This window comes from Centroberyx gerrardi, chromosome 5 (assembly GCF_048128805.1).
Source record: "Centroberyx gerrardi isolate f3 chromosome 5, fCenGer3.hap1.cur.20231027, whole genome shotgun sequence".
Classification (NCBI taxonomy): domain Eukaryota; kingdom Metazoa; phylum Chordata; class Actinopteri; order Beryciformes; family Berycidae; genus Centroberyx; species Centroberyx gerrardi.
The window spans coordinates 29,933,704-30,005,792 of NC_136001.1; the positions used below are offsets into that span (position 1 = coordinate 29,933,704).

The 72,089-nt window shown below is 42.4% G+C and overlaps 1 protein-coding gene across 1 annotated transcript; it reads left to right on the forward strand.

Moving 5' to 3' along the window:
* Positions 1–21,146: 21,146 nt before the first annotated feature.
* chl1b (cell adhesion molecule L1-like b) lies at positions 21,147–55,064 on the forward strand. The gene is made up of 26 exons (XM_078283540.1): positions 21,147–21,254; positions 29,038–29,241; positions 30,704–30,812; positions 31,050–31,240; positions 31,823–31,945; positions 32,309–32,479; positions 32,797–32,829; positions 33,058–33,169; positions 33,382–33,563; positions 35,543–35,674; positions 36,495–36,635; positions 37,688–37,799; positions 38,100–38,266; positions 38,349–38,514; positions 38,603–38,727; positions 39,069–39,170; positions 39,527–39,724; positions 39,951–40,021; positions 40,849–41,071; positions 42,092–42,207; positions 42,475–42,679; positions 42,812–42,934; positions 45,766–45,945; positions 51,131–51,262; positions 52,127–52,199; positions 53,495–55,064. The coding sequence occupies exons 2-26, from the start codon at positions 29,142–29,144 to the stop codon at positions 53,697–53,699; spliced, it is 3,492 nt and encodes a 1,163-aa protein (XP_078139666.1). The 5' UTR covers positions 21,147–21,254; positions 29,038–29,141; the 3' UTR covers positions 53,700–55,064.
* Positions 55,065–72,089: the final 17,025 nt, after the last annotated feature.

Here is a 72,089-nt window from a genome sequence, read left to right on the forward strand (position 1 = left end):
TTGTTAATATGATGGAATATATTTACTCTTCTATATATAGCGGACCTAGACCGTACAAATAATAACTCTTGAAATCAAGAGCTCATAATGTGTGATGCTGGACATCATTTACACTTTGTAGTTGCTAAGGTATTCTCTGCGATAAATAATGGAAACGTGTCCATGCTGTATATAACAGTATAATAGCGTAGCTGTTGATTCAAGATGTGACGCACCGCCAACAACAATATTAGGAACCATCATTTCTATAATTTGTGCACACAAATATGGACAGCACGTGTACGTATGTAATCATCTACCCACCACTGCACCCATAAAATGAAATGTTCCTCTATTTGTTACCATGGTGCTATTGCCAGGGTGCCGTGGTCACGTAGAGGCAAATTCAGGTCAGCCACTTCACTCTGCTATACCTGTGTGTCATATTTTACAGGACTTGAGAAAAACACTTTCTGCAAATCATAATTGTTCATTATTGAACAGTATTGGATTCATAAAAATAAATAAAAGTTCTGTTATTGTGAAAGTAAACCATGAAGCTTTACAGCGTAGAGTCAATTTTTTATTGCATTGAACTATACATTATTGCCAAAAATGCAACGAAGTGCTGTACAGAATCTGTGCTTGTTCATTTTTTTGTGTGTGAGGTAATATATCCCTATAATATAGCGAATATAGATGATATAGCTCTAATAGTCTGTCTAGAAGTGAGTAATACGTGTCTGTGTAGCAGGGTTTGGTGTGAGGGCAGCGGTGCTCTGTGTCCAGCCCTTCCCCCGGGACCTCATTACACCGTGTTGGGCTCCGTTGGGTGCTGTAAGCGGACGGCTGGGAGTCCCAGCCAGCGAAGCTCCATGTATGTTGATTGGGTGTGAACATGCCAGGCCAGCGTCTGCTCTGCATAGTAAGAGCCTGTTTACTGGCCCAGTCAGGCCTGGAGTCAAACACAGCACTATCCTCCAAACGGAGGATTAGAGCACAGATCAAGCATGATTAGAATCATGAAACAAGGAGTGTGTGCTGAGGGGTTAAGTTGCTAAGTGGGCTAACACATGATCACGAGCTACCAGTAATATAACATTTTTTGTTTGTTTTCTCTTGCAGCAGTTGCACTGATTCATTTATCCTTGGTTGTCATTAAAGTTTGATCAAAGCTGGAGAATGTGCGCATAAACAAATTACGTAATCCTTTCACTTTAAAGGGAGCTCAGGAGATCATAGTTTTTCATTCGTGATATAAAATTTCAAGTTGTTAGTTCATTACTGAATTTCCAAGTCAGTGCAGCCCTTCATCATTGTCCTATTATGGTACATTAGAAATAAACTGTTAGTAGCAGCGATCATGATAATATTTTGACACTACAGTACTAGTACTACAGGATGATTGCTTCACAACAACTCAGCGATTTTCCCCAGAACTAATTGTTGGAGCGATTTCTGAATCTTTGAATAGTTCTGGTAAGTCTTTGCATTTGTCCTTTGCATACTAGGGGTCTTCTGCATAGAGCCAGAACTCAGCATGTCTATTTCTTAATGTTCTCGCCCCCAGATAGAGCAAATGTTGAGTTAAAGAACCTTGCCAAGCTGGTACGAATCCAGATTAATTCATCAGCTTGGGGGAGATCCACTCTCCATTTTCTACAAGTGTGACCCGCAGACCACCAGCAAAGAACCAGAGACCTTCTTGACCTCATTATTTTTACGACTCCAGATTTTTTGGGTAGAAACCAAGACTCCTTGCGGAACACATTTTTATGGCCGCAAATTGGATTGCAAACGATGTCACCTCATAACACTTTCTGCGGTTTACAAGGGACTTGTAATGAGCATCGGGGGATGGTTTTTGCGGGCGAAATGAGACTAGTGTGAAGGTCCCCCTCTGGTTAGGTAGAGCCATTATGATGTTGAGGCTCAAAGAAAATAGCGTGATTCTAAATTACTGAACCATTTTTGTTGCAAATTGACTCATACTAACACACAAGAGGACAGACGTGGCAGTAAATAGTGTTTAATTGCATTAGCTAATCAGTGTAATGCAGGTTTCCCTGAACATTGCACTCATTTGACTCAGCGACTGGAGTAATCCGAGGCTAATTCTGAATGTAGTGCTCATTATGGATTGCCTACAAGTTTAGCATTCACCGTAATTGGAATTATTTTCCGTTTGAGACAATAGCAAGCAAACACTGTACACAATGTAATTGGTGTGAATCTTGTTGCTCTTTTGTAGGATAGTAGATAATTGAATCGATTACGATATGTTTTCATTTTGCCATTCTGTTCCACAATTACACTAAGCTCTTCCTACCGTGCTTTTAAAGTTTGTCTCAAAACAGCTTCTATGCTTTGTTCTTGTACAGAGGTGCAGCTGGAGGGTCTCTCTACTGGCGATGATCCCAAAAGCGAGATACCATTGAACTGTTGTGCCTGTGTTTCTGTAGAGCAGACAGACAAAGGTACGATGTCTGTCATAAATGAGTGAACTTAATAAAATGCAAAACCTAAGAAGAAAATCCCCGAAAGGGGAGGGGTTTAAGAAAAGAATAATGACATTGTTCTGCCACAGAGGCAATGCATGATAAACAGCCAAATGCTAATAGGATATGTTGGGGAAAGAAATAGATGCTCGACTCAGATGTATTCTATCGAGATTAAGAGGAACAAATACAGTCTAGATAAAAAAAATGCCCTGACATTAATGAGTTCTTTGGCTGGTCTGCAGGAGACCCTTCACAGGTTCAGTGTCCTGTCGAATATTTTACATTGTAGAATCCTTTTTTTCTAAGGTCTCACTTGCATGGAGAATAGAATAGCGTTCCCATCTAGACCTCTATTTTAAATTTATAGTTTGCTGTAAAATTTGAAAATGAAGGTCATCTAAGAAGTCCAACGTACCGGGGACGACACTCTACACTTCAGATTGCAGGAGTCATCTAAATTATATGGACACCATCATTTTTGAACCTGTATGTATGATACCAATTTTGTGATTCTACGATACCACCTAATGAAGAGCCCTTTCAGGATGCTTTTGTTGTAGTCTGCTTCATCAATGGTACTACAGTTATAGGCCAAAAGATCCTGTCCGGGCCACTATTATTAACTAATCAAAAAGCTTTATTAGTCAGTAGCCAGGAGCAGTGGCAGGTAGCCTATACGTCAGTTGATTTCCCTTGGTGGGACACTATCATACAGAAACAGTGTCAGCAGTTTCTGACCTTTTGGCTGAGCTTGAGACAACCATGAGAGTGTTTCTGACATTTTTAAACAAAAATGTAGGGCTAACAAAACCAAATCTGCCTTGTAAGAGAAAATTAACATAATGAGGTTATGAGAGATCATTCAAAAGTGTAAACCAGCGGAATATCTGTTAGTGAGATGAAGGCAGTTTTATTTGATGGGAGGGGCAGAGGGACAGAATTGTTCACACTGTTTTCCTGGAAGTAGCCTAAAAGTAATGGCATTTTGATATAAAAATGCTGTTACCTAGGTGAATATTATGACACAGAAATTAGTTAACTGAAAAAGTCATTTTTCATTTCATTTTTCATTTCATTTTTCATTTCATCTTTCATTTCATTTTTCATTTCATTCATTAAAATTCCCCCTCATGTTTTGCAGGTTTTCCTTAAAGTTTGCTATTTCTCCTACAAAAAAATTGAGCAAATGTGTGGTAAATTAAATCTGATTGTGTTTTAGTGCTGATAACACCTGCCTTAGCAAATGCCTGGCTGGCTGTTTACTACCTTTTCACCTTACCTTTTTAATGCTTAACGGACCATGGCCAAGACCTTGATGAAAATACCAAAACACTGAGGCAGAGTAGGAGAGACTGATTTTTCCATCTTCAGCAGAGCAGACTGGTAGTGTAGGTGTCTTTTGAGCTTTAAATTGGAAATCAGAATTGCTTCCTTGAGTTTGTTTGTCTCTTCACTCTGCTGAGAAGTCAGTTTGAGATTTGGCAGAAAATTCCACCCAAATCCTCATCAAAAATGAAAGCAAAAAAGCAGCTTCATTGGGCTGCCCTTTATATTTGGTGATAGTCAAGTTTAATTGGTTGTGTTTTGCTGGAATATATATAAAGGAAGCAGGATCTTTTAAGATATGGACTTAGCTCTCATGGTTTTATGAAGTCTGTACATGAACAGACCCCACACCATTTCAATGTGAGTGCTTTGCCAATTTGAAATGGCTTAAAGGCTCGAGGCGATGGCTTTGAGAAACAAAAACAGATCAATAGAGGTGATCTCTGAGAAATCCCACTTTGATATCTTGGCTTCAGCCTGGAAATGCTCCCATCAGTCTTTGGGTGAGACAGCCAGTTTTGAGCTGGTTGGATGCTCCCTTCTCTGCAGCTTTCCACCGACCCTTCCAGTTTCCTGTGGTCATTTTTCCGGTAAGGGTGGCAAGGCGGCCCTCTATGATATGATTCACCTCCACCAGCACAGCTCACTGGGATACGGCAGTCAGTTCACTGCCTTAAATAATGACATTTGCATTTCAATGGAGTTTTTCCAGTCATGATTTATGCAATTTCTAAAAAGATTTGGTAAAGTGGGAGAGACGGAGAGGGAGAGTTTTGCCAGCAAGTTTTGCTTCTTATTCACATGCATATGCCACGTGTTACGATAAGGGATGTGCCATTATTATTATTCAATACCATCATAGTTTCACTTTGTTTTATAATGTACTCTAGCCACGTACTGCAGTCTGCTTGTGTCTCACAAATTGTCTCAGTAATGCAGATTTCATTCTTGTGAGTCATGCATGATGGCTTTTCTCATGAATTAATTTTAGTAGAGAATATTATTTCTGTGAACAGAAGGGAAAATCCACCTTAGAGGAAATTCAGGTACAAAGTGCTGTTCCTCTGATTTTGGTCAGTTCAATCACTGTTGGACATGAACAATTCCCTCACAGTGTTAGAACTGAGATAACAAAGACTCGTAGCTGCGACAGAACTGTGGCACTTTCTGGGACTCTTGATGTATTGCAGATTTACTTGTATTGCAGTCTTGTGTTCTTGCACAATGTTTGTATGTGCTCTTACACTAAAATGACTATCAGCATACACTCAGAGACTCAGAGAAGAGTTTAATCTCACAAAGATTAAACTCTTGGTTCTCTTGTGTCTAGGAGTCAGTGATTTGCACAAATTTTGGCTAAACATAATAATAAATGTAGGAATAGCACCTGTTTTAGGGTGGGTCTACACTTTAAAAAACGTTTATTGATCTGCAGCTTTTTCAAGTCATGTTGATGCCACTTCTGTGATCTCTCCACCGCTTACAAAATAGGTAAACAATAAAGACTTAAAGCTCTGCAGGGGTCACGGTAATTGGGAGGCCATGGTGCTCATGGGATGACAGGTTGACACAGGATGTTCACCAATATCACCTCAGAAAGCCAGTATAATTGACACCCAGAGCCTTGAGGTCTGTCAATTTTCTGACAGTTGATGAATTAGCATTTGCCTTTTCTCCACTATGGATAAAAAATTCATACCTCCTGTTTTTAAAGCATTTTACACCCCAGTAATCCCTCCCTAACTGCTATTGGCTCCAGCTGAGCCACAGTTTGCAGTCTGTGTCATCAGGGATTTGTGATGAGCCTTTTCAGATTGTGAGATGTCTGCAGCGCCGGCCAACAAGTCCTCGCACAAATCTGTCCACTAGTCTATATCTGATTCCCCCGGGGGCGCGTGTGTCTTCCTGCTGAACTAGTCATGTATGGGCCCCGTGGCTGTGCTGTCTGGTTTAACTCACCTGCTGTTAAAACATTTGGATCATGTCCCTGAGCAGTCCCTGGTTCCCCATTTGCAGCAAAAGCCAATTTACAGATGGCCTCGCCTCTTCCTGCGGGTCATCAGTGGAAGAGGTGTTGAGAGTTTGAGGGTCACACGCAGGTCCCCTCCTGTTGTTCCGTGTCCAATGTCATTACTAACACACGGAGGCCTCTTTAATACCCCCGCCCTTCTTGTTCTTTACCACCTGCAGTGTGATGGGATTTCAGCTGGGGTCCGAAAGTGTGCCAGCAGCACTGCCATTAACCCTGTGTATTATCCCATCTCTTTATGCCGCTCTATGAAGGGCGCTCCCCTGGCAAACTCTTCCCCATTCATAACAGAACAGACCGCATTCCTTCCAGTGAACATGGACATAGTTCGCTGGTCCTCAAAGAACTCTCATTCAGATTTTGTTAAACAGTGGCCACTCTTTTCTTCCCATATACACAACTCTCACGTTTCAAACCTGTTAGACCAAATTTACTCCTAACTTGGCAGTGGTTCCGGCCATCCAAACCATGAAGTAAACAACATTTCAGGCCCTCCTCTCATGCCCAACATGGCCAGAGTGTAAAGAAATGCAAATAGAATGAAAACATTGTCTTCTCCAAAGCGTTTGTGGTGTGTCGTGTTTAAACATGCTCAGTTTGGAAGTCGATACAGACATGTTAGCATCATAGTCAAATGAAATGCCTTCACAGCAGTGTTTGTACAGTCCAGTGTTTGTGCCCTGTTGCATTCAGAAATTGTATTTTGTATTTGCACTTTGTGTGTGACGGTATTTCTTGAGATGAAGAAAGACTAATGCTTGAATTTACACGGATCAAATATGAGCTTGTAATGAGGGCAAAGACCTATTTCCAACTCTTCATGAAATCTTGAGACAACTGACTCCTACTCTAGTAATTTTTGTGAATCTAAAGAAAACCTCTCTAAAATTAAATCATCAAAAACTAAACTATCAAAAATGTCCTTATGCATTTCGCTCTCCTTAAAACACAATCTGTTTCACTTGGCAAATTTTCACAATATTTAACTGTAGGGTTATATTTTCAAGAGTAACTGACATATTCTTCAAGTGCCACACCAACAGTTAAGTGTTGTACCTGTAATTCTACTTGCAATATCTGTTAAGGCACAGGTTATTAAATGATCAGTGAACCCTACAAATAGGGTCAGTGTTGCACTTTGTGCTGCAACTGGCATTCTACAGTGATATTAACATTTTAGAAAAAAACCCAAAATCAACACTTTATTCAGTTCAGTACTGCCAGCAAAATGTTTTATGTCATATTTTCTAACTTGCACAACTAGGTCACACAGATCAAATTTCTCAATATCTTAACTGAAAATCATACTCCAGAGGACTTATATATTGCTCATGTACTCTGTTCTGTTGATAATGTTACTTTGCTATTGAAGCAGTACAATGGTGAAATATAAAGCACAACATTTTTGGTTTCACTTTCCTTATTTTGATTATTTTCAAATAATTTTAGATGTCATTTGTGAGGTTATGTAATGACTTGGTTTCATGATCTTAGTTTGGAATAGAAACATTGATACTGGCTGGTATTGGTACTGAAATCAAAATTGTGTATCATAGTATGATACAAAATGAATGATAGAACTCTTATTGGTAGAATTATCGTCCAAAAAAATCTACCAGGGCCGTCATTTTGGGATTGCATACTTGCTACCCTGGAAAAATGGGGAAACACTGCATGCTTGGCATGAGTAATGAACATCCATCCATAGAGACTGTCTGTATGGCAATACATATGAGCAGTTGGAAGAGAATAAATAGTCCAACCAGTCCATCAGACAGAGCCAGGAGTGTCTTTGTATTGTCAGTGTAGTCACGTCTACCTGTCTCCTTTCTCTGAATTGTGAGGTGGGCGCCAGTACTGATCAAGCCAACCATAAGCATAGCTCTAGGTGGGGGATTCCATTATGGTGCTCAGCCAGGAAAGACCTCTCAAACAGGAACCAGGGGGGATTTGTTTTGCTCAATAAGAGGTGAAAATGGTATCAAAATGGTTTTCCCCCACACAGCGGCTGATATATAAGCCTGCTTGTCTCCAGCTTCCTGCTACTGTGTTAAGGTAGGAGGTGGAGCCGATGAACTGATGGTGGAGCTAAGCATTTCTGTCACTGTCAGTAAACGGCAACCAGGTCGAAGACAGAGGTTGCTGACGCCAGCCTGCTGCTTTGATTTGTTATATTTGTGGATTCTAGGTGTTTTTTTTAAGTTGTGTAGTACAAATAATGCTACTATTATCGAAGTAGAGTCTGTATATATAATGTGTCAATTGGGGCAATATTCTCTGATGATTAATATCTGATGATTAATCTCTCTTTGGTCCTTTGGAAATATACTGTACAAAAATGTTTAAAATTCAAAGAGAATTTTGAGAGCAAGGAATACCCTACCCACACTTATAACAAAAGGTCTCAAGCTGAGTACATACACAGCGGTGTGTAGAGTCTACATGAAAGAGATAGAGAAAGAGAAATAGAAAAAAGGGTTTGGTCAAAGCTGTGAGCCCCAGTGCTCCGGCGCACCAGAGGGATGTTATTCTGAGCCATTTGGTTCCTGTCTTTTGGTCCAGTAAATGCAGCAAGACAAGACTATCAGCATGAGGGCGTAGCGGGGGGGATCCTCGCCTGTCTGACCAGAGCCTGGAGCTCTGGTGCCCAGAATGCAGAGCACAGCAAGTCCACAGCCATCATCATTAGAGCTGCGCCGCTGTGGACACTAATGGCCGTCCCTGTTCTGCTGCCTCGGCACATTCGGGAGACCCATCTGAGACTAGAGGGTGTGAACACGTGAATTAATGGCAGCGAGATGAATTCACCACCCCTTTTCCTTTTCCTGCTTTAAAGAACGCAGGATGCATGAACCATCTCCTGTAAGAGCGGCCACAAGTGCATTAGTGGTGACGTCCTTTTTCAACCACCCCGGAATCTTCAAAGGAGGCTAATTGGGGCTTTTATCCTCGTTTATCTTCATTTAAGGGCTGGAAAAGATGGCGTTGTTTACTGGTTTCAATATTGAGAAAGGGGGAGTGGGGAGGAGGGACAAACACAGTGGTGGCAGTGTTAAGCTGGGGGATGGGGCTGCAAAACAAATGGAGGCGCTATCCCCGGACTCCTAATTACACTTTAAGATTCCAAATAGCCATATAAGCATCTTCAAACTGAAAATATTCCAGAATCAAGGAGGTGGGGAAGCAAATGTCTAGATGCATATTTCAGTAGAATGAAGATTTATTAGCGCTATTACTTCAAGAAACTGTTAAATGCAATTTTGAAAATCAATGCAGGGTCACGACAAGGCACATTCATCAAGTTTGTTTATTCCTTTAGTCGTAGTGAAAGGCTTTACATGGTCATCTTTTTCCAATTACATGCTAAGACGGACCTAGTCTCACCCCCTTTTTGTTGTCTTTGCGGTGGCGGTATAGATTTTCAGCCACCCAAATGAACTGTGTACTGAAGAGCCTGCAGTCATTGTGCGTGGCCCTTTCGCTTCGTTTTAAGCACGCTCATTCATGCCCTCCTCCAAATGTACACTTTACAAATCAATAACCTTTCACCGTAATTTAACACTGTCCGCCCCTGAGAGCTTGCGGTGAATCCATTGTATACCATTGGTAGTTGTCGAATCAATGTGGTTCCCTGTTGTCCAACCTGAAAAGGCTTGTTGACTAATGCCATATTATAGAGATTGTACATTTTGCCGTGACTTCATGTATTTATTATTCATTCTGTACATATATAAGTGAATTGAATGCAGAAACACAAGTTGTTTTCTGCTTGTTTTGGCTGGGTTCATCGGGAGCTCCCTCCAGCTAGTGCACGTACGATTCATTTTTGGGCTTTGAATCGAGTGTGATTCCTATCTGTCACATGGGGCTTCATTGATAATGATTAGCCAATGGCTGTGCGCTGTCCTACCTGATGCAGATCAGTAGTCATATTCCATGAGATCAATCCCCCCTGCTCGGCCATATGGAACAGAGGCTCTGATCCCGGGCGCTGCTTTCTCGTTTTAATCACATTACGCTTGATTCCTGACCAGTGATCATGAGTAATCTCATTAGAGACTCATCCAGATGTGTTGCAGGGGGCTGCATATGTTTAAAAAAATAGATTGGGTATGCTGGCAGGAGGCTGCAGACACTTGTCCCAGTCAGTCAAATTGTATGTTCCCTTCCCTGCACCGTACAGTTTCTCTCTCATTCTCTGAATGTCCTCTATTGGAATTGTGACCTCTGTTTCTGTTCACAAATACAACCTCTAAATGGTTGCCAAGCTACAGCTGAAATCTCAATATATCTTTGTGTATTAGTGATTCAGTTGCTCATGGATAAATATGGAATAGGATTGAGAATCAATGAGAAGAGGATTAAAAGACAGATAGAAAGGTGTTCTGCAGGAAGCTATTCTTCATGTATAGATGACACATTAGGATAGAAAAAGCCAAACCCTGCTCAGTGCTATCAAGTGACTGGACTTTTTATCTCCCTAAATCCATGGGGCCCATGTATCGTCATTTAATCTGCTTATAGTAAGATACAACCACGGCAGAGAGCCCCATGCCAACATAATGGAACATAGCCAAAACTAAATGGATCAAGCCGCATTTACAACTGCATGCCTGGATGAGGGCGGTATCTAGTTCACTTGCATTTTGATCAATTCTGCTTTTCAATTGATCAGTTCTGTTGCCCTCAGACACTGTCGACTGCCGCTGCTGATACAGAATGAAAGCCGCCTGCAGGGAGGTGTGTGTCCATGCATGTTTCATGGGTGCAGCGTGCCTACCACTGTTAATCATTACATCTGAGGAATATACATGCATTATGGATGATGAAGTAATCCCAAATGTTCTACATTTAAACTGTTGAAGTGAGCCGTGTTGAGATGAAAGGTAGGGTGATAGACAGTCAAGAGATGGCCCTGAACTGACCAAAGATCCTGCTGTGACCGCAGCATGAGAGAGAACCAGAGATCAATCAAAGCCTTCGTTAATGGAGCTGCAGAGGGGAATTCTGTTTGGTCTATCACCAGCCTCTTAAAAATCAACAAGATTGAATCCATTAAAAACAATTCTGTCTTTGTGACATCTCACATCCTTAGATATGTGAAAAAAAAGTGTCAAAGTGTCAAATTGAAGTGTAAATACTAGCTATTGGGGCCCTGTTGAGGGCAAATGCATTTTATTTGGGGTATGTAGTCAATTTTGTCCTCTGTGGCACAGCCGGAAAAGGTCATGAATGAAGCACACTCTGCTTTGATTGAGTTATTCGATTTGACAGTTAAATCTAAACTGCCTTCAGTCACACAGTAACCCAGTAGTGGGGTAAACAATATTTAGACTATATACAGGATTGGTATTCAGTCATTTGAACAATAGTTGCATTCAAATTTTGACAGGCACTGGAAGTGTCTTTTGTATTCTAGACCATGAGAAGTAAAATCTTAATAATGTTTAATAGGTTTCTCAGAAAACATTTCCAAGAGAGAAGGGTAATGGTTTATTCTTCCCTATGAGCTGTTCTCATGTAGTTCATTATGAAAGACAGTTGTTGCTCAACATAATTTTTAAAACTAGTAATCTTCAAAAGTAGTTCACTGACTTCTTTCCAGAACTGCATAATGTAATAAAAAAAAATAGGATTTCCAAGGAAAATCTGCTTTTACTGACAAACTTTCTCTCCTTGTTATTCCAACTTTAATATGTCCAAAACAGAGCAATCCCTAAACCTCCCTTTAATAGAGTCTTTCAGGGAGGCACAGGAAGAGGAACAAATGCCTCTATTCAGTCGCGTCCAAAATGCTAATGCCTCCGGCTCTTAACACGTTTATAGGGGTTCCCATGTCACGACATGGCATAGTCCACCCTAATGGTGGCTGTGGTTTGGGACTGCATGAAAAAGCCCAGGCGGCCACATTACACAACATGAGAAAAATGACAACAAGACTTCTGGTTTCCTGTGGAAATGTGGGGTCTGAATCTCCTGTTTTTTCCTCTTGGAAGATGCACGCCAGCATGTTGCAACACTCACAACATTGAGGCTTCTTTCTTTTCAGGCTGCTCTTTCACTGAAAGCTCTGTTTGGTAGAGACTGAAGCTCGGGCCTTGACATTTAAAATCTCTGTGGGTATTTATTGGTATTGTGCAGCTTTGTCGCTATAACAACCCACACGTGTCCAAGCACTCAGGGACCATGTGTGCTGGTTAAAAGGAGAAAAGAGGCGATCAGTGAGGGTAAGTGACCAATAGCACAGGTGCTGTTGTTGGGACCCTAGGCAATTACAGCAGATAATATTGAATTCCAGTAACTGTGTGCTCCTATGCGTAAATGACGGCAACACTAGGCTGTGTATGGAAGAAACTTAATGCAAGCTAATAAGTGAAGGATCGGTAAGGTTTAGTGACTGCAAGGGAAAATAATTACTTCCTTATCTGCATGGGTGCTGGAAGGCAATATTGTGCAGAGTGGTCTTCAGTCCAGGCTCTAGCCTCCAGGCTTGTTCAATTGATATTTATCAACTGCTGAAATGGTATTTGCTCAAGTGACATCCTGGTCGACCTGTGGAACAGATAGCGTTTCCCAATCTGCGTTCAATATCTGTATTGACCACTTGGAATGATTAAATGACCGAGTACATCAAACTCTTTTTCTCAACTCTTAATTCCATTTTCGATAGTTCATTTCATGTTCCAAAGCATTCAGCCATGCCAAATGGAGTTGTTGGCCAGGCCAACGCTGGCGTACCAGTATTGAACTATTCAGAGGATTAGATGAGACCTCCTGAGACCGCATTCCTGATGGTGCTATTGATGTTGAGATAGAACGTGCACATTCAACATTCATGTAAATGGACTGTGTGATGCTAGGACAACAGCGTGACAAGCTGCCATCAATGGCACTTTTTAAGGGGAGTGTAAGTGAAAGTACTTTTCTCATAGGTCTGTCCCTGAGCCTTACCACTGTTGGCACATTCAAATAATTAAAAGAGCTTAATTACGCATATCAGTCCATATTTTTCTCAATTGTGTATATATACCAAACAATACACTTCTCTTTGGTTTTATGAAAATACTCAGTATTCAATGAATCGAAGGGTTCAGAGCCTGCTTCATTAGCATAATGAATTTTTATGAGGAATGTCTGGGGACTTAACCTATTTCTGTTTTGCCTTAATATCTGTTTTACCTTTCAAGTGTCTCAGAAGCTGAACTGAGAGTTTAGCTATTACCAGCTCTCTGATTTTCAATATCACAATTTATTATTTTCACTCAAACGAGCTGTTGGGTGTGAGTCAGTAGTGTATACATTCCCCACTGTGTGTAAAGGCTGCTGTTCAAAGTAATCTTCCGGAAGGGTTCGGTCATATATTTGGGCATTCTACCATGATCAAACGGACTGTTGATCATGCCGCAACAAAGATTACTTTTACTGTGCCGCTGCTTTGTAAGCGGAACATGCTTTTGGATGAATAACCTTTGTCACTATTGTTCCCCAGTTCTTTTATTACTCCCGTTAAGTGTTTACTTATACGGCACCTTCTACTTCACTGATGCTATTAATCTTTGCCATGTGCATCAAAAGATGCATTCACATTGAGGTTGCAGGTACCTTTTACTCAAGATGAGCTCTTCACGTTTTTGTTGTTTGCTTTTACTGTAGATGGGCTGTTGTGGAGCTCACAATGTCCTGTGTTCAATCATCAGTTAACCTGATTACCCAGCTGCTCTCAGGCACCACATGGAGCTTCTGGGAGGTCAGCTGTGGGCCAGGCTCCCCACTGGCCAACCTGTTACTGGGATTAAACCCAGACTAAAGCTCCCTACCGCAAGAAGGGGTAAATCTATATTGCACCAGTATTTGAAGTAGCATGTACTTAGTAAAAACTGAATGCAGAACCACGATACTCTTCCTTTCCAGGGCCAACTGTCTATACAGATAACATGCCGGGGCTAACGATTTTACCTCCATTTCCTTCCCTCACCCTGACCTGTTCAAGTTTCGATTTTATGATTAAGCAAATTAGATTTTATCCCACTTAGTGCAGATGCTACACCACAGCAAAGCAGCTAAATGCTTTTACTGCAGCAGTACTTGAACATATACTCAGAACCTAAGGACCCCGGCCTCCTTTCACCCTATCCACTTGATACCTCTTGAGACCTGAGTTAACTCCCTCTCTGCTCATTTGAACAGCAGAGCTTTCCGCCACTATTGCCTCTCAGCCTCCCACAGTTTAACCCTTTCTGCGGCACATAAAGAAAACCAAATGCATGTTTTGTACCTTGCTAGGCTTCACTTTTTGTAAAATGTACTGAGTACTAAAAGCTTGTATTAATGTCAGATGGAAATCTGGACCAGCTGCTGTTGGGACAAAATTACTATTTGATCAATAGAAACATATTAGTCAACTGAATATATTATAGCTGCAGCCAACACACTGTTATTTTAGGTGATGATTCATTATGCTCTAACACTGAGGGTAGAAACAACAACTGGTAAATGATGTTTTGAAAGAACTGACAATGAAACATTCGCTCCTAAATTGGCAAAATGTAATAATAAATGTCAATGTGTGGGAAAATACAGCAGTTAGTGCTACTCTGTATGACTTTTAGTGCAACTAACAGCAAACCTCCACCCACGCACGGAAAACACAAAGCAATATTATGCTGTGTTCAGGCAGAGCTTTTGATGTTAGCCTGACAAAGGCGCCACTCTAAAAGCCCTTTTCACTGGATTCTTTAATGCCCCGTCTGTCCTTTCAAGTTGCCAAAAGATAACTTTCCGGGTGTGCCTAGTGTTTCAGTTTGAAGTAGACATTTGTTTCATTTGTTCCAGCATCCTTTCAAGTGGCTCCAGTTCTTAGAAACATCGAGCTTTTTAAGCACTCGATTTGGTGAGGCACCCCGCATCTGTCGTTGTGGTTTGATGTTTGGTAGATATTTCCACATACATTATCGTGTCGTGTCATTTCTTAGTGTATGATCTGTCCCTTGAATGTGACTCTTATATGTTGGGGGGATTGCAGTTAGATCATACTGCTTCCCATTGGCGCACGGCACTCTAAAATAATTTTGGAAAGTACCCATTTGTTTGGCTTAAATGATTGCTTATTTAATATCACACCTAAGCCCTAATGAGGAAATTGCCTCTATTTTGCTCCAAATCACCAGATGTGGTCTGCAGGTGCTGTTTTATTCTCATCCATAAATTGCGGGGGTACCCAGTAAATCATCAATCTATCCATGGGTGTCATTCATGGGGTTGTAGGGAGAGGGGAAGCCCTTGATACAGGCCTGCAGACATTGCACTTCCTCAACAGGACCCTGTGGACACAGTGCTTTCTTTCTACTGGTTTTAAGTTTCATAAGGCACTACACTAAGAGTCCCAAGTTTCTTGAGCTCTGCTTGATTTTCCCCTATTCCTGGATTGAAAAATATAACAAGACACTGATAAGTGCAATCCATCAGGTGCAGCCAGAAGGGACATTTGCATGGTAATACGCTTTTCCTGGTGTACTTTGTAGAATTGTGCCTGTGGGCTACTACAGTATACCTGACATGGGCTAATTGGCTACCAGGAGAGGTTCTGAGAATAATAAGGCTATGGCTTTCCCATCGCTGCAGCCAACCCGTGGCCATGAGTATGAACAACTTGCAAATACATAGAGTTGCATGGTAGGATCTCACAAATGAATACAATTAGAGGTATTAGATATTGGAAATATAAGGATTTCCTAAGGTTTACTAAGACTAAAGTAACATCAGAATAAAGTGTACCCTAGACAATATTCTCAGCCCACACACCATGGCTGAAGTAGACCTGCCAGCGTTCTTTTTCTATTCTCAGTGAATGGCCGCGAAGATGAAGCTCGAAAAGTTGTGCAGTCAACCTATTGACCAGCATGTCAGTGCAAAAACACACACAGGGAAGGCTCCGCTCCCGCCCGCCCCCTCCCCGACCCTCCTCACACACACACACACACACATCTTTAATTTGCGGCAAATATTGGTCTGCCTCCTCATCTCTCGCTGTGCGCTCATGTGAGACGGATCCCACCGACATTTTCCACCGCGGGATTAACTGTGTGGCGCGACGGGCCGCTCTGCCTCAGTGGTCCTGAAGGGCTGACCCCGAGACGTGTGTGTGTGTGTGTGAAGAGGTAGCCAGCAGGACACTCCTTAAAAGGCTATTACATCCTCACTGCTTATCATGAGTGGGCGTGCAGTTAAATTATCTGCTCTGCTTTCCCCGCTCCATAGGACTATGGGGTAAAAAAAAAGCCTGTTTTCCGGAAATAATTAATCCTACTTGTTGGCTGAATCATATTGAGGAGAACAATAGTGTTTTTTTTGGTTGAGTAGATAGTGCCTGGAGAGTTTTCTGATAGACCTCTTCTTTCTGACAGGTGGGCTGCCACTGCTGGCGGCTGCCTGTGAGGAGATGGTGATGATCATCTTCTCATTTAGCTTCCTGCCTGCAGGATCTTTCCATTAAATTACAATTGAGCCACCCTCTCCGGAGAAGGGGGATTTGATGCTGCCTAGACTGTGCATGTGTATGTGTGTGTGTGTGTGTGTGTGCCAATGCGTGTATCCTGAGCCCCCCCAACCATTTGGAAGGCTCTGCGTCCAGGGTGTACATACACAGTCTCGAGATTGAGCCAAGCCTGGTTACCATGCCTACACATTTGACTCAGAGACACCACGTTTATTTTAATGAATTCATTTTCAAGCTTATGTTTGCCCTGCATTCTCTATCAGCTGTGTACACACTCTAAATAGCTCCGGAGTAGAGGCCCTTTCCATTGTTAAAAGTGACCTTCTGGGGAAAATAGCTTATTGATTCTTGGGGGAAACATGATTAAATTGGGTTCTAAGTGGACACTTCATCTGAACTTGTCTACAAGAGAGAAGATAAGAAATGGCATAAAATGGTATAGGAACTGGTCCTCTTTGTCCAGGTTCCGGTCTACTGTTTCCTCTTTGATGTGATTAAATTATTTGTTCCCTTCTTCTTATCTTTTTTTTTTTAAGTTGACACATTGATGTTAAACTCAAGATTATGTTCAAGAGATGTTAAATTCAAGAAGTGTTCAGAAACTGTTATGGCTAAAATGATAATCTCAGTTAATTTGTTAGGTATTGTGATCGCAATTATTAATCATGATTGTTTCCAAAATGATTTTACTGCACTTATGACATCTTATGCTATATACATCTTAGCTACAGCTATTTTGAACTGCCTTGGATATTCTAAATGAAACGTTTGAATATTCCTCATATGCCAGTATTCTACAATCATTAATTGTGGAAACTAAATGAAGGATATATATTTATACACAATTAGTTGTGCAGCCCTATAAGAAACAGACCTTTTGAGTAAAAGTCTGCCTGTAAAAGTCCTGTTTGCTTACCATGCAACCCAGCTACATGTTGTGCAGCCGGTGATGTATGTGGAACAGACGTCGGTGTGCACACTGCGTTCAGTAGGTGTGCTAATCAGGAGGAGAGATCCCATGATCACTGCCATGATCACCGAGCGCACCATCTGTGATCCTCTGATGGCCGGGAGTCTGGCTGAGAGAGCTGGATAGCAGTCTGGCACAGGCTCTCCCTCTCCTCATAGGGGTGTAGTTAGGGCCCTGCCAGCGTCGGGACTACAGAGACTCACCTGCTAGTGCGCTGTTTGACCTTACTTGCAAAACCTGGAACCACTTACCACATGCACAGCACACACTTCCTTAAGCTGCGCCGCTATTATGCGATTAAACATATTGTATGCTTAAAATAAAGTACAGAACATGTGCCACGTTTCGAAGGCAGTCTCTTGATTTATCCGGTGTTAGATATACGCCTGGTGTGATCCGGGATTCTTTGTAGTGTGCCGTGCTGAATAAATCACCTGTCAACCTGGATCTGGAAATAATTGAGGAGACTATTAAAGTGCCACGGATAATGGAGAATTGCATTAAATGTGGGCAATTGAATTGTTGGAATTTCGTCTGCTTTTCATTTGCAGTCACAGGTCATGTTCAGTATCGGTTAGATCTCCGGCAATAATACACGGGTTGTTGCTAAGTTCAAACAGAGGTGCAAGTTGTTTGGGGTGAAATTCCCCAACTGTGAACTGAAATACGTGAACAAACAGGGTCATGTAGCGTGTTGCAGTAAACAGTCGACCCTGGGGAGCTTTTCATCAACACTCAAGCGATCAATATGAAGATAGGAGCTCTAGTAACCATGGCAACTTATAGAAAAAAGAAGATACAATGGAAATGTATTGGTTTTCATATTTGTTTATCGCTCCGAGAATAACACATATGGTATCAGCCAAAGGCAGACAGGCGCCTCTATCTACGAGTGCCAGGTTAGAGGCTTATTGACCGTTTCTGACAGACTGAGTAACAGACGACTTTTTGCCAAAATGGGCCGTGTGCCTGAAGTTCAATTACAAACCTCATACTGTGTGTAGCCAGCGTATTTGCCAAATGGTGGAACAAGTGTAAATCAGCCTTCGTGCAACCTCAGCAATCAGGTTGTCCTTCTGTGACCTGGACGGCTCTACCTTAACTCATTTTTTTAAAACGCGCCGTAACATTTATCTTAATCTGACAGGGTATGAAGGAGTGTCTCAGATATCCCGTGAGCACAAGGCAAGGCATAACTGCATGTTGAGGTTTTAGTGGGGCCATGAACTGCCGGTGCACCCACCTGCATTTGTCTTTCACTGCTCTCAGAGCTTGGGACAGGGAGGGAGCAACATGGCTGCGGTCCTGCACGGGCCTGGTGTTGTTTTTGCTTTCCTCTCATTTGCCCTGGCTTGCCCGGGGGGTGGGGTGGGAGGTGGGGGTAGTGTCTGGTCAAGAGAGCATGTTTTTAATTCCACTGACACGATACGGTTGCCAGACCTCTATCTTGTAGTGGTCAGATAACATTCAGTGATTGCTGCTTGACGGAGATAAGAGATGCGTCATAAATTAAAGAGATTGTAAACATTTTCTGTGAGAGAGCACTGGATTATATCTCATTTGAAATTGTGTTCCTCCTTGGCTCCGTCTGAAGGAGTCATATACCCAAGTGAAATCACACGGAAGCCCTCCAGTGAGTATTCAAAACCATGTCGGACTGGGAAACGTGACAAACGACACACGCTAGCAGTCAGCGCGGCATGGGTGACAGTAGAAAATACGGCAACTGCGGAATTGTATTTATTCAAGTCTATTGAGTTGCGAGATTTTCATACTCTTCACTTGACCATGTGAGTCTCCCTGACTTGGCTTTATGGCATTTTAACAGTTGGTTCAGAGTGTGAATAAATGTTTGCCTTTACGCCTCTGTAAGTCATGTCCAAATCATTGAATCAACCGGGTTGGAAGTGTGAATGAGCCGGAGTGGCGGAGAGAAAGGGGAAGAGGCTGTCCCCGGGGCAGTGCCCAGGACAATGTCAGGTTTGTCTGGCCAGAGTGTATGAACACTAAGCTTTTCGGAACTGGCAGCCCGCCCCGGTACCTACCCATCTCCCGAGGCTTCCAAAGCTGTCCAGCTCCAAGCACTAAGCATTTGTGTAAAGTTCATAAGGCTTCCCTCTGTTTGTGTGGCCATAATGGCAGCTCCATCCTGCTGCTGCTCAAAGAGAGTGCTTATGGGCTTTGAGGGCCTGGCGCTGGCGCTGCAGAGGCGTGTGAGTGTTCTCAGTTACTGACTTTGGCAATCTGCTCTCATTATGAAAAGACCAGTTTCCCCAGACAGCCCAGAATATATATCGCAGCCCTCAATATCAGCACTTCCTTCATCACGCTCTTCTCCAGCTTTTTGAACATGATGCACCAATTAAAGACCCCCAAGGTGGAAAGAAAAAAAAAAAACATCTTCTCCTTTTGTTCTTTGCAAGACTCCGTTCAAGTGGTAGGAACTTAAGTGACAAAATAAAATGCAACACTTAAAAACTAATTCAAGATATACAGTATATAAAAATGGAAATCATGTATTGTTAATATACTTTAAATGTAATTAGCTAAAGTTATAGAAGGGTAAAATTAATCAGAATGCCATGCATGTAAATGAATTAATTAAAAGTGCTTTCCAGTGAAAACACTATAGCACTGATTTATTTGATAGCTGACTCTAATATATATAATGTGCAATGATCCCATAATAAGGTGCCCAATTATTAAATATGTCCATTCAGTCCTATAAAGGTATGCAATCTCACTCCCACCATTTCCCAACTGTCAGCATTTGTGAGGCCCGAGTGATAATAACCTTGTTATTTGTGGCTGCAGGTTCAGTTAGAAAGGCCCTGCCTTTGCTTGGGTTTTTTTTGCCGCGGTTACGACCCACATCAGCATAATTCAAGCATGACCCTCCTCCCCCTCTCATTTTCTCCCTTTCTCCCCGTTAAAGCCCAAGTCTCAGACCGGGGTCCACACCATACATCATCCAGACTGGGGTGCTTCCTCCCTTCCCCCTCGTGTGTCGTGGGAGAGAGACTGCGGTTTTTTTTGTTGGGCTTGTGGAAGGCTCTTATCGACAGTCTCAGCACTCTCTCTGCTCTGTGCTTTCTCCTGACAGGTCACCCAGCCTCCACTCGCCCCCCATCTGTGTAGCCTTGGGAGTCATGTCCCTGTTCACCAATGTGTAACAATCAGGTTCACTCTGACCCAGTCTCAAACCAAATTCAGTTTATTTTTTCATGAAAACTGGCTGACCAGCTCTTCAGGACAGACAAACAAAATACCAACCTTTTCCCTTAGGAAGATCAAGCCGAGAGCAACACTCTTCACAGATGTAAGAATACTGTGTATAATCTTGCCTAATGCTGTTGGCACCAATCTTCAGCCGTATTAACAATTAAGGAGATTGTCCCTATAGTTCACAAAAGAGGATTGCAGTGTGCTGTACAGCAGGAGCAAAACTCAACAGATCCTCACTCAGCGGGTGATCTCTACTCCCACCCAACATACTATTCATTGTTTTTTTGTTCAGCTGATCTATGTACACAAACACTTTTCAATGAGCCTTCAGGTGCAGCAAACATCTTGCATGGCACCGAGGGGGGGGGGGGGGGGGGGGAGCGAGATAGAACTTGCATTCCTCCACTTTTCCTCTCTCCTTTGTACACACCCAGTGAATAGCCTTTAGATCGGGCTTTGTGGGAATGATTGTCAGTGGCTTAATGAGCGTCTTTGCCAAGCTAGAGGCTTTGGCAACATATGTGACTACAGTGCCTCTCTCTCTCCGTCCCCAGCCTGCATGACACCGTCCAGAGCAGGCAGAGCACATCTCGAGCACTCTCCGTTTTTGCAGAAATATCTTTTTTTCTTTTCCAACTCATGGTTTCCTTTTCTTTTGGATTGTATTACCTGGAGAGGACTAGTTACTCATCTCATGGGGGACCAGAGCTGAGAATGAAGTTCAATCTTGTAAGTATCCTGTCTGGGGAGGTTTCTGTGGGCTCTGAACAGCCGCTGCTGGAGCATGTTTCGGTGGAGCGTGTTTTGGTCTTTCCACGTGCAAGAGGCACACTGGGAGACATGAAATAGACTTTCTTCCTCCAGCAGAGGCGAGGGAAATCACGGTCACGATCTTGAATGAGTTGAAGCTGAGAGAGCGGGGCTGTTTTCCTGTATTCGATTCTTGAAACGCTGGAGGAACGTGTGAGTGATCCCTCTGACGTAGTCACGCATATTGCACTGATATATTTGTAATTTTTATTTATATGTAATATGATATTTTAATGTTAAAATGGAGCTAGTTAGCATACAGTGGAGAAATCTGACATTAAGGCGCTCTCATCTTATTTAATCTGATTTCTGATACATTTCAAAGTAGCGTGATACTTGAAACCTGGAATATCCGTAATCCATCCATTCATGGCAGTTATGTGACACATTCTGTATCATTTGGGCCTCAGAATGTGGAATTGAGCCAATTTACAAAGGTTTTATTACCATGATTGTGCCAAGTACGTTAAAATAATTGTCCCCTCGATCAATATCAATTCTAATATCGAATCAGATTCTAAATTGGCTTGAATGGCCTTTTAGGTGTGTAAACAAACAAATCAGATAAATGAGATTAAACAAACAAAAATAATAAATAAACAGATGGATGAATAAATAAATATGTTTGGTACACAGTTGCTGATGTTCATGGATCTAGAATGAGACCTGAGGTTCTGTGAAACAGTCAGGTTGACGTTAGTCAGGACCCATAGTTTATACTTGAAATGGTCTATAAAACTTCACTGGGCTAAGACTGGACTAAAATGTATAAAGACTGAGCACAGACATGTCTGGTTGTCTGGACAATTTCCACTGCAGTCACTAACAATGAAATATAAACACTGTATCCACATACAGTTAAGTTCATTCTGTAAGACATCTGTCCTGATAGAAATCCTCTTGCTGAGGCAAGTTTCCATCAGACTTGGCATTGCAGAATAATGGTGATGACTTTCACCTTCAAAGCAAAAATTCACCCCCAACTGTTCTGATCAGTATTAAGTGTAACTAGAAATTAGCTTTTTGTTGTCTGTCTGTATGCTAGTATGAGGGACAAGGATTACCAAGAGTTAAAAACTCCATCCATAATTGCAGGTAAAGACCAATCTGTAACTGCCCACCATGTGAATCATTATTGGCCACCAACTGGATTTGGTTCAGGATGGTGGATTGGATACATTTTTCAGCCAAAAATATTATTTGAACATTTGATGCAACTACTGACAGTATGGAGTGGCTACTTTTACACATAATTTGCATCTGCAAAAGTTGTCTACTGTGTTTCAGATTTGCAATATATGTAAATACAGCTGCATTTTGAGGTATTATGGGTTGAAAAAATGTACCAAAAATTGTTATTTTCCATCTACAAGTCAAACTCAGGTTTAACTACAAGAGTATATCAGCGCTGTCGGGTGAAAATCTGGTATCTCCAAATGTACAAATACAATAAGCAGCACTGTTTTTAGCCTAATTAAATGTATTTTTTATATTATCCAATGGGTTTTGAAAGGGTTTCCTATAGCGTGAGAGGATGGAGGACATTCTCAATCCATAGAGGAGCATGTACTCCTACAATTGAAGTCAAAACATGAAAATAAGTGGCTTATTTTATTTCTAATTAGACTACCAGCTACTTTGGCACTGTACTGTAGCAGCTGTAGCTGTAAGGTAATTTGTTTCTGTTAGAAATAGTATTGGTCAAAGGTGCATTCTCCACCAGTTCACTGTCAGACAATTAACATCACATCTACAAATGTTACATTAAAGATTTATGAAGGCTGACACAGGCCTTTGCATTGAATCAACACCTGGCAGTGCCACGTCCCTGTCCCTGAAACTCTTGTACAGGCGTTGAATGTGCTATAAACTGGTTTCAACTAGTGGCATGTTCAGTTATAAGTAAGGCAAATATGACACTTGTTTCTTAAGTGCCAAAAATGTCTATCTTAACGAGTCGAGTGTGTCTTAAAATCAAATTTTTCTTTAAAAAAGTGAAAAAATCAGCCAATGGGACATGGTCATTTCATTTGTACAATACAAATTAACTTGTTTTTCGAGAATTTACTTGAATCAATTGACATTATCTTAGTGGAATGATCCGGGTTATTTTAAGACATTGTCACTTGATTCTAGAAATTTCTTGAAACAAAAATGACCTCACCCTGTTGGCAGATTTTTCACATTTTACTTTAGGACGACTTTGGGACTCAATACTAGTTTAAATGACTTATTAAGATGGGTCATTTTTTTTACAGTGTCTGGTCTAGAGTCCATTATCCTCTAATATGAATACTAGAAATTCTGCCTTGTCATATTCTAAATCTTTAATCTTCAGTAGCTGCGGCCATGAGCTCATTTCCTCCCATTTGCCTCAACACAACCTCACCACAACCCTATCAAGCGATGGAGAGGCACAGGAACTGTGTCAAACAGCTCACCCAGGGTAACACCGTCCAGATGTCCTACTCTAGCACAGAACAGGAAATACAAATACTGGATTATATTCAGCATAGAACCTCTATTTCACACACCAGAATCGTGAATTTCACTGTAAATTTAGAGACCCGAAGGGGGGGAAAAAGGGATGAAGCAGCACAAGTATTCTTCTATTTCTACAGCAATCTGGTTTTGCTGCCATTCCGTGTGTGTTGTGGGGAAATCAGACATTCCTGGTTCTTGGCAGAAATAAATTGCTTTAGGGTTTGATGGAGGTGAGGATTTGGGATATAAGAGCCATCGATCATGTCTTGCTGTGGCACAGTTTCGTCCGGGGAAATTGCCAGCATCAGTCAGACGGAGTGAATGAACGTGGAGGGGGAACACGCTGTGTTAGTTCACACAAAATAATATTCCAGTCCCTGCAGTGCAGCTTCTGAATTCATTTCTCTGCCGGCTACTCAGTGAGGATCACAGACTAATGTGATTATTGTCCTGGGCAAAGGGCACTCCTCTGGGACTTCAAAGAGAACAGATCAGAGGAAAAATGAAAAACCCTGTAAGCTGTGATGCAGACAGGTGCAGTGCACTTTTTGAAGCCTTTTTCTTTTTGCTTTAAACATATTGACAGGTTCAAAGTGAGGACTCACCGACAGCATGCGTTGTGTGATTTAAGCATGCATCGCGCATACATACTGCATGATTTATTATTGTGTCTATGTGACACGCTCTGGTGATCAGTTTAAATTAAAGTGTTGTCATTCGGCACATAAATTATGCAATGTAGACCAGCGTTAAAAATCATCCTATCTCTGCAGCAGGGAGCTGCTGTATGGAGATACCGCTGTAGGTTTTGCTCAGCAACGTTTTTATCCCTGTTTTGCCTTAATGTTCTCAGCAGAAGTTCATATTTCACCGAGACAAACACAGCTTTCAGCACAGAGAGTCACAAAGCAGCAACTAATTAGAGGACAGGGAAAACCTTCACACTGTTTTGTTCATGAAAAACCACAAGCAAGGCTTTTAGAAAAGACAGGTCTGGAAATGCACATTACAGACAAGATGAAAAGCTCTAATGGTTGAAAACCTCTTCAGCGGTTTGGCTTTTTTCCACCATTATAGTCGTTTTGTTTTTTTGTTTTTTTCAAATGAGCTGTATCACACATACCAGATACACTTGGCTGTTGCTCCAGCATGTCTAATAGCAGCCTGTGGCATGATCATTCCACCTTATAGTTGCATAAGGCTCCGTGGAGTCACTATGGGATATACCCCGCTCTCTCCTCGGTCATGAAAGTTCAAGCAGGGTCAGGCGGGTCATTCTTCATCAAACCATATGGAACACAGGGTCACAGCCCCCACAGTTCATCATTGCAACCGCTCTATATCTGTCTGTAGCTGAGCCTCATTCCTCTACATCCAAATCCCTCACCTCATTCCTGCACCCCCAGCCTCATCTCTTCCTCCTCCATCCTCTTCCCTCAATCCTCCGCTCAGCTCCAGTCCCGCTCCCAGTCCCCTTAGCCTGCTAATGCTACAGACTCCTGAAATATTAATGGTGTGATAATTGAACTGTCATGCATGCTGAAGTGCGGTGAAATTGAGCCAAATCTCAATTAGACAAGGATATTATTTAATATTGCTCCCACTTCGTAATCTCATTTAGTGTCTTGTTTCTGTTTTTCCTCCCGCTGCTGAAATTTTAATAATAGATGAATTGCATGCTCAGGCTTGTAGTAGAATACTGATAGTGCTTATCATTGCCAGAGGTCAGAATACAGTCTATTTCAAATTCTGAGCAGCGAGTTAGAGAAAACAAAATCACTAAAACATAAAGGAAAACGCATTGATCTTAAGCTCTTCTTCACTCTCTATATCTCAAGTACACAAAGAAGTTTTACCACTTGACTTTGAAAAGCACCAGCTTTGGTTTTTTTCCCGCAGCAAGCCAGACAGTCAGCGTGGCAAATTTGCAAACTAAATGAGGAATTGATTGGATAAAGAGAACAAAACAACAACAAAACGAAACGTGCAGTCATTACACACATCGCAAGCAACGTGGGCCAATTGCCGCTTAATGATAATCAGCTCGGCCGTTGTTTTAATTGTTCTCGAGTGATCAAATGGGAATCCGTGTGGAGGCATTATCAGGAGTGTGAGAGAGGAGTGTGGAGCTGCTGTCTTCCCCGTCGCAGGTCTTTAGTGAAGAGAATATTTTAATCCGGGCTGACAAGACGAGGATCTGCTTAATCCTATTACAGGCTTGCACATTAAACTACAGTAGGCCCACACTTCTCTGCCTGTTGTCTTTGTCTGTGAAAGCAGCAGATGGTGCCAGCTCAAGAGCCTACTGTAGTGAACTTGAAATGGTCGCTTTTGAGGACCTCAAAGTGCAAATTTTGGACCCCAGTTTGTAATCTAAAACGTTTCGTGAACACATCCACAGGTGTCCACTTTTTTATGTTAGGAAAGAAGTCGTTTTTTTTTCTTGAAATGCTACTTAAATGGTCCCTATAGTATATAATATATTTGTAAATTTGTGTGTGGGTCAAGGTGAAGCCGTAATGCCGGACCAGATGGCTGAAATATGAGGATGGAGGGACAGAGGGAGCTTGCCAAGAAGAGAAGTGTGCCAGAAACGTCTTCTTAAGATGAGGCTGCACAGTGATGAGGGAGCTCTTAAGTCAATTTAACACAGCGGGTCAGCAGCACACAGAAGACAATGCCTTTCCGTCAGTTTGTCAGCTACATTTCTACATGCATCGGTCTTGTTTGGGAAATAGATTTGCCCTTGTTGGCACGGGGGAAGTTTGCGAGAGAGTGCTCTATATCCGTCACTCAGAGGGAGTTTTAAAGCAGAGAGGCAGATTTCACTTGGCCCACATCGGTTCATTTCCCTCTCCATACCCCCTCCGCCCCACAGCTTCTGTCCCCTCTGAGCCTTGGCTAAGCAAGGTTAGGGTTCATATTGGCCTTCCCACAGTGAGCCGCTTTTAACCTCCTGCCAGCTTCATCAATCTCAGGCTGGAGTGATTGCGGCTGAAGGGGGTGGGGATTAAGAGCAGCCTGCAGTCTTCAAGCAGGCTAGCTTGAGGGGCCCTCTCGTGTGCATCATATACGTCCAATAGGCCCTATACCCTATGACTTCAATGTAGACATCATAGCTCCCAGCAGTTAAGCCCTGAGCGGACCTCCCTCAACCAGATGGCCAAGTTGGTTCTCAATAAATGCTTAACGAGGGGGAGAACAAATTAAATCAGATGGCAAGTGATCAAGCACAGTTTGAACAAAGTGTAATCCATCTAAGTGGTGTTAGGTTGGTAAAGGCTTTTGGCCAACACAATAGGGCAATGAGAACACATTGTCTTGTGGGGATTGTAAAGCCCCCCCCTCTTAAACTGGTCAATCTTCCCAACAAAGCTCAAGCCAATTAGCACAAAGTCCTTACCTTTTGATTTTAATCTGTTTTCAGCAACATAAATCACAACGTGTGGGAAAGACTGAACTGAGACTGTAACAAAAGAAAGCCTAAGGCATTTTTCTGGACTCATGAATTATAACACTGACATGCCAATCTGCAGTTGGAAATAAAGTCAATAGGGCTGTATTGTGATTGAGAGGGGTGGATATATAGCACACTTAAGAGGCAGTAGTCTTGTAGGTGATGCTGTGGGTGGGTGGTGCAGGGGGGTGGGGGGGGTGGGGGGTCACAAGCTGGGTCAAAATGGCCAAGATTGAGTCATAAAGGCCCCAGACAAAGTTAATACCATTAGTATGAGCCATGCTAGAAAAGTTCAGGGAGCACGTCCATCTGAAAAAAGGCCTGCACCAAAATGAATGAAATCGACTCTCTTTGTTCTGCGGTCAATTATTCAATTACTTCTCATGAACTGGCATTTGACCTCAGTGTTTCCTATTGAATTTGTTAAGCCGGCAAGAAGATTAGAAAAGAGGAGCATTGGAGTCTGAGTTTGGTTCGAGCCCCCTTGTGACCCAGCAAGCTGTTGTCTAGAAATAGCGAAGTCGGTGGACCATGCACCAGTTACATCTTCTGTTTGGGTTGCTGTTGTTAAAATAAAGTCCTTAACATAGCACACGTGACTTATTCGACGTTAATTGGATGCCCCATCAACACAAATATTGTTGCAATTCCTAGTCTTTTATTCTTGTCATGATGCGTGTTCTATTTCTGTTTTCAGTGAGCACCACCACTCCCTGCAGACTCTCAGCCTTGTGATTTTCCCAATTCCAATGTTTTGCTATTATTTCCCTTTTTGTGATTGTGGTGTACGGTAGTCTGTGTTAAACTAATTAGACTAGGATGACCTAATGAGCTGGGGCGCAGCCAACATGAGGAAGACTAATGAACTGACACCCCAGAGATTCCTCAGCTGAGGATTGTGGGAAACAATGCTGCAGACGCGAAAATTCCTGTGCATTGCTCTTTCCCGTCCCGTCCCGCCTCCTCCTCCTCCCTCATCCAGCTCTGCACTATGGACCGATCCTGTGCTCATTATGGCCCCAGCCTCTGGTCTGTTAGGTGGAAAATGATCCAGTGCACTGTAGTCTGCTGCTTGTCAGAGTGCAGACAGGTTACTCCGTCTGACTGTTAACTGTGTGTGTTATTTATGCGTCAAACCCCTCTGGCAGCTGTAGTTGCTGCTATAATAGATAAATGTGTAGCTGCATTGCTAATCTCTTTGAGTCATTGTTGTTATCAGAACCATGCAGGCACAAATCAAGAGCAGCACTATGATTAAATGAATTGTATCTTAATTTTGATGGTAATGTTGATCTTGATTTCCATCTTGGCTCCATTTTGGTATGAATGTGTCATTTTTTCTCTCGCTTGAATGTTGAACATCTGCCGTGCATTAATATATCCACAGGCTGCTTCATTCGTTTATTTATTTATTTCCATTGTTGTTACATGGCGCAATGAAAATACACTCTGCTACACAGTCCCACCGACATCAAGCTAGAAAACAATTTGAGTCCCAAGGGAAGGGATGATAGGAGGCATTAATATGAATATTTCTTTGTCACAACAACATTTGAACTAGCACAGAACGGGGTCCCTGTCGATGCGAGGGACTGCTGCGCTGGAAGTCTACGGCGTGCCTGGTTGTGTCTGGCTGAGCAGAGAGGAGTGGGGCTCCACAGTCACGGGGGGGGTTTGTTGTGTGTATGGGGTTTGCCTTACCTTACCGTCTGCTGGCGCGTGGGCGGATTCATGGGGCCTGCTCCGTCTGTGCTCTCGCAGGTCCCGCGTCTTCAGCGTGCCATAGAAATGAACTGAGGAGTCGGAAGAGAGCAGCACTCGTTTCTGTCTTCGGGAACTCCGAGATCGCCGCGCGCCGCCGTGCCATGAGGCTGCAGAGGAGCCCGGGATCGGTCACCCTGCTGGGCCTGGTCACCTGGATTTGTGCCTTTCACCCCACTACTGCCATTGACATCCCGCTGGAGGGTGAGTGCCGACTCCTACTATAGGGCATCTGCAAAGAACGTACCTTCATTTCAAACAGTGCAGAAGAGTAAAGCATTGATTTTCCACTGACTGCAATGGGTAGGTCATTGCTCATAACAATTCAGTATGAATGAGGGTGAATTTTGACATAATGGATACTAAATTGTGACAAAATCATGAACATACACCATGCTCCAACAAAGTTATTCATGAAGCCAGATACAGATACAGATATAATAGAGTTCGTTACTAGAGAAAGGTCAGACGTGTTAACCATTTTAAAGTTGTTTATCTCCAGAAAACTAGCCTTTGATTTAACTTGAATGTGAAGTGCTTTTATCAGAAAAAAAGTGTTGTATATTTTAGAGCCAAATAAATCACATCATAGAGAACCGTTACAGTCATACATTACAATCAAGCACGCTGTGAATAGAATATATTTACAGCAATTATCTTGTTTGAATCCGTTTTCTTTTCTCTCTTGTGCTGGAGCTGTGTGTTTCCCCACAGTTTCCTTGGAAACACACATCAAATTTTTCCTCGCTCTAAATTATTCAGAAATATCTCTTAAGGGCCTGATAAAGAACAGTTCAAACAGGTTTTTCAAAAAGCAACACATTCTTAGGCTGATTGATGCTGGAATATCTTTTAAAGTCACAGTCTTCCGCAGTATTTTGCTCTCGCCATATGTGTGTTTAAAAGGTTTTATCCAGAGAATGCTTGTGACAAAACGGGATTATTCCCCAACTACTGACTGTTTCTGTTTTGTTTATTTTCCCCCTGCTGCCACGGATTTTCTAGTTTTAGGTCATGTAAACAGTAAGTTCGCTCTGCCATACTCTAGCCGGTATTAGTGACGTCCTCCGCTCTCTTCTCCTAATCTCCTGGCTCAGCGTTGAGCACAGCAGCAGCTTTACTGACAGCCTCATGTGTTGGATCTGCATCTCATGTGTCATCGCTCATGACTCCATAAAACTGATATCTCTGCTCCTAGGAATTCATGGCATCTGTTGTTATACCTTCATGGTCGGTCGCACTGGTCACACTTGATAGTAGGCCGGGCCGCTGTGCTTGTTTCCATTCTTTAACACATCTCACCTCAACTAGCACAGTGAGAACTGTGCTCACATGAGATCATATGAAGAGTTTTGTTCCAAAATGAAACAGGACACCCACTCTTACAAAATGACTGATAGCAGAAAATGTAAATACATGTGCTTTTTAAAGGATAGCAGGAAACCTAAGACTTCAGTGACAAAACGATTAACTTTACAGACTGAATCATCCGTATTTTAGAGATATTGAAATTGGACATACGTTTTGGAATAGAACTCTGCATATGGAGCCATAGACAAGTCCATAGCATCGTGTTGAATGTCTGATACTTGTGTGAAGAGATCTGCATTAGGGCCTGTGGTGTGTTTCTCACATTTGTATGCCCCGTTGTCTGTGTGTTGCCCAGTTGAGCAGCTGCCCACCATCACAGCTCAGTCGCCCAGCTCTCTCATCGCCTTCCCCTTCGACGAGAGCTTCCCCATGACGTGCGAAGCCAAAGGGAATCCCGAGCCAGAGTGAGTACCGAGCCTCGCGTCTCCAGCAGATGGGAGGAGGAGAGCCCGGAGAGCTTGTTAGCAGCCAGACACACACCATCAGCAGCAACAACACGAAACACGTTGGCGTCGGCACTTTGTTTCTGGCCGCTCGCTGCCATGTTGTGACTTTGCACCAACTTTGGAAACTGAGCATAATGCATCCTTGGCTGAGAGACTTGACTTTTCAACGTTGGCTTAACTGTGTCCTTTGTGTAGATTCCGATGGACGAAGAACGGACAGGAATTCGACCCCCTCTTGGATCCCCGGCTGATGAAAGAGGAGGATTCTGGGACCTTTGTGATACCCAATAACGGGAACCTCACTGAATACCAGGGAACCTATCGCTGTTACGCCTCAAACAAACTGGGGACCGCCATATCCGAGGAGATCGAGTTCATTGTGCCCCGTGAGTAACATACGTCTGTGTGTGTGTGTGTGTGTGCGGTGCTCTGTTACAGCGCTTTCAAAGTGATTCAGGGCCCGGAGTCCTGTGTAATGACTGCACCTCTCCATTGTGAGCTTTTCATTGTATTGGACGTGGCAGAAAGTCATTGAGCCTGGCGAACGCTCCGCCCCTCGCTGCCTTCTCGTCTGTACCTCTGCAGCGGGGAAAGCATTGAGTGTGATCTAGCCTCTCCATCATTTCCCTGGGTACATTTTTCATTTTGTTCCAAGGCATAGTACATAAATTCTCAAAGAAATCCACTCCAAGGGACTGTGACTAAATTTGGCTGGGCTTCAACCGCTCAGCAGTGTTGACAAGCCACACAACGGTAGTAGGAACGTCTATTTCTCCCTGAAAGCCAAGATCTGAAAAATGTGCCATAGAATTCAGTTTATTGGATGATATACAGTAGATGATACACAGAGACTGCAGACGGCGCTTGGCCCAGAACTCAAGAATGATTCAACTGCCATCTTGTGGAGAAGAAGAGAACTGCATCGACTGTTTTATTGATTCTTACTGTGTTTTTTGTCTTTTTGCTAGATGTTCCAAAGTTTCCTAAGGAAAAGCTTGACCCCATCGTGGTTGAGGAGGGTCAGCCTTTTATTCTAGAGTGCAACCCGCCTAAAGGAATACCTCCTCTTCAGATCTACTGGATGACCATCAGTGAGTGGCATTCTTTATTCGCGCACACAATTAATGCATGCCAAAGGATGTGTTTGAATCAGGGGTCAATTTGTGTTCAATTCAGTCCAAAATGCAAATTAAGACATATTGTAATGATAAAGCCTTTATTCCCTCTCATGATACGCTGTATTTAAGAACTCTTTTACAGCAAAATATTTCCAATTTTTACATTTTAAAGAAAATCCACCCTTAGAACTGATTGAAATGAAGGAGAAATGACACCAACTCAGGATTAAATCGCGCCAGATACTTTGTGATGGCTGATATCGGCCCCTCCTTTTAGGCAAATCACCAAAATTATGAGCTAATACGGACTTGAAACGGTTTCCTTTCTGTCCCCAGATCTCCAGCACATAGAGCAGGATGAGAGGGTGTCCGTGGGCTTGAATGGAGACCTGTACTTCTCTCATGCGGTGGAGAAGGACAGCAGGAGGGACTACTGCTGCTTCGCCGCCTTCCCCAGAATACGAACCATCGTCCAGAAGACCGCCATGTCTGTCGTCGTCAAGACCAGTAGGTGTCAGTGAAACTGTAGCGCTGTCTTCCCCTGTGAAAATTCAAACCAGCGTGACGCAAAAGAGAAAATCTCCACTTTGATTTGTTTTGAGAACATCATTTCCAGTGCTACCCATATTCACAGCAGCACTTCAAAAGCCATCCGAGTTTCGTGCTGTCTTGTTTTCTTATCGCAGATGTTCATACATCGGCATCTCCAAAGTTTTGTTTTGTGTGATTTTTTTTGATCTCGCTGTTGTTTGTCATGAGCCGACGCATCCACATTGTCTTCACGTTCATCGTTTATTTTCTTATCTCATCCACCTCCATTTCAGAAAAATCTAAAAGTGGCACAAGTCCTGAAAATGGTAAGTTTGAACACAGAGCAGAGTGCCACACCCATGTCTTGTGCACATACATATATATAGAAAAAAAGCCAAGTGCACAAGACAAGGGTGTGTGTGTGTATGTATGCATATTCATTTGTAAAACTCATGAAAGTGTGACCTATGGGAAACTGCATTACACTCTTGGTTTCTAGTAAAAACATGTTTGGTTATCTTCCTCTTTACAAATTCTCTACCATATTCTTTCAGCTAATGCAATCCTGGACAGAAAACCCAATCTTCTGACGCCCTCTGGTGTCAGATCAGAGACACAGCTGGTCAAAGGAGAGGATCTGCAGTTGGAGTGTATTGCTGAGGGATTGTGAGTAATGCCTACTTTTACCAATATCCAACATCTCATATACATTTGAAGAATTTCAGTCTAATCCAATTTCAGTCCAATTGAAAAATTGGACTATGAACATTAGGTAACATGGTTTTTGCCCGCACAGATGAATGAAACCCTTCATTCACTGTAATGTATAGGCAGTATCTAGCTATCTCTCTACTTACCATTTGTCTTCTTTCCGTCAGTCCGACTCCACAGGTTGAGTGGGTGAAGATGGGTCACAAGCTTCCTGACAAAGCCACAGTGGAGAACCATGGGAAATTGCTGATTGTGCCAAGAGTTGAAGAGGAGGACAACGGGAAGTATATGTGCAAGGCCAAGAACTCGCTTGGAGAAGCTGTCCATTACTTTACGGTCACAGTAGAAGGTAACTATGACGTGCTCTGAAGTTACAGTGGTGTAGTTGTGAGCTGAATGGAAGACTGATCCTTTATTATTATTATTATCAAAGGCTTCAAATAAGAATGCAATGCCCTGAAAGGCAAAGTGAAAAAAATAAAAAATGTGGCCAATTTCTAACTTTATCTCGTTTGGACGACTTAGTAACTCGCCTGGACGTGTTACATATGCCCAAAATGTTTTCATTATCAATCTTAATCTTCCTAAGAAAAAATCATGACATTGAGTTTGTTTTCAAAAAGGCATTTGAAGACTATAAAAGCATTCTTGAATTTGCTTGTAAATGCACTTTGCCTTTGACAAGCTTATAGCCTTGGTGGCTCAGTTGCAAGAGTCAGGCTGTGGTCGCTCGGAGCTCTGTGAGGTGCAGTTGTTGTAATTGAGCCTCCACTTTCTAACAGGAGATTTAGATCAAATAGAGACCACAGGAGTTTCGGGGAGTAAATGACGTATTGGACATTTTCGTTATTGATCTTACTGTGTTTATTTGATGTCAGTTTTTCTCAAAGTTGGACTTGCCTGTGTTGTGGTGTGATTCCGTGTTCCACAAGTGTCTCCGATTAAGATCAGACCTTAGATTTCTTTCATAAGCTAGATATGTATTGTGAAAATTGTCAATTTGAGACTTATAGGAACCATTCTGCACTCCCATGCTTTCCATCAGCCTGTGATATGACCTCCTATGCACAGTGGGTTAAGCCGGGGGTACTTTCTTTACAGTCTTGAGGAATGAATGAGTCTAGAATGGATGGATCAAATGCTTTTGTTGTTGAGCCTACAGGGGTTACATAATGTCTCCTTGCAGCTTGGATATGGCTAGGCCATTTTGGGCTGGTGTGAACCCCCTTTTCAATATAGGCTATCTGCATTTATAAGCAGGTTTCAGATATCCCTCATAAATTAATTTGCATAACGTTAGAGTTGGCATAATGAGGCAAATATACCCTTTTTTACCCTTTAGATTATGCCAGTCTTAGATTTTGGTCAAACCTAAAGTTTCCTTCAGTATATTAAACAGATTTTGGCTGTTTCATGCATCTGTTTCAGGCTATGGAAAGCCCACTCCATGCCAGTAAGTCATTCGAATGAATGTAAGGAAAAAATTGTGCTGCCAGTTTCTAAGTTTATCTCATTCGAACTTAGTCAGTTGTCCAAATGATTTAGTAACTTGTTTTCTCCACTGAATTTTTCATGTACTGTAACTCCTTAAAGGAATAGTTCACCCAAAAATGAAAATTCTGTCATCATCTACTCACCCTCATGCCAAATGAAACACAGGTGAAATTTGTTAGTCCATATAACACACAGGGAGGTTGCCAGCACAACTTTGTAGCAGCCTTCTCCAAAACAACTGAAGTCAATGGGGACCGGTTCTTTAGAGTTCCAAAACAAAAACAGCCAAACAACCACACTGTGAATAGAAAGACCTATACACCATTATTTGTTGCAAATCAATCAGCTGTAGTTAAGATTTGCACTAAATTATGGTGTAAATATACTGTAGGTCTTTTTGGAACTCTGAAGAACTGGTCCCCACTGACTTCAGTTGTTTTGGAGAAGGCTGCTATGGAGTTGTGCTGGCGACCTCCCTGTGTGTTATATGGACAAACTTCACCTGTGTTTCAACTGGCATGAGGGTGAGTAAATGACAGAATTTTCATTTTTGGGTGAACTATTCCTTTAATGCTATAAAATATGGAATTCATATTAATATTGTGTGTTATGTGAAGACAAGTGTATTGACATAGAAATATTTGCTAATTAATGTATCAATTAGCTTTATTAATGCTGTAATTAGCATAACTGATTATGTTTAATACATCATGTTGATTATGGCGGGACATTAGGCCTAGTATGCCTAGTATCTTTGCCGTAGTCTTATATTGACACTACAGCAGATATCGGTTTGATAATGTCATACTGATGTCACTGGATGTGTCCTCTCAGAGCCTCCAGAGTGGGTGTTTGAGCCTGAGAGTCAGCTCAAAATGATTGGCTCAGACGTGCACATCAAGTGCTCCGCCACTGGGACTCCTCAGCCTACTATAACATGGAGGGTGAATGGAGTACCTCTAGAGGGTAAGTCCCCAACCAGCCTCAGTTCAGCCTCACAATGTAAAACCTTTATTTATACAGGCCTGATGTGATTAAAGTCACAAGCAAACAGCATTTTGACGGTGTCTTGGTTCCACAATCCCACATATTAAATGGCGTTTAACACAGGGAGGGGCTGTTCTAAAGTGGGCGGGTTGGACCATAACAAACATGGAGAGAGAAAGGCAGTGAAGCCCAGTGTATTCTCGCTGTAGTTGGTGAAGCAATCCACTGTGAAATGCTTTGCGCATAATCTTGAGCTGTCACAAATTCTGGATTCTTCAAAATGAATAATTCCCAGCCACCAGGATGCACCCATGGTGTCTTGGGAAAAGGAAACAGGAATTGCGGGGGTGAGTCCCCAAACTTGCAAACCACCGTACGATGTTGCCACTCGTGTCAGTTTGCAAATTGTGAAGCTGCAGGTTTTACATGATGGGAAGGGTGGAGGTGGGGATTGTTAAAAGATCTGTGATGGCATTTTTGGTTGGAATTTTTATATACACCTACTGGTACGCCATAAAGTAACCACTAAAATATTCTGTTTTCCAGGAAGTAAAAGTAATGGGATTTTGAAAAACTTGAGAAAATATATTTTTTTGTACATTTTTTGACATTTATAGTTGCACAGTATGATATGGAGAGTCAGCTAACAGGGTGAAAAAAGTTTAATTTCATTGTGACTTTAAAAAGATAAAATACACACTTGTTTTACATGACCTCTCTTTAGTCTGAACACACTGTTGCAGCTCTAATGATACCTATATATTGGTGTTTTACTGAATGAATGTTTGGTTTATTTCAGAGGTACCAGCAGGCAACAGAAAAGAGTTTGATGATACCATATTCTTGCACAATGCCCAAGCGTCTGACAGTGCGGTCTATCAGTGCGAGGCCTCCAACAGACATGGAACCCTTCTGGCCAATGCAAATATCATGATTATGAGTAAGTATGGCAATTTGACTCATGCCAAATCCTTTCTGAGTCTCGCTTAGAAGTTCTGTGTATAGTGAGTCCTGAGCCTCCTCAAAACTTTGTATGAATATGTTTGTTAGAAACTTTGAAAGTGCATGAAAATCGAATGCGTAATAATTTTGCTCTAAAAAGGAATTGAAGTAGTTTCTTAGCAATGGCAGTGGAGTGCATCTGTTTGCGAGTAATTGACAGACATAGTCATTAGTCAGTAGGAGACTGTTGAGTGATGTTGTGTCGAGCTGGAGAGCTGGCGCTGATGTTGGCATATGCCCGTAAAGCACTGAGGAGCACAGAGAAGGAGGGCTGTCTGCGAGCCATACTCCTTCATTCAGGCTAGCTGTTCTCCCCGCGGAGCAACAAGCCAGCTCCCCGCCATTTATATGCTAACAAGTTCCCCCAATTCCGTACTGATTTCGGTGCCGTAAGACAAACATGTGCTGCTTTTACAAGTGGCAGATAAAAAGAAAGAAAGAACGCCGCTCTCCGTGGCTTTCCACAAATGCGGGGAGTTTGTTCGCGGTGACACAGGAGTTAATAAAGCTGGACAGTCTCTGAATGCTAAGTCCCAGCTGCTGCCTTTGTAAACAATTAGGAGAGACAGACCATTTTAATGGGAGGCTTTGGCTACAACTGATAAGGTGCATTCGCCCGGCTAACTCATTACTCCATTGTTTCTTCTTTGATTTCATTTTCACATTTACACATTTTTGACAACCTGACAGCCCAGTCATTTTTTACACAAAGAAGCCTAGAATGAACACAGAGGAAAGGCAATAGTAATGTCACCTCATTTTTGCCGCTATTATCTACCTCATTCCATTCTTGTTTCGTTTAAACTGCAAAACTGCAAATCTGGTGTTGCTCAGTGTCGTCTTTGCCTCCTGATAGCCTGTATATAGGCTCTAAGGTCAAGGACCACACCCGGATGCCTCCATGATAAGGTATCAGCATTAAGGCATCCACCTCTCTGTCATAACTGAAACCTTAGATCACCGACTCAGATCCACTGCCTCTTCTTACAGATCTGCCCCCCATGATCTTGACCAACGAGGGTGAGGAGTACTCCGCTGTAGAGAGGAAGGGGGTGATCATGCACTGCAAGGTCTTCAGCTCTCCTCCCTCCACTATCACCTGGTAAGTGCACAGTGTGTTCCCCTCTCCCGTGCACCAGCAGAGAGCACTAGACCTCAACCGGTTACATGCAGTCCCTCTGTACACGGCGTGTTTCTTTATTGGTGTCTCCGCTGTTTCTTTAAAACAAGGCAAAGTAACGCTGTCACCCAACACTCTTAATGTTCTATTCAGCAACTTTTATCTCCCCTCTCCCTCCTCTCTCAGTGCAGTGTTTACTCGTTTAGACCGCTGCAGTGTTCATATTTAATTTGAACTGAGAGAATGCGGAGACTTTAATGGGTTTCTCTGAATCTTTTACAGGAGCAAGGATGACTCTTCGGGGTCCGTGGAGGGACCGAGGCTTACCGTTCACGAGAATGGATCGCTGGAGATCTACAGCGTGGAGAAAGAGGACATGGGACAGTACACGTGTTACACTAAAAACACAGAGGGAACGTCCGCTATCGATGCCATGCTCTACGTGAAAGGTAAACAATTCTGCCCGAAAATGCGTTTTGCAGCGGGCTTGTAGTCCGTGAAATGTAACTAATATGGTTCTGTCTATGGAAGATCCCACTAGAATAGTCGTGGCCCCGGAGGACCTGCAGATCTTAATAGGTACCACGGCCCAGCTCTCATGCCTGGCGGAGTACGACAAGTCCTTCAGCAACGACTTTGAGCTCCTGTGGGAAAAAGATGATATGGAGATAGCCCTCAACTACACCGACAACTCGAGGTAGGAGACGGCACATTCTTTGCGGCATTGCGGCCGGAAAGTTGGGTCTGTGCGGGTCAATATCGTGTCTGCCTCTTTCTGTCAATAGGTACTTGGTGGAGGACGGCATCCTTCAGATCATCAACGTAAGCCACGGGGACCAGGGCGTGTACACGTGTGTGGCGAGAACTCCGGTGGACCAAGACACCGCCTCGGCATTGCTCATGGTGTTGGGTGAGCAAACATATCAACAACATGGCTGCTCCGGTCAACAGGATCCGTGACCCCTAGTGCTGTATATTCCAGCGGGGATCGATATGTCAATAAGCCAAAGCAGAACATGAACACGCAGACCATGACTTCATCAGTGTAGTTTCTGACAACGGCGCTTCAAAAATATTGTTGACATCTGGAGAAATAGTTGGCCTGATGCAGTGATGCAGCTCCTTCCACATTCTCTGCCATTCAAGACAATTTGGTGGAACGTTTTTTTTTTTTTTTTACCCCTTGTCCTTTCTGTTCCAGAGATTGATGCGTCTGCTTTTTCAAACCCATGTTGTTGTGGTGGTTTTCAGATGTCCCCGATGCACCTGAGAACTTGGTACTATCCGAACACAAGAGCAGAAGTGCGAAGCTGAAATGGATCCCCGGGGATGATCACAACAGCTCAACCACTGGTAATAGGAGCATCCAAGTGTGCTATATCTCTGTATATATAGCAGGCCGACTATACCGAATCAGTGCCTCTTGCAGTATTAGCAGTCTCTGGTAGTAATATGGCACACAAATCTTTTGGCCGCTTAGCATCATCCTTCATGGAAATGGACTTAGTTGTGCTTGGTACTATCTTATAAAATCGGAGTCCATTATTGATTCATCCAAGCATAAATTATGATTTGTCTCCTTGAGCAATATGCAAGCCCAAAGCAGGGTCTGAGGAGGTTGCTGCACAGCTGGTGGTTAGATAAGCAATCCGCTGGCAAGAACCATGGCGGTGAGGGACCGCTCTGATTGTCTTTCCGCCTGTCAACAGAGTTCATTATCGAGTACGAGGAAAGCCAGCGGGAGCCGGGAAACTGGAAGGAGCTGCTCAGGATTCCCGGGAAGCACGGCTCGGCCACCCTGAAACTTCACGGCCACGTCGACTACCGCTTCCGCGTGGCCGCCGTCAACGCTGTAGGCAGGGGGCGTCCCAGCGAGCCCACACAGAGATACCAAACCCCCCCGGCAGGTCCGAGGCCTCCCTCTCTCATTGTTTATTCTACTTCTTGATAAGGTCCTCTAGGCTACTTGAACTGCCAACACTGCCGCTCTCTGAACTTTAAAACACTCAGACCCGGTACATAATTGATTCCACTCTTGTTGAAAATCAGGTCCCTTGTGTGTCCATTTCACTGGAGATTTCTTCCACTAACAACTCCAATGCCGACAAAATCTATATTTCTTCTTCTCCGCAGCCCCTGACAAGAACCCTGAAAATATCAAAATCGAAGGTCATTTGCCACATGAAATGGATATCAACTGGGAGGTAAGAAATGGAGTATGGGCCTTTAATATCCCTTTACTGCAAACTGTAATGTGGGCTACCTCAGAATAGTGAATTATTCACATCTGCTACAGTTTTGAGGAAATCAAAGAATCTCTCTAAGACAGAACAGAGATGAGGTTTTATCAATGTTTCATACGCAATTATCAATAGGAATTTATGAAATAGAAATGTTCTACTTTTGATATTTCATTCTGCGGTTCACATCCTCAGAAAAGCTATTTTCTGGGATCACTCTGAATGAGTTTTCAATGAAAGCTGCCCGTTGTGCTGCTTTGATTAGAAAGAGAAAGGGAAATCTATGAAAAGGAGATTTTTCTTTTAACACGTACAGTAATATATTCTGCTTTATTGTAGAGAGATGAATCTCTCCTTCATTTATTATCTGGTTGCCCTGTCATGGTAATGTAGCCCCAAAATCCTAGATTCATGAGCTCTCCCACTGTTAATGATTTGCTTTTGTGGGTAATGGTATCTCATTCTATTTCTCGTGGTCAGACCTCTGTGAGGAGAGAAATCTTTTCATCTGCGATGTCTTAGCAGACCCTGTATCAAAGGAACGTCTCGCCGCTGGACCAAGTCAATTGTTCCATTGTTTTACTAGATAGTAGGATAAAACACTGTCAGACTTCCAAGTACAGTTCACTTGGCTAGCTTGTCATAGTAATCCCACGGAAGCTGTGACATTGAGCAGTGAAATACAGAAAGCTTCTTATGCAATTGTTCAAGTCCCTGTGAAAGCCACCACATCATTTTTCTTACTTTTTTTTTTTTTTTTTGCTGTTTCTTTTCCCTTTTCCATCATTCAGCCCTTGTTACCCATTGAACACAACGGCCCTGGGCTTGAGTATAAGGTGAGTTACAGGCGGCAGGATGTGGAGGAGGACTGGCAGGAACACACGGTGAAGAGGCATTCATTTGTAGTGAAGGATACTCCCACCTTCGTACCCTACGAGATCAAGATCCAAGCCAGGAACCGCCAGGGCTGGGCTCCCGAACCCAAAATAGTGACCGGCTACTCAGGAGAGGACTGTGAGTGGCGATCTTTTGTCGAGATAATGATATCACACCCGCAAGTTATGTGACTTTATTACAAAGGAATTTAACATTTTTCTTTAGAAGACATTTTGTCAATGGAAAGCTCCGGCAGGTCCATCCCCCATAACTGAGATGTTATAGATTCACCCCCATCTGCCCAAATAAATTCTGGTGTCGGATATGGACACTGGCAGGAAATCTTCTCCACCCACAGAAATAACAAATCGAAAGTTAAGAGCAAAAGACAAACTGTCCTGAACATCAGCAAGCAAGCACCCCATTCAGAGAAAGCTGGACTCACCGGCGTTAGAGCTATTTACCTCTCTTGTCCCTTTCATATCCTTTGGTATAAAGCATCACAAACCAGCTGGGTTTGAACACATTGGTCTGATTTTATTCACATCGCCTTTCTTTCTGCTAAACTTTGATGCTTCCGGCTTTTAGACTTTGTAAAATGCTTTTTAACTTTGTTAAAAGCTTTTAGGCCTTTAGAATGTGTCAAGGTTATGTACCCACTGTATAGAAATTGCCTTTTCTCAAGAGAAAAGCAAGTATTTTGGGCAAGTCTGTAGAAATTATTTGCTTTATTTCCTATGTTTAGCTTTCTTTTGGAGTTGCCCCCAGGAGGTCACCTCAGGTCATGGCTCATAGAAAATGCTTATTCCCTTTAGTTTGATCGTTTTATAGTACCTTTTGTTACTGTAGGTAGAGTCCTTATTTGACTGGCTATGAATCCCTAATAGGTGTTGAATGTAGCTAGTCACAAACTGGTGTTTGTATTTGTGTTTTTTGTCTTACTGTCTGATGTTTATATCATGTTAAGCTGTTGCTTTGTTGACTGTTTAGTTGCTGTTGAATCATTTTAGATACAGTATGTTAGTATGATGAGTCAAACTGGTCAATCAGATACAACTGGCTTGACTCATCATTCTGTCTGTTTTTCCATGACTTACTGGCAGCATAGATTCTAATGTGTGTGTGTGTGTGTGTGTGTGTGTGTGTTTGCCTGTGCAGTTCCCTCTGCCGCACCTGATGATGTAGCTGTGGAGGTGATGAACAACTCGGTGGTCAAGGTCAGCTGGACGCGTGTACACAAGGACAAGTTGCATGGACATCTGGGAGGCTACAGGGTAATACCTCAAAAACAGCCCTTTGCTTTTAGACACAGTTTAAAAGGAACGACCCTGACCTTGCTCTACCTGTTGGCTTCCCTCACCCCACTCTGTCTCCCTTCCTTTGGCAGCTCAATGTTCTCCTGCACAGACCACCAGGAAAAAAAAAAAAATACAATAACTCATTCAATATTCTCTCCCGCATATACATATGTATGATCTGTAAGCCTGATCTCTAGCAGCCACTGTTGAGCACGGCGCTGTGCGTCTCCTTGTCTGATGTAGGTAAACTGGTGGCGTCTGCGGAGTCTGGCAAATTCGAAGAAAAGCCACGGAGACAAGCATACACTGGCGATCCCCGGGGACCGGAGCCACGCTATGGTGCCAGGACTAACGCCCTTCTCTGAGTACAGCCTCATTGTCATGACCTTCAACGGGCGGGGCAACGGACCCGGCAGCCATCCCGTCAACTTCAAAACCCCAGAGGGAGGTAGGATTGTGGAAAAACAGCGTGGAGCTTATTGATTCACAGCTACTGAAGGGAAAATCTAACAATAGCCAGGGAAACTGGGTTGCAGAATTCGACTGCTTACTGTGTGTATTACCTTTTTTGCCCCCACAGTCCCTGAGAAAAATCCTGTTTTCAGGGTCACAGATGTACAGAAGCATACTGTCTCTCTGGCCTGGGCCCCTCCACTGGAGCCTAATGGGATTCTCACCGGCTACCTCCTGGAGTATCAGCTGAGTATGTATCTGTACACCTTATGCCTAACTTCAGTGACCAGCATTAAAGAAACATCAGTGCTCAGATTGACTGGTGATGCCCCCATCTTGCCACTAGGAGATAATGTTGTCCTGTTGTGTTTAATACTGTTGATATCACACTGTTCCTGTTTAGCCTGCACCTGCTCAAGAAAAAGGAAATTGGCTACCTACTAAAAACACAGACCATATATTGACATTTCAGTTTGAGAACTGAATAGCCTCACTGTTTGAGATGGACATCCTCATGTTGTGTTGGATGTGACACAGGCAAGTGTGTGCAGTAGTGTTTGGAGTGTATCAGGAAAGCAAGGTGGTGGATCTGTGGCTCACTGTTGATTGCCTAACCCATGATCCTCAGCAAGGACAGGAAAATCATTGTGTAGCTCTAATAGGGCCGGGGTCAAAGTGAGGTCAGAGTGTGTGTATAGGAAACATGTCAGAGTGATGTCCACTGGCCTGTGGATCATGATCTTGGCTCAGGCAGTGCTGAGCAAGGCCACTGTGTCACAGCCAGTTAAGGTCCAGTGTTACTGACCCCATCCCATCCACACGGGACGTCATCACCACGGCTCACAGTCCCAGGGGGAAACCATCACGGAAGAAATATCACGTGTGTGCGCGCTTTGCTGTCCTTAAACAAAAGTAATGATGAGGCTAATGACTAACTTCCAACAACGTCTTTGTGTTGCATTTCCCGGCTAATTGAGTTTGATTTGGCGGTTGCACAAGAGGGCCAAATGTCATACAGTATTTCAGGAGAGGACGTTTTCATTGTGCCAGTGCAATAAAGCTGATGGACTCTTTCAAGTGCGACTTTTTTGAAGTCCCCTTGAAGGAAGTCGTGTGTGAAATGTTGAGGATAATGCAGCCAGCTGTCAGTATGGCACCAGCGACACCAGTGGAATCTCAACGCTGCAGCACAGCTGTTCCGGGGCGAAGCCCGTCTTCACAACGGCCCTTAGTAGCTTCACATCTCACAGTTTCATAGGAAGGCCTGTTGTAACATCATATAACTGACTGAACATTGTCTGTATAGACTATTTTGAAAAGAGTCTATTAGGCTGTCCCCAAGGACGATCAGCGAAACTGCCTTTGACTTAATTGCTGCTGCGTCACAGAAGATCCTACTAAATGCTGAACAAGGACTCCATTTACACCTGGTGTTAAATGTAACCTGTACCTGCATATCCTGATCTGGATTAGGGTTAACCTTTATATCAGTTCCCCAATACAACAGGCTGCTGATATATTGGACCAATATTGGCCTTTTTAACATCAGCCCGTCAGTATCATCCACTTCTGGCATGCAAAAACATTTCCCCATTCGTCCAGAACACTTTACTGTGAATACAATTACAAAATAGTGTTTCTATTGTTTCTTGCTCCGTGGCACAGAAGCTTAAGTTTACGTTATTATAAGTGACATCATTATAAGGATAACACTGATGAAGAATTTTGTAAGAGCTTTCTTTCACTTAATTTGTAATTGTATACTTACGCAGATTGATTCCATTTTATACTGTTTTATATGAGATGTACTGTATTCCTGCAAATTACAATTGTATAGCAATTTCTTGAGAATGGAGCAAGTGGAGTTGGGAATCTCTGCTGATGTAAAATATCTACGTAAGTGGGAGTTCTTGCTGATAAAAGCAATTTTTCTTCCAGTTCATTCACTCTTTCTTCCCCCTAGAGCTAAACTCCCATTGACTGTTGCCACCATCACTCTCAGATTTCAGTCTTGGACCGCTTCACACTACACAAGCCTAACGAGACTGTGCTTGACGAAGTCAAACACGTTTGAAAAGATCTTGGTCTGGAGTTGTCAGGAGGCCCAAAGTCTGCAGCCCTGAGCCCATTCACACTACAGGATAATCTGCACCCTAATTTGCATAAGGAAAAATGCATATTGATGCAAGATGTAAACACACACACAGCACACATTGCATTTGGAATATGATGGGATATGCCAGATCACCTCCGGCCTGGCTGGCATTGTGATCGGATCTCAGCCAGATTCAGCCAGGTGTAGATGCAATCCCTACAGTGTTTTCCTATTAGTGAGAAAGTATCCACCCACAGCGTAGAAACATCATCACCGTGCCCTCTGCTCTCCACCGGCCTGCCAGCACCATGGTCCAAAAATGGACCATTCTGAGGAGCCAAGAATAAACTTGATTTTTGATAGCAGTGTGGGGCGACAGCACTGTCCAGCCAAAACTGGACAGTTGCTAGAAATGTAGACCAATACTTCTCGTTCTCTGTTGCCTCCTACTACAGAGACATTGAAAATACGCGGCACTTCCCCAACTGGAAAAATTACATCTGATAACAATGTGGACGGAATGCAGAAAACAAGAAATACACACATATAACACATGGAATCAGATAGATGATGGCATATAGGGCACAGGAGTAAGATAGCAAATTATAGCAAGGATCCAACCGAAATGTCTAGCAAAGAGGTAATTCATCATGATGCAAAATACTGTAATAATACTGCTTCATCATTTGCTTTTTTGGCTTGAGCTCGAGGCTTTTTAGCCATCGTAGCTGAAATATCATGCGATACCAGTCAGTGTGGAGAGTTTTTGTTCCAAGGCGGAGCACAGGGCCGGAAAGTGATTCTGAAAGCTAGAAATCTCATCACCTGGCAACGTACAGCAATCGTTGACTCATCGGTATTGATCAGAATCCCTATCATTTACGCTCCAGGGCAGTAAAAATAATAGTACTTATTGCCCCTTTAATACCAGGTGTAAATAAGATCCAAATTTCCAGGTCTAATCCTTCTGCAATTTGTGTGTTTAGTCAACGACACAGAGGAGGTGGGGAACCTGCAGACCGTAGACATCAGCAACCCCGACACCACCCAGTGGATCCTGCGCGACTTGGAGGCCGTGAGCAAGTACAAGCTGTACCTGCGCTCCTGCACCACGATGGGCTGCGGACCAGTTGTCAGCGAGGAGTGCACCACCACGCCAGAAGCACGTGAGTGACAGAGGGTATCCAGTTGGCCGGGTGGTGTGTGTCTGGATAGGTGTGTGTGTGTGTGTGTGGGTGGGTGCGTCAGTTGCTAGGCGAGGTGATGAGAACACAGATGGGCTTTGAGGTGCAGGATTCAGGGTAAGTGAAGTCGGTGACAAAGCCATTCCAGTATTTCAAAATGGCATTGAAGTTGGGGAATATGATATATGCCTGGGCAGCCAAGCTTTTCATATCTCCATGTAAGTAATTTTTGTGGATAAACAATTTCATACCGGTGTAGAGGAGGTTTTCATTTGTCACTGTCATGAGAGAGCAAGTGCTTATTGATTGGACGGAGAGTGTGAGCTATGAAACAATCAGCTAAGAAAGAAAATTGCTTTGAGCAGGGGGAAACTGAAGGTTTTGATATTGAATTGTGTAATCATGAAAGAGTTGGTGGGTAAATAATCATAATGAGCTGGCTTCTAGCATGTAATCTTTTCTTTTCAATTATATGTCATTTGTTGAGGCATACCATACCTCAACTGGCAAGTGTCTATGAGATTGTAGGCTGTGGCATGAATGATTAGACCGAAATGAAATAGGAAACTTTACGCGGATTTACGTGAGTGTCAGTAAAATGGACTGCAGCGACAGATATGGGTGACGTTTAATCGTCTCCCCTTTTCCATAAAAATATAATGAACCATAAAGCACCATTCTTTCAGACAAAGGCAGCATATAGCCGCGCAAAAACAAACCGCCCAGTACTTGTGTTTAAAAATGCAGGTGCTGAATACGGGAACGATTATGTAGTATTTGCTGGAAGAATTCTCACAATCACAGAAAGAAACTTAATTGGCTCTTAGGGGTTGTTTGTTTGCATGCTGAAAAGCCAGGAAAAATGATTAGAGGGAGTAGGACTCTCATTTGTGTGTATTGAACTGGAGACTTGCGGAGCTCTCGTTGCCTGTGTGTGGGAGACGCTTCAGATTTGAGCATGAAAACTCATTCATGCCAACTGCACTATCACCGTTTGTGTGTGTCGGCGTCTTGTAGTGCCTTGTTAATTATTCTCTTCTCACTTTCTCTTACGCTACTAAAAACACATGTACTGCTTTTGGTGTTACCTTTGATCATACATATTGTAAATGTGTGTGCGTGCGCTGTATGTGTGTGTGTAAATGAAACAATTCTCCATGTCTGCTTAGCAATGTATTGCTTTTCCTCTTTTTTTTTTTCCTCCAGCCTCCATTTGGGTTTCCACTGTTGGCCTCAGTATGTAGATCTGTGTTCATATAGGGTTAGACATTTAATTGTCAGATTCTGTTGCAGGTCATAACCACACATACTGGATATATCTATATATGCACCATAAACTTTGAATTAACTGTGCTAAAATAAATGGCATGATAACCCTTTACTTTGCGGCCTTAATATTTGATTTTTTTGACATATTTCTAAATTTGCAAAACATTATTGCTGTGTGTTGATATGACGTGTTCAACAGTCTGTCATAAGTAGATTAATTAGTTATTGACTGCATGGCTAGAGTTTAGAAATGTGGACAGGTCTGGTGGCCGTTGTTGAGTAAACTGTAGGGTTTTGAGTCTTAAACAACTAAGACATGTGATATTTTGTAAATGCAGAATTAAAAAGATCCAGACACTCCGCTCATCTGTGGATAATTGACCTTGTCTGCTGTTTGCCCTTGCCATCAGCAGAGAGCACTCTGATGCCTCCTTTCATTAGAAAAATGTCAACTTCTTCTCAGATAAAGTTTGTGGCTTCCTCTGCAATAGCAATGGTAATGAGTAACCTAATTATAAATTCATATTAATCTTGGCTCATTAGTGACTGTAAACGAATGTTGACTTTTATCCTAGCAACAGCAGACTCGGTGCCACATGTATAACACAAGCAGTGGAAACAAATGATGCTCTAAGAGCTTCATTTCAGGAGGGCACCAGCCAGCCATCCTTCTTCCATTTAATTATTTGCAAAAAGAAACGTGAATAGAATTGGAGTCACGACGAGATCACAGGATCACAAAGTCAAATGAAAAATCACAGCCTCTCGCCTTGCTTTATGAACGAATGTCATGAAATGTATATTGATGATAGTAGTTTTTGCTGTTTGTTTCACTGTTGTAGACGTCTAGTCCTCTTGTTGAGCCACTAATTGTAGAGCACTAGCCTCCTAGCTGCAGATAGCATGTGTGCTAACACTAACTCCCCGCTAGACTGTAGCGTCCCACGCTCCAATCCAAATTGATAACCACAAGATTTGTCTTTCTTTTCAGGCAAGTCAGCTTCCCCCTCACCTTCAAGCACTACAAGGTCCCCCGTGGCCAAACCCACTCGTTCCACCATAGGTAGAGCTGCAGCACATTCAAACACACCACGGCTACAGCATCAAGCCACAGAGAAAGATGAACTGTGAAAAAATATGGAGGAAATAAACAGTTATGGTCGTGCTTATAGTTCACCGGATAACAGATCCATTGAATTGTTTGGTAGGAGACAAGTGCATGCTGATGAAAAACCTTATTCATTTCTCTCGCTATACCATGGGGAAATCCATGCGACCAGATCTATACCCCGACCCAAAGGTGTGGGCTATAGTGTGTAGTCATTTGAACGGGACAAATATGTCTAATTGTCAATGATTGATTTGTTGGGCCCCGGTCCCCCCTGTACACGGCAATGTATTGACCCAACAGTCACCTGACATTTCCATGTAATCTTCAACTGGGTAAACAGCAGTGCTGCTCTGGGACAAGGAGACGTCCGCGGCAGCATCCGAGCCGAGAGAAAATAGTGAGGGGAAACGTCCTCCTGGGCCACGTTAGGGAGGTGTGAGCTCGTACTGAGAGGGTGATATTTACAGGACGCTGAGATAAGTGGATAAGTGGAAGCTGTTGAAAGCCTCCTATATCAGAATATTTTGCGGCCTCTCCTTTTAAAAAGCCTCCTGACTTTGAAGGGGCGTCTTCCAGGGCATCAGCTCCCTGCTGGGCGAGCAGCTGCTTTCTGCAGCATTTAATAGCCGGCTGAAGAGAGCGGTGACAAAACACACCAGCCGGCCTTGGGATATTTTTAGTCTGGGGCCCTATGTCACTCGAAGTCATCGTACAATGCCAATGATGGGAATTACCATAGTTGCAGACTAATCCATCAACATTAGTCAGACGATGTCATTTGCGCTGGTTGGGATGGGCACCGCAGACGCAGGTGTCCTTGTGTACTGAATTATCACCTGAGCAAATAATGCACCTGAGCTGGAGACACGGTGGAAGATTTGCATGTTTGCCATAGGGAAATGAAGTGGATTGCGCTTTGTTGACTGGCTCGGACAGCTGCTGTCAAAGTATACTTTTCTCATAGGAACGTTGCACATTATTCACTATTATTATTAGCGTCGTCTTTTCTGTCAGTGTATCAACGCACAGAGGCTTCATCGCCTGGCATGTTTGTGTTTAGAAGAAGTTTGGTGCAGATGAACTCTGTCAGAACTTTTTAATGGTTAAGCAAATGAAAAAAAAAAATACACAGATGATTATTAAAGGCCAGTCAAGGATTTTACATGGCTCGCATACACAAAAGGCGCATTAACTGAAGAGAAGATGAAACTCCAATGGGCCCCATGGGAATATTGGGTCATTGCAGCAGCAAAGAATAGGATGCAACAAAGAAAAATAGAGCATAAATAACAAATAGAATATAAACATACTCAACTGACAATTTCAACACGAACTAAAATTAATGTTTTAACAAAAATGTATGAATTAAAAAGTATGAGGGTGTGCAAAATAACAGTAGAACTTACTGATACATAGGCAACGTGAATGCAGCGTATGTACAAAATGACAATATACCAAAAATATTCAATATACGCAGCATGAAATAAGTGGAAAAGACGATGCAAATATCATTCAAAATGCAGCGCGGATGGTAGTTCCCCCTTATTGTTTTCACATCAAACTATCTGAAGACCTCAGTGGTTGCTTGTTTTATCTATAGATTCTCATTTAGCTTCGCCGGCGCCACCTGTGATTCCATTTCCATATCCACATCAGTCTTGTCGTGCGCTGTTGTGAGATTCACCTGATGTCTCTTCTGTTAGACCTAATTGATGTCTCCTCACAACAGTGTTAGGGAACAGAAGTGCATGCCTGACACTTTCACAGGGGGGGTGTGATGCGAACATCCTTTACTGTGTAATACCAACACCCTCAACCCTTTCTATGATGGCTTTGATCTGCTCGGTCCTCTACTAACCCTTCTCTGCAATTTCTCTTCTTTCTCATCTTCTCTCATTGTCTGTCAGTCCCGGCCCTGTTGAATATTAGCTCATCTGTTAGTGACAACTTTGCAAATATCAGCTGGATTCCTGGAAGAGAGTACACGGATTCAGAGTTTTATATTGCATATATGAACAACCGTAAGCCTATATTACTTTTTCTTCCCTTGTGAATTTCTGGACTATGTCAGAATGATTTAGTTTCAAAGCTACTGTATGTTGAAATGCCTGCTGTAGGCGCTACAACTAACATCTGTAACCTTGTGTGTTATGTCTGAAATAGTCATTCATGTCTTTTGATTCATATATACTCTAATTAATACTAGATGTGTGTTCTCCTACTAACCCATCCTGATCATTCACCTTCTGCATAGGTAAAGGTAACTGGAAGATATCAGAGCCGGTAAACACCTCTAAGACTTTCCACATCATTGAGGGCCTCGAAGCTGGGACTGAATACACTGTGCGCCTTATGACTAACAACTGGGTTGATAATTCTAGTATTTTTGAAGATGTTATCAGGACCAGGTCCAAAGGTGAGGAGGGACGCCAAAACAAAACTCCCAACAAAACTAACTGACTTCTCATTGAGCAGAGTGCAGACGCACCCGGGGGCGTCCTTGAAAGGTGGCTCAAGCTAGCGCGCGTGGCCCTCCCCTGCCTCGCTAGGATTTGATTTAGCCGTGTGGACTCTCTGAGAGGAATTACATTTGTACAGCGTTCCTTACTTGATTAATTAGACAAGCGGATTAGCTGTTTAATATTAATTTTGGAGCGTTTCCATTGCAGCCGCGCAGCCGCCACCTCTGCCTCTGCATCAGATAGGCTCTGTCGATGTAAACATTCAATCAAGTGTCCCGATGAAAGGCCAAGGCGAGTCAAAGTCACCGGGTATTGTTCTCCTCAGGTCTGGCCAGCATCCACGGAGGAATATCCACCCAGGGCTGGTTTATCGGGCTGATGTGTGCCATCGCTCTCCTCACGCTCATTGTGTTGATCGCCTGCTTTGTCAACAGAAATAAAGGAGGGAAGTATTCCGGTAGGTGTTCACTCACAATCGCACGCCACCACACCGCCTGAATACTAACTAATTGCTGCTGCAAGCGTCATTATATTTCCATTTAGGTGTTTGTCGCTATGAAAGAAATTATAAATCATTCTGGAAGCCATTACAGGAATATGTAAGCTGATATATTATTTTTTTTTACAAATAGGCGTCGCACCGCAGGATCATTTTAATGCAAATTTATACAGAAAAATGGGATCGTGTATTGATAGGAAAATGTGCGTTTCTGTTTACGACATTTGAATTTTGCATTATTTAGATACGCAGTTTTCCAACAGCAGCCTAAACAATGTGCAGCCCGCGCCGAGGCAGTATGCAAATGTTGCACAGGGTGGCTGCGCAGGGAATGATGACATAAGCTCTGTGGTATCTTAATGTTATTCCTCTTATTGGGGACATGAGAGCCCTTATCAGCTTTATTATTCACAGCTAATGGCCGCCAGGTTGTCGCCTGGGCAGCTATCGCTTCACACGTCAGCGGAAAAAGACCCAAAACACACCAAAGCTCTGTCCTTCTTTCATTCATTTTTTTTTCTCTCATTAAGTTCTCATTATCACCTTTTCTCTCATTTGTCACAAGTCTTGTGTTGCTCTTATCAAACATAGCACTGCATATAAAATTGTCGTTTATTCTCTTATACTAACACTTTTACTTTGAAAATGCATCATTATGCTGCTGTTTTAGAAGTCTACCCTGAACTTTTATTCAGTGAAAAAGCGCAGGGGAATGAGAGTAGAGCATATTCAAACAGCTTCACAATCAAGAGACACGCTGATCTTCATTGGCAGGCGTCTCTTGAGGAAATCGCTAATATTGTGTCTCCATTTTGTGAGCAGTAAAAGAGAAAGAAGACCTTCACCCAGACGTGGAATCCCAAGGCATGAATGACGACACATTTTGTGAATACAGGTAAGCTTAACCCTTGGAGCGCTATTTCACCACCTCGCTGCAATTCATGCGCAACAGTGCGGTTTCGTGCTATGCTGGTCGGCCGTTGCCTTTTTATGCTCTTGTAATAATTCTGTCTCTGCATTTCTCCCCTGGTTGAAAAGACAACCCCACATGCATGAGGTTTGCGTGGACCCTCACAGACACCCCTGTTCGAGACATTTGATGGGCTGAGTAACTCCCAAAGTATGTGATAAACAGCAATAGGATCCCCGTGTTGCTGTTTACGCATCAGAGTGACACCCTTCCTTTGTAGGGCGTTGTGATTTTCGACTCAGTGCTGTGTTGGTGTTGGTGGTAGAAATCGCATTAAAGTGGAAGTGCCTCATTGTTCAGATGGTGCTGTTTTGTTTCTGGATGGAGCTAAATGAAGGCTGCCCAGCACACAGCAGGAGGGTAAAACCAATCAGCGTAATTGAAAGCAGCTCATCTCCGGGGCAGTAATATCTGGGCACGTTTCATTAATCCGTTAGTGGTCCAATTCATAACAGTCTACCACAGTACGACTCGCAGTGTAACTCTCCAATCGGCGAAATCTGCACACCACAACAAATCTTGATGTGACGCGGTCAGAAGTAACTCCAAGGTGACAGGAATTCACATGGAGTGTTTTTCAAAATAAAGGCTCCATGAACTCTACTATAAGACGTATATTAACCCGCTTTGTGATTGCTGCTTGCTGCCGACACCTTGAGTTAATCATATTCTATCACTGACCATTTAACACTAGAAAGGCCAAGATGCAGTCCTTGACCTTTCTTAGACACACGTTCTATACAAACCAGTGTTGTTAGATTTTCTAAATAATGCAAGAAAACAGTAGATACAATTGTATTTACTCCCTTTCATTGACGGCTTGTTAGCTGCCTCTTAGAGCCCCTAAATCCCCTTGGCCTTTCTAGTGTTAATACATCTCCCAGTCAAAATGCATTATAGGATTGCAGCATGTGCAGCCTCGACATCGGCACGGGTTTAATGTCCCCTTCAATATCCCATTTCTCTCCCAATCATCGCTTTGTCAAATGCATTGATGCACAACTAGCGTTAACAATTAAAAACTGTCTCGACCCGTGCATTTGTGCGATTATTCCCCATTGTTCGGCGAGAGGTAAGCGCCATTGCCAATCACAGGGGCTCATCGTAGAGGCTCCGATAGCCGGAGCCCGCGCCCCGTCCTCGCCAATAAGCCATAGAGTGAAGCCATGGGTGAAATGAGGTGATTCTAAATCCACTGTGCCTCCGCTGTGTCGTTGCAGCGACAACGATGAGAAGCCGCTGAAGGGCAGCCAACGCTCTCTGAGCGGAGAGATCAAAGCGGGGGACAGCGGGGACAGCCTGGTGGACTACGGCGACGAGGACGCTCAGTTCAACGAGGACGGCTCCTTTATCGGGGAGTACGCCGGTCGAAAGGAGAAGAGGGTGTCGGCCGAGATCAAAGCCACCGCTCAAACCCCGGCGTGAGGAGCGGAACCGCCATCCATCCTTCCTGGACAACCATTTTCATTAAATCTGCTGGGAGGAACAAATAAATGAGGGAAAAAGACATTATCCACAGTTTTTGTGTCAAATGTAATGTGTCACTGTCAACTGCACTGCCATCCTCATTTTATAAAGCTCTGTTTTATCAAGTTGTAACAGAATGGCCATTACTAAATAATGTGTATATATTCTGTATATTGTATGTGTGGAGTGTTTTTTATTACTGCAAAAAAAAAAAACGAGGAAAATTGGAGAGCTTGGATTTTTTTTTCTTTTTTGTAAATGCAGCTATAGCAGCTATAGTACTGTTTGTAAGAATGTTAAGAAGGAAAAGAAAAAAAAAAAACTCCATTCCTTGTTGCACATCATTTTATGCAGCTTTGCCTCTGATGTCATCTTGTAGCAGACAACAAATCTAATGTGGGGATACCAAGTTGATATTTTTCAATTGAAGCAAATATTGACATTTTATATTTGAAATGGATTCATTAAATATGATGTAAGATGTGTACAAAGGTTGTTTATTAACTTATTTTCTCCTGTGGTTTTATACCTGACTTAATAACAAGGCAATTTAGACACTGGCTAAATACATATCATAAACATCTATTCTGAATCATGAATCTCCTTGTGATGTTGGAAGGCAATATCTTTTAGGTGTTATGCCTTGTTTAAAAGTATTCGCCAAGAAACCATTGGACAGTATGCATCACAAATCTAAATCAGTGCTATTTCAGATTTCTGCGATATTAGAAACCAGACTTGGGACAAATCAAATCCATTACAGATTGCTATCAACTTGTAACATAATTCACTGGACCACTCCAACAGTCACTTTGCCTTCAGAATGTACAGAATATTAAATTACACGATTTATTGCAGTTTAAAGACTGAATAGTGTTAGGCTATTACAATACTGCCCCTACCATTAACCATTATTTCAAGAGATGACACAAATGATATTTTTTTCTGTAATTTTTTCCCCTAAAAACATGTCTGAGTAATACAAGTAGCCTTTTTTTTCTAAAGTAACTATCTTATTACAGTGTTTTATAGTAACTGTAATGGATCATGGATTTCTCTGTAGCCAGATTACTGTAATCTGGATGCATGTAATCTGATTATCCAGCCCTGCTAGTTACAGTATATCTTAATGTTACATCAGTCTTAACAAGACACTGCTTATCACTGTAGCTATACCGGCATTCAAAACATGATTATCATGTTCATCGAGAATAACATTAGCACCGCAATCAGCTAAATTGCAACTTTTGTAAAAATTCAGCCATTGCATGTTAAGAATGTTGATTGGTGTTTTTGATGTCATTAAATTGCGTTACTTTCTTACCCCCTGGTAATGGTCTGACTGCCTATTAGGCCACAGGCATCACTGAAGGTAGATTATTAACAGAAATCTGCTCTACACATACTGTTCATTATCCCAGTAGATGCATATGTCACACTGAGAACACTAAGCCATCTTTTTAACTACCTTTTTACCTCCAATGTCGACCTTAAAATATCACCGAAGAGAATGCAGCGCTTGTTAAAAGCACCCTCTGAATAAAAAGGAAAATGTTTGGTAAATTGTTGTCATTTTAAAGGTATGTAGGTAGGCAAGGCAGTCTGGCATTAAAAAGAAGGTGTCATGCCAGGGTCAAGCCTGTCTCCAAGGTTAGCGTCTTGTTTGACAATACTTTTGCCGCAGGAGTGAATCATGAGGAATCAAAGGAGAGGGTTCAGGCAGACTCTGGATGAAGGAGAGAGCTGTAATCACATCTGATAGAGAGTGGGGAATGGAGTATCACTGTGAGGGTCCTTGCTGCTCGGGTCACACCGGGCAGCGCTGCATTCTGTTATCACTCAGCCACGGCTCTCCTCTGTTTAGTGGGCTTCAGCTTTACCATAGAGGACTTTCAGGTGACGCTGGATGTGTTTCTAAACGTGTTTCTAAACGTACAACTTGTCCGTCTCGACAGAATCCAAAACACTTGGTTCATTTTTGTTATTTTTGACCAGGAACTGCCAATTCATCACCAATATTTCTGATCAGTTTTGTGTTTAGATAATGTCATTTTGTTATCTAGCTAACCTAGTATGTGGTCACCATCATTGTTTTGTTGTAATGCATTTGATTTGCACACTAGCTAACATATAGTACACGCTAACATAATAGATAAGAATGGTGTGACGTTTCAAATGGGCCACACCTACAAAGTGCAGTACAACACCATCATTATTTTGTTGTAATACTGATACTGAATACTGTAATCTGATTTGCACACTAGCTAACATATAGTAGATGTTAGCGTTAGCATCGTAACGTTTCAAATGGGCCACGCCTAAGTGCGGTACAAGTGCAAAACCCTATTATTATTATTCAATTTCTATGGGCAAAACAAAAAAATCTGCATTTTCTTTGGTTGCTTTTTCTGTGTTCAAATAATTTATATGAAATGTATATGGTGTTGCTAATTGCCCATAACCTTCACATCTGTCAAACAACTGCATGATCATTATAATTTAATTATGTTCACAAAATGCTAACAAGCTAACTTCCGTGTGGTGTTGCCAACTCTTTTCCAAGGAAAGTAGCTGCTCAAGAAGTCGCTAGAACTCGCCAGATTGCGTCATGCGCTAATTTGCATATCAATATATAACCTACAGCCCCTGCTCTTGGCTACGCTGTGTACGGGAAGCCTGTGATCATCAGATCTCTCTGGATTAGACAAGCAGAGCAAACCGGCATAAGATGTACCAATTTATTGCCAAATGCTTTGGGATTCAACACATTTACATTGCTCCCCATGGTCAGACAAAGTCACCAGATTGGTCACTAGTCGCTTTTGAGAAATAAAGTCGCCAGGGGGGTCTGAAAAGTCGCCAAATATAGTGACAAGTGACAAATTATTTGCACCATATACAATTCACATAAATTATTAGAACACAGACCACAACCACAGAAAATGTAGATTTATTGTTTTGTTCATAGCAATTGAATAAGGTTTCACACTTATACCGCACTTTGTAGGCGCCGCCTTTTTGCCGCGTCATCGCCATTGTTATCTATGGCTAGTCACATGTTTATGGCTAGTCACATGTTTTTCAGCTAGCTAACAATGCCAAGAAACAGCCGTTTGTTTATCTTAACTGAGTTTACTCTTCTCAAGCAACAATTCAGAGAGTTTTGGAGTTATAAGGACCACAGGGACTAGTGCTCAAGGCAGTTTACTGTGCCACAGTGAACAAAATTCAGAAACAAATCCACCTTATCAGACTTTTCACTTTTACTTGTGACACTACTGATCTACACCCACACCACAAAACTCTTTTCCAGTTATCTCTCTTTTCTGTAGCCTGGTGGTTATATATTTTGCCATTAGTTGTGCACAGCCAGTTCTCCTCTGGACCTCCATGATGGCACCGGGCATCGTTGCTGGGAGATTTGTGACACCACTGCAAAGCCTCTACGTTCTCAAAGAGGTGAGCATGGCACTAACACTGCCAGGATTAGGGGTCCGTTCCCTGTGCACACTGACGACACTGTAAGGCAGTTTGGAAAAAAGCACCCAGCTTTAAACATTAATAACTCCATCTATCATGCTGGAAACAACCTGATTAAACTAGAAGTGATTATCCACCATGGTTTATTTTGTCTAATGAAGGAAATGTGATTAAAAGAAAGTGCCCTCTCACCCCCTTTTCTCATCTATCTGCCTGACTACATGAAGCATCACAACCACAGCAAACTTGTAGAGAATACATCTAACACGATGATTCAAGTAAGATGGCAGGTAAAACTCATGTCAGGTAACGCTTTTACCAACATTTCCAGCAATCCCGCTACATATTTGTGAACAGATGTGAAGGTTTTTAAGACTTGAGCTGTGAAATTTGCAATTTTTGCAATTATGCCGGCTTAGAAAGGTGGAAAAATGCAGACACATTGCTTCGTCGCTCCACCCTAAAACTTGGAAGAAATAGCTCTAAACACACAAAGTAATTTTGGGGGAGCTAATGCCACATAGTGTAAGCTTTTACTATCCTCACTGTGATTCAGCATTAGGAGGAGTTAATAATCCATGTATAAAAAAGCGAAAATGAAACTGTAACAGCGGCAGTGCAATAATGAGTCTTTGATGCTCATAACTTCCCCTGCCCTCTTTTTTATCACAGCGTTTAGCTTTATGCGGGTGGACTGGCCCTATGGTTTAGAGACTAACACCATGTTATTATGTCAGCTCATTTCACATCTGATGTTTTTCAACCAAACTTTCTTTTCAGAGGAACTGACCTTAAAGTCTATGAGTAAAGAATGGACCTTTGAGTTAAAACAGAGAAGTTATTTCCCTGAGAAGACAGAAGAAGAAGCCAAAGTGAAGAAAAATCCCAGAAACATAATTACAAAGGGGACAAATTTAAGATTTTGACTGCTGCTACATGACAGTTTGCACATAATCCTAGTTTGTGATGTGCCGTCCCTATATGAATGTATGAATATATGAATTAATATATGAATGAATGAAATTGTAGTCTACAATCTAGTAAAAACATTTAAATCTCCACATGAAGCTTTCATCACACGTCTATTTCTGTTGCTAGACACTTACATACAAAGAAATGTCAAGTATTTTAAAATTTCTCACTTAAGAAGCCTCAGCTTTGATAGTTTCTCCAACAAAACATTGCATCACTCAGATCAGCACAAAATTGGATCTTTTCTGTTGAGTGTTTATGATCAATCTTGAATCCTAGCAACCCACTTGTCAACACCTACACATTCATTTTGGATAGCGCCATTGTTTACAGCGTAGGCTAAAATGATTTTCTTTCTTTTTGATATGTCGATCACAATAATTTCTTTTCCCCAGACTTTATTTAAACAAATTTCATGATGGGAAAAAATAGAAATTTGTAACCATACCACATTCTAATGGAGCAAAAAAAAAAAGATAAAAAGCACAGACAGAATAGTTTATTGAAGCCACAAGCAAAAATTGAACAGTTTTTAATTGGCTACTGACTGTCATCCAATATGTTGAAGCTTTGAAAATGTTTATGATTAAGTAGAACTCAATGGGTCGAGCTTAGTACCAACACTGTCAGGGTTGGGGGTTCAATTCCCAGGTAAAAATGTATCCACCCATGGTACTGCATATACATTTACATGCCTTGCAGTACTATGAGTGCCTGGCTTATATGATTTATATACACTAGTCCCAATAATCTACTTTGTGCTTTCATTTACTGAAGTGTAACTCAGGCTCAATTCTTGGAAAAATGGCATATGGCCACGGCTTTATTTAGAGAAAATCCTATATGGCACCCGGTGAGCACTAGTTATGGTATAAGGATTTGCCAATATAAGTCTTAAATAAGTCTTAAATATCATCGTATAGAACCCTCATCCATTACAGCAGATGTATCAAAGGCTTGAAAAAAGCGCTCCATTGTGTTGCCGTACCTCTAATGGAATTCACAGCGGGGAACAGAAGCGAGCCTCTCCACGGGCGTCGCCATTTGTCGGCTGATGAATAGAGGAGAGGGAGGGTCAATGACTCCGGGCGCAAGGTGGACTTTTAAGAGCTCCAATGACGCGAGAGAGCCTTTCCAGACAATGCACTCCAGCGGCACTTCATCTAAATCATAGAGAGTTATAAATAATACACGACTCAAATAAACGCCACTATTGCCTTGAAGGTCTTGCAGTGAGGACAAAAAAAAAAAAATTTGCTGGATTAAGTAGCGAGGAAAAATGAGCTCAGCTACCTCCCCCCATATAAATTTCTTCCTGTGTCACCGTAATGCTATAAGGCCAACAGCGCAGTAACAAGACTTTCACATCTCCGAGTCTATAGTTTCTCAAAGGAAACTGTGGATCCGAATTATTATTTCATAGTATATGACTGTCTCAAATGGCGTGATGTTACCTCATGCCTGTTGACTTGACTAGACAGCGTTTTAAAGCCACATATTGGTCTACTGTAGTCTACATCGGAAATGATGCGCGGGAAATTAGACCGGCGGATCTTAGGAGACCTCACGTTCCGATTCATATGTTAAGTAATGAGAAATCCTGGGTTCCTGAGGAGTGCTCCGCCACCGTAAAAAGGAGTGATTCATTTGGAGCGCCGCTGAATTTCCAGTGCCAGCAACGGGCCCGTGACTCTTTCAAAGCACTCAGGCTTCTGGGACATCTGAGGGACTGATCTCAACATATCGCACTTGCGCTGCAAATGAATTGGTCCCCAGGTCTCCAGAGCTGTCAGCAACTCACTTTGTATGAGAGCTTCATTCATCAACACATTTTTCCCTGTGAGCAGCAACTTTTGAAAAAAAAAAAAAAAAAAAGTGAAAAGAAATGGAGCAAAACTTTTTTAAGCCTTGTCCTATTTTTTGCATACTGAATATCCGACCCGACTGGACATTTCTGGAAACAAATCGTGAACTGGTGCTTGTTAGCGTGCTACATTTCTCAGGTGAAACACCGCCGGTCTGGCCTCCGGAGACTTTGATTTCCTCTTGAAATAAAGGTAAACGGTAAAACCTTCGACCCAATGCAAAACCCACTTCGTTTGCATTGACGCGCGTGCTTTTGTCACACTTTGATAGTTTGACCATTTCAGAATAAGTCAGTTTAAGGTGAAGATGTTTAAGAAATAGGTGTAGTATGCATGGCGAGGCATCATGGCAACATCTAGGTAGCCATCTGATCATCTGACTCACTGTGCAGCTATGGCAAACAGGATATAAGATGCAATTGCAGTGTCAATCATAATAATTTATTTCCCCCAGACTTCATTTAACCAAATTTCCTCACATGATCCTGCGAGAGGACACGCACAGTAGCAGCAAAGCAAGTTATACATATTGCAGTCAAGCAGTTTTTGTCACTCCAATTTACTCCAAATCTCTAGAGCTCAAATAAACACGCACTGAAACGCTCGCTGCGCGCATATAGGAGCGGTACGAACGTTCCAGCATTTACCGAGCATTTACTGTATGATACTTCAGCGCTGACTTCCTTGTGACCCTACTTCAGAAGCATTTGTGAGGGTAATGATGATTACACAGCAGTGTCAACTGTCTGGGTCCGGCTCTTGATGATGTGTAATCCAAACTCTCCGGCAACAGAGCGGCTTCTTCTGGCGAGGTGATTATTTACCGGAGAGGTGTGGGAGGCGCGGAGTGCAAGAATATCCTTTTCAGTATTTGTGGAGAGGGTGCGAGCGGGCCGGCGCGGACTGACGTATCTAGCACAGACAGATGCTGAACGCGGGCTCGGCTGGCACCGATTCGGGAATGTAGGCTACGGGGGAACACATGGCGGGGCAAAGGTAGCGGGGGACCCGGGGGAGGCGGACAGATGGGCGTGTATCAGACATCTCAGATGGTCTCAGGTTCTCCCTGGACGCCGCCCAGCGCTGCCAGGTCAGAGAGTGAAGCATCAGCCTCTGCGGACCCAGGTGGCTCCGTGTTTGACCTCGCTTCTCCATTCATCTCTAGCCATGTGTTCACGCTTCGCTCTGGACCGCATCGACCGGCGCGCTCACCAGCAGTGTGCTGGCCTCTGAAGGGCAGAGAACCAGGGTTTTTTTTTTTCCCTACTGGAAAGCAAGCTGGTGCTTTTGATTTTTTTCATTTAAAGGTCCCGTTTTGTTTTCAGTTATGCTGTGGCTCAAGATAAGAATGGTTTGTCCATGTTGCGTGTTTTGCAAATAAATGTAGTTTAGTTAAAAATGTATGAATGGATTTGGAGACTCGCAGGCAAAACAGTCACATACTGGACCCTGATTGGCCGACAGTACCAGATGAGGCAAATCTGCAATGTGGAGCCTTTCCAGGGGGGAGTGTCAGTTCAAATCCTGAAAGCTTGCCTGATTGGAAGGATTTTAACAACTGTGTATTGAGGGGAGCCAATCGAGACCAGGTCCAGTTGTGTTGTGTTGACTGGAGTTAGTTCAACACTGCCTGTAAAAAAGGGATGGATTTTTGATAATGCAACAACTTTAAATTTAAACAGTCAAACAAAATCAACTTTTAACAATGCCCACATAACAAACATCTTTGACCATATAAATATGGGAGAAATTTAATTCCTGTAATAGGGCCCCTTTAAAGTAATAATGCAATTTTTTTATATAAATAAATTTACATTTTGCTACTCTCTAGGAACACAATAGTGATTCAACCCATAGCCAGTTCATGAACGCTTTTATATTTGCTGTTCTAAACACCTGGTGTCTGGTAGCTCTTTCCTGTGAAAAATCCTCTGGTACACAGGAAGTGATGCGTTTTACCTTTCCGGTTTGTTTGGAATAAACAGAAGAAGAACTGGGTAGTTAGCATGAGCAGCGATAGCCACCATGGCTGAACAGACAAAAAAAAGAGAAACTGCAAACTGCATCAACAGAAAATCCAGAATCAAGGAAAAAGACGTCACAGTAAAAAAAAAAAACACAAGGATCCCTGCAGATTACCACTTTAAAGCATGAACCACTATAAAATGCAATAGATATACATGGAATTCTAAAGACACCGCCACGCCACTTATTATATCTAATGGCTAGATTAGAAGATAATTAGAAAGAGTCAAAAGTTCAAATGATGATTAAATCCCATAAAGTTACTCTACAGTATATATTCCCCATTGCTGTGTAATGTGAAGTGATACACGGGGTAAGGGGGTAATCTAGGAATTGCCCCAAGCTCATATTCAATAACAGTGCAATTTCAGAGCCGCTTGTATTATTTATTGAAGTGCTGTTGGGGGCAGGGAACACATTTTCTTTGTTGTCCAAATAGTTGCAAATCCTTGCTCTGTGTATTCGGATTTGACAATTATTACACTTGATGCAATGTCCTCCGCAAGGACAAATAAAGTTTTCAATTTAAGCGATGTCTACATTTAAACGGCGCGGTGATGCGACGTACAGTACACCGTAATGCACTGTATTTGTTGTCGTAAGCCTTTAAGAGCCTTAGCGGTCGTCCAATTTACAGCGCATCTGGGAGAGTGTAATGCAGATCCCCGCATCAGAATAATGTGGCTGTTTGATACATACGTTAGCAACCCTGCATCGAATATAGTTTCATTACACCGCAGTCAGGAATAATGGGGATAATGTATGGTCTAATATTTCACCTGTGCTGGCTTTTATTTTCACAGCCGGTCCAGGACGAAAGGAGGAGTCACGAAATTATACATCAAATGGGCAGGCAGAGTAGGGTGAAATATTGCTATTCAGATTAATAGAGCTAATTGCGCAAAAGCAGTCTCGGGTTTATTGAACAGCGAATCAGTCTGACTTCTCCAGTTCAGTCGGCTGCAAGAAGATATCTAACCCTACCTCTAGCAAATTTTGCCTCCTATCAAATTAATATAGGTTATGGAACGGTCCTCTTAATTGTACTGAAAGTATGTTATCCTGTGAAAACTACTGTAGTATAATCAATCAGACAAAGCCTCTTTCTGACATTCCGCTACGTGTGAGGAGAGATGTTTCCCCCGGGTGTCGGTCTTAGCCCAGGGTAAGACTAATGACTCGCTGGCTTGAGTGGCCCGAGCCTCGCTGTGGCCCTTCCCTCTGGCTTACAGCTGCCGCGGCGCCGGCGAGGACGCTCCTTCGCTCCGATCCAATCGGGCGAGGAGGACCTGTTTTTATCTGCCGCGCGCGCCGCCGTGCCGCCAGCCACCTGCGCCGGGGCCGCCTCGCCGGGGGCTGCGGCCCCGCGGAAAGCGAAGAACAGGCCTTTCAGAGATTCGGCCCACATTTTTCACACCGGTTACCGCCGGATAAGCCCCTCAGCCGAGCTCGTCCTAGCACGGCGCTTTAAAATGCCCTCCTACTTTGAGAGGATCAGCCTCGGTGCACTACAATCAGGACAATTTGGGCTCCGTTGCTTTGACCTTCAGCGAAAGAAAGTGGATAAAGTGACAAGCAACGAAATAATAAATGGGATTTTTCTTACCTTTAAAGGGGCAATAAGTAAGATTTTTACTGTCCCATAGCACAACATGACCGTAATATATCTGTGCGGGGTTGATAGGGGTGTTGATCAATATCAATGACTCAGGGATTACTTCACCAGGTGTTGAGATTTCTGGCTGTCAAAACTCACTTTCTGGCCTTGGAACAAAAACTCCCCACCCATTGGCCCCCATTCCATACCATTAACATGCATCTCGACTGCAACTAGATCTTATGTAGCTGGATTATATTTACACCTGGCATTAAAATGCATCTCCGGTGCACACATTGAAATCCGATACCTCTTTCCCTCACCGCGACGCACATTGTCACACACGTAACTTCCTCTCCTAAGATTAACAGCCTTTAACATTAACCTTGTCTCGCTTATTCCCCATCCACCAATATCCTGGCGATCCATATGTTACTATCCAATCTGCCCTGGTGCCTGATTGATTTGTGCGTGCTCCCTGGTTGGATCTGCTTGTGAAAGTTTATCTCCGTGTAGGTAGTTGCTTTGCATGGATTGAAGATTTACATTTTGTTGTTAATGTGGCCAAATGTGTCTCTGGTCACCTCTGGAGGTAGTTTGGATGATCAGATCTTCAATCCAGCACCTAGATTTTATGCGTTTTTGTGCTATCCGTTTACAATCCGATCCCCCAGGCTGCATGTTAATTCCAGCTGTAAAGAGGCTCATATCGATGCGATGTTGTGGCCACAACGAATTATCATTAGTGTCCGAATGACTTTGCGCTGTGGTGGACATCTAAATACAATGACGACGGCTTCCAAATGAAGGCGTAATACACTAACACTGCCAGGAGGGGTCATTTTCCAGACTCCTGACCTCGTTGACATTGATCCGCTCTACATGAGAGGAGACGAAACTAGCTAACAGGTGACGCTTATCTGATGTTGGCACAGATTTTGTTTTTTTTCACTGTGTAACTGACCTGAATCCCGCTGCTAATGTTATGCTACCCCCGAGCTCACATATCTCCACTTGATCTCTATCCACAAATCAATTTGAGGCTTTGTGTTTATTTTTGTGTCTTGAGAATGTTAAGAATATTGCATTGAAGTAGGTAGTAGTAGATTCGTTTAGAGAGGTGTTTACAGCATCTTCGGGACACAAGTGAACAGGTGAATCCGGCTGCCACTGCAGTGTTGCCCCCTCTTTTCAGTGACTCTGAGTATACTTGCTTGAATCAGGCTGAGTGATGCTCCTTATCGAACCGGAAAATACCAACTTGACACAGCTGGTGTATTACTCCAGCACAGTCATGACACCAATCTCAAGTATGATTAAAATGACTCATTCCTGGAACTCTTTAGTCGACCAAATCAAATTTTTATTTATTTATTTATTTATTTATTTATTTATATGTATGAGAGGAAATTCACCTGAACCGACCGTATGTATGTGTTGTATGATAAACAAAAACAGGCCTGGTTACCTATTATTTATCATACTCACAAGTAAAAAAAAATGCCATAAGTCACAATAAGATTAGAAAGGACTGTTTTGTTGTGAAAATCAAATACAACGCTTTCCTCCAAGAACGCTGAAGTTACATCTCATTGATAAGGTAATGATGTATGCCATGGGTCAGGCAGAGAGTGGCGATAATGATGATAGTCATTTAACATATTTACTGGCGTACACTGGATTACCATCTGCAATTTTATGGTTGATTTAGAATCACTTTATCCTCTCTTTTATAGCAGAGATTTCACAATCAAATGTGCATCAGCCGCCCTTTCATCATCTCATGTTTGCTGAGCCAGCAAAGCCGGGTTTATTGCCATAGGAAAAGATATTTCATTACGCACTGATACAAATGCTTTTTTATCTAAATCTATTTTCAAAGGAAAGCATGCATTTTCTATTGGCTTCTTGTCCGGTCCTCATCATTGCCAAGCCTTTGTGTCTATATTGAATAGAGTCTATGAGGCTAAGAATCAGTTATGTATTTGTCAGAGGCACAGGTTGAGGCTCCTTTAATATTTCTCCTATTTTCTGACTGAAGGGAATAAATGCATAAATGATCTGATGGTGAAAAAGAAACGTAAACAAAACATCCTCTTTTTTTATTTTACAAATAAAACAAATCATTATTGTATTCTCTTTTCATGAGCTGTTACAGACCTAAAAAAGTAAAACCTTTGACCCTGTTTTGTTGTGTACATACCCAGCAGACTGCAGTCATTGATATTATGCGATTGTACTTGTACTGCAGTAGTCTTGGGAATGTGTCAAACTCATTCCCTAGATTTTCCTTAAGTCTCATGTAGCCTACAGGCTTGGAGCCCCATATCATAGTAGATTGGAGGTTTAGTTATGCAAACATTTCTTGGATGAAGAGCTGCTCTGCAGGCAGAAATAATCTCATTGGATGAATTAAACCTCAGTGGACAGAGCCAAAGAACCCCAGTTTTTCTGGTTAAGCAACGTTAGACTGAAGCCCAGTGAAAAAGGTAAGAGGTAAGAGAGGAGGAAGCGAATATTATAAAGCCTAGAACTCTTTCTATTACTGTAACTGAAACAATCTATCCATACTATGTTATCTAGTTTAGCTAGCTGACCTTCCAAGTTCAAACTAACCAAACTAGGCTAAAACTAAGCTAGTTAGCTAGCCTGCTGACCTTCCAAGTAGTTGTTCTTTAGCTCCACCCTTTGAGGTTTATTTCAACCAATGAGATTACACCCTCCACACACCCTTCACACTGATCATGTTGAATAACATTAATGTTCAAAAGCTCCTATCTACAGTAACATACAATATTCTACAAATCAACCAGTAGTAATGCATGGCACACTGCCAACTTCACACCTCTCCCACTTGTCAAGTTATGACCAGTCTGAAGCATGATTGTGTTAATAAAATATATATGATTTTTGACTTTAGAAAAGCATATTTGAGTACAGTGAGCAGCACAAACTGTGTGTAGCCAGTTGACAATCAAATTGACAAAGAGCAAAATCCTGTAGTAATAACTAAAGCTTTGTTTGCTATCTGATAATGAATTTTGAATGGAACAGGAGGGTTTCTTTATTCTCATATTTACTGTAAGGTCTGCATAAAAATGAAATATTGTATTTTATAATTTAATTATGTAGATAAAGTACTAAATTATAACTAGAAACCGCTGCTTACCAAGATTTTAGGGCTATACAAACCTAGTTACAGCAACATAACAGCAATGCAAAATTGTATCCAGAATTTCACACTCTCACACTTTCTGTAGTGCAGTCTATGTATTCTTGCAGAGTCATTGTTACTTTGCCAATTAGTGAAAGCCGAGTGTGGTGTGCTTGTGATGCATTACCCTGGAAAATAGATGTAAACAACTGTTGGAGTGTGGTGTGACCAGATAACCTGCTTTTGCACAGGATTACTCCTTTATCCTTTCTAAGATTGCTATCATTGTGGCCAAAAAAGAACAGTGAAAAGAAGCTCAGTGCCACCTGTTTTGTCTGTGAAGCTGACCGATATAACAGCTTAAAGTATCAAACCCAATTGTTGCTTCAACATTTCTAGTAATTCCCAACATCTAGGCTAAGCTGATGACATCGCACACAACAAAAATCAGTGCCTGACACCCACAAAGGACCCTGGAAACTACTTGTTGGCCCTGGCTGACAAACCAATTAAATGTTGACCGACTGTTGTCTTCCTATTCATATAAATGTGTTCTTGTGCACTCGGCACTCTGATGTGGTGAGCGATAACACCTGTGATGTTTGGAAAGCCCAGAACACAATAGAATCTGTCCTTGATGGCTTGATTCCCATGAGAGTCTGCCCAATATACTGTATAGATGGGACTATTCTGCTCATTGCCATTAAGAACTGTGGCACCTGTGGCCTAGATGGAGGGGGCGCATGTTACCTTGAGTTCATGGAGGCGGTGCAATCTGGCTTTGCAAATCATTGTTCAAAATATGTCACAGCTCAGTGATCAAGACCCTATCCATGTGGAAACACTGGCTGCACCGTGTGTCTGTGTGTGTCTCTGTATTGAACCCAAGCTCATAAATAGCAAGACACATCTTGATAGCTTGGTTGTGGAGAAAACGGTTTTAAAGGAATAATCTACCATTGGATACACTGTTAGATATCATCAATTTGTGATCTTCAAAGCATTCCAGCAGTTATTTTGTGATGAAGTGTTGTAATTTAGTTTTTTGGTGAACCCACTTTCCATCAGCCTGCTCCATCTACTGCAGTTAGTGATTTCCTACGTTTCCCAGAATGCCTTTCGACAACCCCCAGACAAGGGACATGAACTTGTTGCTTTGAATTAGGCCCTCTGATGGTGTTTCCTTTGCTTTAACAGTTACCTGTAACCTTATTGGCAAACTGCACTGAGCTGACTAGATTCTGTATCTGGGTTGAATGAATAGTCCCCGGTACTGTCAGACAGAGGTGCAAAAGGCAGGTGGGACATCAAAAGTTTGTGAAATCATGGCATCCGTGGTGTGAGATGTCCAGTAAAATGTTTATTTTGAAACGACGAGAAATAGAGGTTTTACACATTTCTGAAACAGTACAGTAATCTGGAAAGTTGTGTTTATTACATTAATATTATTATTATTATTATTATTATTATTATTATCATTACTAGTAATAGTAGTAGTAGGATGAGTAGTTGTAGTAGTATTGTTCTTGTTTTTGTTCTTGTTGTTGTAACATATTTTCTCAAGCCAACTCCAGCCTCGACTAAAACACGCTGCTATCAGTGTCATGCTAATTTGTTTACAGCATACATTGAGTGAAAATTGTCATTTTGCAAATTAATGCTTGGCATATTTGAAGATAATGATAGCATTACAAATACCACTTTTCCATTTAAATGGAAATTTTGTATCATTATGTGTTTTTCTATGCAGAGTGCTGGGACAGCGATGTGGGTCATTTGAAATTAGGCATCTAAATGACAAAGAATGCTCATACTGGGACAATGCAACGGCTCTATTCAGTTTTGCTTAATTTAAGTCAAACGTCTTTCATCAGCTTTCGATGTGATGAATGAGCGAGCAGCCTGGGCTGTGTACTGTACTGTATGCTGCTGCGCCAATAGAGTGACAAATGGCTATAGGCCTAGTGACTACAAAGCACAGCAAACAGAGCCGGAGCTGCCGCTGCTTCAAACAGGCGAGCTTTCCACCGGGCTTACTCAGACATCATTCATCTTCTTCATGGGTTGATGAAACTGTAGAGAACGTACAATACGGATGGCACAACGGTTCATACTGTACACTGTAGGACACTGAAGGTTTCCACCGTTGGGTTTTCGCCTCATCTCTAAAATACCTCTTTCATGCATGGCAGTTTGATGACTCAGATCAATATGGTTTCATGTTATTTAACCAAAAAAACACATTTATAAAGAGTAATTACCTCCGCCAAGGAGGTTATGTTTTCGGTGCCGTTTGTTTGTTTGTCTGTTTGTTTGTCTGTTAGCAGGATTACGGAAAAACTACTGGCCCGATTTTCATGAAACTTCGTGGAAGGGTGTACTGTAGCATGGGCCAAGGAAGAACCTATTAAATTTTGGAGCGGATCCGGATCCGACTCACGAACAAGCAATAATAGCACGAACCTTGGCGGAGGTCTGCGCTCTCCGAGTGCCCTTCTAGTTAATAATCCTTTTGGGGATGTCATTGGGTATCAAAAGGAAACTAATTACTGAGAAAGATTGGTCGAGCCCAACTGTTTTTAAAGGATAATACCAGTATTTTTGACCAATGCCATTCTTGCCATAAATGAATACCTCAGACAATTGTTTTGGATCTTTTTCCATATTTGGGAGATATCTTGTATTGATTTATCACTGCCATAGATCTGCCCTTTTTGAGGTAAATGCTACATTTTCATTACCTGGAAGAAAGTCACATAGTTAAAAATGGTAAATAACAAACAAAACAACAAACAACAGCAAAACAAAAGAGTAAATTGGCTCAGAAAGGGGAGAAGCAGATGAGGATGGCCACTAAAATCTCTTTGTTCACTAAGACAATGTGCACTGTAATGTGTAATTTGTATTTGTTTGTGTCCATGGCTGTTCTGTAAAGCACTCTGACAAACTTCGCTAAAAGCACCTTATAAATAAATTTGACTCGACGGCGGCGTTCCTAAGACACCCGCCATGCACGTCCACTACTACTCTCCAATAGAGACAAACACAGGGCCAAAAGCACAAGAGGAAACAGGGAGTTTGACAGAAACAAAACAAACAAGGAAAGTGAAATGCGGGGAAGTGTTTTGCTCTCCACCGCTGCAGCTCTCAAAATGAAACGCCGGCCAGGAGGCCTAAGTCAACTCAGCTGGCAGCGCAGACGCTGTCCGTTCCCTTTAACACGGCAGCTTAAGCAGCGAGCGCCAAACCTTCTGTGGAACCAATCTCAAAATGAAGAGCTGCAGCTTGAGCTCAGGTTCCTGCTTGATGGGTACGATCCCCCTCTTCCTTCTCTTCACAAAGTGCAGTGGACCCATGTGTCGGAAACAAGGCTTCTGTCCTTTCCATTTCCATGACTTTTATTCCAGCCTCTCACATCCACGCCTCACTTTCTGTTTGATAGAGCTGCATTTGTTAGTCACCCGCAACGCTGTGTATAACATGCAAAATACAATTTATCAAATCTAACGGTATATGGAACATCTGCGTGAGAATAACATATAATTGTACGGATAATTGCATTATTGCCTCAAGATGAGGCATAAAACCAAATAATACTTTTATAAAATGCCTATTAAACGGGTGTATTCACCAGATAATCATTGCCTGCAGGTTGAATGAAATGAGGTTAATTAAAAGGCTACTTGAGAATAGGAAAATAATAAAATAAGTCTGAACTTGAGAAAAGTCATGTTGTGTTATGCAAGTTGGGGATAATAAAAAGTTGTCCAACTTTGGACATGCATCAGATTCAGACATTTTGGTTGAAGGTTATGTCTGCCGCCGGGCCTGAAGCACAGAGAGCATCACTGACAGTCACACAGGACATGTGATGCAGGGTTAAACTGCATGGGCAAGGTCCTGGTCAGGCAGAGTCTGCTGGACATAAGAGATTAGCTGTTGCTTTCAGTCCCACAACAAGACAAATGATTCACACAAGACTCACAGCCAATCAGCAATGAGCCAACCCATAATTTAGAGAAGACAGTGAGGTTCTCCTGAAATGGTGCTGGAGTTTTGACAGGGTAATACTTAAGTTTTGTTGAAATGCTAATTTTTAAGCATCAAACCATAAGTAGACAGTATTAAATTTACAGCTTTAGCCAGTTTGATATCTAAATATTTTTCACTGAACGCAGGACACAAATTCAGATTGTGAACAGCATCCTGTTTGCTTTGAGAGGTATCGTCAAGAGTATAAAAGATGCTCCTCCTAAGGACAAAAAAGTTTAAATAAACAATGCTTGGGAGAAAGCGTGTCAACTTAGTTTTTCAGAACAACAGTGCTCAGCTTCCCAACGGTGTCATTTTTCATTTTTCTTATCTCCGCACCTTGAAGGCTGCCACAGAGGAGAAGTCTGCAGCGCTGCTCTCCAGGAAGGATTCGGCGGTCTCCTGAGAAAAAGTCTTCGTTTAGTATTGAACAGTCCAGTAACCATGTCTTTGAGCTGTGTCTGAGGCCATTGCCTCCTCTGAAAAGCTTTCAATTGTGAGTTTTCCGCTGTAGAGGAACGGCATACCGCTTTTACAGAATCTCTGTGGATATCAATGCTTTCCTCGGCAGTAAGTGCCTGCTCTGTGTGATGCGCACGGATTGTTTGCCCAAAAATGTCATAAAATTGAAATTCGCAAGGATCTGTTGACAGTTGGTTTGTGAAAATCAAAAAAAAAAAAAAAAAAAAGAGAAGGATTCGTCAGGGCTATTCACTCTTTTTATGCAGCTGGCACGGGGGAAATAGGAAATGCTTTATTTGCTGTGGGGTGGGATTTTGCTTTTGCTGACAATTTCCACAGTTTTGAGAGCTGCACATCTAAGTATGTCTGAACAACTTGATAAATGCAGAAAAAGGCAATTGCCACTGTCATCTGCAAAATGGGATTTACAACGTATACGCAGCTACTTACGTCTCTTAAGTTATGTAACGCCACAGCTTAATTCACAGGAAGAGTTTGAAACTCGACCCGCATTGGTTTTCTATTAAAGATCTTGTCCACATTGTCGGAACAATGTGGACAGTTTCTATCAAACATAGAGGTAATATTTTTTATTTGGCAGAGGTGCTTTGTAAAAAGCCTCAGTGGATTTCAGCATTTGAAATGTGTCATCTCTGACCCTCTTCGATGAGGCAGAGGACGAATGACAGCACAAAGAGGCCCAAGGACATCTACATTTGACTGTATTCATTCCTTGTTCACCATCTGGAAGATATCTAGAT

What these genes read in the sequence shown, in the direction of transcription:
- chl1b (XM_078283540.1), top strand. Translation starts at nt 29,142, where the DNA reads ATGAGGCTGCAGAGGAGCCCGGGATCGGTCACCCTGCTGGGCCTGGTC. An exon ending in AAATGGATATCAACTGGGAG is followed by an intron (nt 40,022 to 40,848) that starts GTAAGAAATGGA and finishes TCCATCATTCAG; the next exon opens with CCCTTGTTACCCATTGAACA. An exon ending in GACACATTTTGTGAATACAG is followed by an intron (nt 52,200 to 53,494) that starts GTAAGCTTAACC and finishes GTGTCGTTGCAG; the next exon opens with CGACAACGATGAGAAGCCGC.